Source organism: Akebia trifoliata, chromosome 13 (genome assembly GCF_017979445.1).
Source record: "Akebia trifoliata isolate Shusen 1 chromosome 13, ASM1797944v1, whole genome shotgun sequence".
Lineage (NCBI taxonomy): Eukaryota > Viridiplantae > Streptophyta > Magnoliopsida > Ranunculales > Lardizabalaceae > Akebia > Akebia trifoliata.
Window position 1 is genome coordinate 32,102,148 of NC_141387.1, and position 72,089 is coordinate 32,174,236.

At 34.3% G+C, this 72,089-nt stretch overlaps 3 protein-coding genes across 10 annotated transcripts in view; 2 read left to right on the plus strand and 1 right to left on the minus strand.

Annotated features, from left to right (window-relative positions):
- LOC147388341 (37S ribosomal protein S27) overlaps positions 1 to 1,782 on the plus strand; it is a 16,330-nt gene extending 14,548 nt beyond the window's left edge. For all 6 annotated transcript variants that reach the window (XM_086420131.1, XM_086420129.1, XM_086420130.1 and 3 more), the window contains one exon: positions 1,522 to 1,782. In XM_086420131.1, the coding sequence (XP_086276257.1) occupies positions 1,522 to 1,612 (91 nt within the window). In that variant the 3' untranslated portion in view covers positions 1,613 to 1,782. The remainder of the gene's footprint in view (positions 1 to 1,521) is intronic.
- A 1,526-nt stretch (positions 1,783 to 3,308) lies between these two features.
- Positions 3,309 to 37,904, minus strand: ALDH5F1 (aldehyde dehydrogenase 5F1). Of its 3 annotated transcripts, none has more exons than XM_086421542.1 (21): positions 37,747 to 37,904; positions 33,207 to 33,320; positions 32,256 to 32,355; positions 28,136 to 28,184; positions 25,844 to 25,931; positions 25,615 to 25,725; positions 22,407 to 22,469; positions 22,130 to 22,240; positions 18,463 to 18,528; positions 18,320 to 18,397; positions 15,822 to 15,899; positions 9,480 to 9,546; positions 9,238 to 9,323; positions 8,898 to 8,930; positions 8,757 to 8,789; positions 7,842 to 7,942; positions 4,944 to 5,029; positions 4,295 to 4,401; positions 4,101 to 4,178; positions 3,923 to 4,021; positions 3,309 to 3,825 (listed from the first exon to the last, which is right to left on the minus strand). In XM_086421542.1, the coding sequence occupies exons 1-20, from the start codon at positions 37,873 to 37,875 to the stop codon at positions 3,983 to 3,985; spliced, it is 1,617 nt and encodes a 538-aa protein (XP_086277668.1). In that variant the 5' UTR covers positions 37,876 to 37,904; the 3' UTR covers positions 3,309 to 3,825; positions 3,923 to 3,982. The 3 variants fall into 3 exon arrangements, with proteins under 3 accessions (XP_086277668.1, XP_086277670.1, XP_086277669.1); XM_086421544.1 differs by having other exon boundaries at positions 37,668 to 37,801; XM_086421543.1 differs by lacking the exon at positions 18,463 to 18,528.
- Positions 37,905 to 70,658: 32,754 nt separating this feature from the next.
- LOC147388344 (Leucine-rich repeat (LRR) family protein) overlaps positions 70,659 to 72,089 on the plus strand; it is a 1,539-nt gene continuing 108 nt past the window's right edge. The window contains exon 1 of the mRNA XM_086421120.1: positions 70,659 to 72,089. This exon is cut by the window's right edge and continues 108 nt beyond it. Coding sequence (XP_086277246.1) covers positions 70,713 to 71,972 — 1,260 coding nt within the window. The 5' untranslated portion in view covers positions 70,659 to 70,712 and the 3' untranslated portion in view covers positions 71,973 to 72,089.

Consider the following 72,089-nt stretch of genomic DNA (forward strand, 5'->3'; position numbering starts at 1 on the left):
GTTGCTTTGAACCTATCTTAGGATTGCAAGTGACTTTTAGGAAGAGTAAAGTTTTTGTGGTTGGATATGTCTCGTGTGAATCTGCTAGCAGCATCGATAGGGTGCCAAGTTGGTTCCTTTCTATCATCCCATCTCATTCTACCTTTGGGAGCTGCTTATAAGAGTACTGTAATGTGGGACCCAGTTTTGGAAAGAGTGGGAAAAAGATTGAGTTCTAAGGGGGCAAATTGACTTCGCTAAAAAGTACGTTGGAGATGTGCGCTTGGTGCATCTTTCCCCTTGACTAATGCACGATCAAGTGTGTGCCTTGGTGCGCCTCACTTACACAGCTTCACATCACATGTATGAAGATGCACATTTGTAATTCTCCAGGTTTTCTTTCGGTTATGCTTTGTTTGAAGGTAGGCCTCTCGTCCTCTTTCGTGTTCTATTTTCCTTTTCATTAATAAAGTTCTTGACCTATCAAAACAAAAGGGGGTGGGGTTTCTATCTTTGCACTATAAAATACAATTCCACAGTTCTGTATTTTCTCTCTGCTGCCTTGTATTTGTTGCATCTCAAAATTTCAGAAAACTCAAGTAATATCATACTTCTATTGTCTAGTACTTATTCTTTGTAGTGTTTACAATTTACTAAGAAAATATGCTGCCTTACTAACATTGTACAATTTTTTTTTTCTGATGACAATCACAATTTTTTTTTTTTTTTTTTGATAAGTAATGATGACAATCACAATTGCAACTTGAAAGTAATGCATGAATTGTTGTGTACACATTTTGGAGTGAAAATACCCTTGCGGTGTCTATATTATCATTTGGGTGATGTCCTGTGTTTTCAAAACTAATGACAATGGCCCCTTGACCTAACTCTTGTCTGTGAGACATTAAATGACTTGGATACTTTTGTTCAATATCTAGGCAAAACCTCTTGATTCTCCCAGAAAATTTCAAGCTGTTAACTTCTAGGGTAAACTATTTTTTGCCTTTCAACGAAGATCAAGGATCGTTAGGCATCTACTACCTATTTCAAAGGAATACTCCCGTGTTCAAAGGGAAGGAACAATCAGTTCAGGAACTTATAATTAGAATTGTGGATTTTTTTTTTTTTTTTAAAGTTTCTTGGAGCAAGTTTTACGAGGAATTTAAAGAGTGTCTTTTTTGAAGACCTTCTATTTAGATGGGATTCAATATGAAGGCCAGAGGGCTAACCTAATTTTTTTTGCTTCTTTTTTGTCACCTCGACTAACATTATTCATACAAATATGTATTTCTTTTCTGGGGAAAAGGAAAAAATCTTCAAGGGTGGGGCATGTCATCCATCTGAAAACGTGTGGTATCTCTATTATTGACCCCCAAAGCGGGAAAGGGCCTTATCATTATTATATGATGGTCCCGAGTAAGATTGTCAAGTCTCTGCTTATTCTATATTTGTTTTTATGGGTCGTTTATTAAATGTACAATTTCGGTTTTGATCAGTGGAAATGTTTGACAGTCATGTATTCTGAATTTTTTTTTTTGGCAGGCGTTTATCAAAGCTTGAAATGTTGAAACGTCGTGGGAAGGGCCCACCCAAGAAGGGTCAAGGAAGACGTGCTCAAAAACGTAGCAAATAGAGTTAAACCTTCAAGTGATTTTTTTTTTTTTTTTTTTTTTTTTGTGAACCATCCATCAGGAGATTTTTATTGGTACTAAAAACATTGGGAGCTGAGTTTTATTATGTAAGATGACCTCCAAGAATCTTAGTAGCAAATCTAATTTCATAAAAAATAACATGTTCCCTTCAGATCTCTTCTTATTAATAATGCCTATCTTGAATGGAAAAGAGAACTTCTATTGCCTGACCAACTTTTTCTTATATAACAATATTTGAATTAGATGATTTTTTAAGGGGATTATCTTTCTCTTTTTTAAATATACTCCCACTCCATTCTCTGCCACTAGAACAATGTGTTTTTTTTTTTTTTTTTTAACTCTGATGACTAATTTGGGTTAGGTTTTTTGTGGGGGTATTATTTTTAGGAATTTGCTGTCTAACAGCTTCTCTATATTTTCTGGCCGTCTCCCTCGCTCTTGTTCTTTGTCTTAGTATTGGGTTTCCTCTTCAAAGAGAATTTTGAGGTGAAACCCTAAGCAAGAAACTTACCTTTCCAGTAATTTGTAATATTTTCATTTGCATTCAGGTCGAATGGATGGGAGCTCATATAGTATTGGGACTGCTTCCTTTTTTAAGAAAAATAAAATAAATTCCATGAGCAGCTTTTTGCAACCTGAATTTTTCGCAATGGCTGAATAAAACAGTTCAGAATTTTTTAAATGATTACATCATAAGTTTTGATTTGCAATCATAATTGACGCATTTTTTGATATTTTGAAGAGAATAACCAAGTATCAAAATTGGAAAAATGGAAAAAATAAAAAATAAAAAAATAAAAAAATAAAAAAAAATTGAAAACTCTGATTTGCATTACAATGTCAAGTTATAAATCAATGAACTCACCACAATAATTACATTAAAAAATGGTGAACTCGACACAAGTCATAAATTGATGAACTCAACACTAATTGTTCACCAAATTTTCACTTAATTACTGTTGAGTTCAACGGTAATTAAATAAAAAAGGTGAACTCGACGATGTAATGCAAATCGAATCTCAACTTTGTTATTCAATTTTTTTTTTATAAATCATCGAAATAAAAAATTAAAAAAAAATACTTCTAGATATTCAAAATTAGAGAATATCATTCTACATTCGTCATTCATGATCAAAGATCGTAAAAAATGATCTCAATTGTTATTGAAAAACTATGTGATGAAGATGAGAAAATGGTAGTTTGAATATTTCAAATACCTTATACAAGTCAACAAGGGCCAGTAAGGAGCTGATAGGGGCAATTGCCCCACAGAACTTTAAGACACCACTATATTTTTAACTAATTACATGTCCCATTTGCCCCCACAGCCTCACCTCCATGGTATTTTCCAGAGCGATTAATTTTCCCACCATTCAAGTTCTTCAACTATACAACTAGCCATAGTTTGCCCCCACTACAAGAAAATCCTGGTTCCTCCCCGGCGATTAAGATAAGGTCCAAGAACCATTTAGAAAGGAAAAGTTCACTAAATGCCTAGATAAGCTAGAGTCAAAAACTTAGGGATTATTTACAAAGAAGTCCCTCTGCAAGGGTAATTTTCCCCTCTCTTTTTTTAACCACCACGCTCTAAAACAGCACAAAAAGAAACCGAATGGTTAATTTGTTCTTTAAATTTTTATGCTAATGCCCTTAATTTTCTTGTACAAACACCAACCATTGCTCATAACAGTAAGCATGAAATATTAATACTATATAAAACATAATTTATTTGCTTCACCACCTTTCCTGTCAAGCCCATCTAAGAGCATTAGGAGCTCCTCTACCAAATCAACTGAGAAGATTGAAGCTTAACCCACGTCCAAACACACCCCCATAACTCTACTTGTTTGACTGGGGGGAGCACCCTACTTACCAATATAACACAAAATTTATTAAGTTGAAGCATCCCCTCCTCACTCCGGCCCACATGTCACATGTGCCCGGGTGCATACTGAAGACAAAAACAAAAACAAAATCAAATACAGCTCGAAGATCATGTTCAGAAGCACCAAGTTTTATCATTTAACTAGTTGGTGTGCAAGTATGCACTTATTTTGCTACTTAGGACGTCGAGATGTCTAAATCTCAACCATTTATGGTATTGTTATGCTTTGGATCCAAGTGCCCGAAGTTGCCCCTTCACATTACAATTTTTTTTTTTCCATTGCTGAACAATCTGACTGCAGCAGCATTCCTGTGGTGGGTTAAGCCAACACAATTGTCAATTTGTGATACTAATAATTTTTGGCAACGAACAAAATTGCTGAAAAGACCAAAAACACAACTCCTACATGTGTTGGAAGATGCCCAAACTCAAGCTCCCATGACCCATGAATGAAAAACCCTTCATATCATGCACTATTCATGTTTCCCAAGCACACATACTTTAACTGCAATAACACAAGTAAAATAAAATCAATTGACGCCAAAGAAATTGGAAGATGGGAAGAATATTGAAGATTCACTCACCTCCAAGTATTCATCCATCCCATACTTGGAACCTTCTCTTCCAAGGCCAGACTGTTTTACTCCTCCGAATGGTGCCACCTATATTGATGGAAAAAATTGTGACACGAAACCAAACAAAAGAAAACATGAAAAAAAAAAAAAAAAATCTAATCTTAGATCTTTGATGAGAAAAAAATGTTAAAGTAAATGCTCACCTCCGTTGAGATTATGCCTTCATTGACACCAACCAGTCCATATTCAAGAGCTTCAGCCACACGCCAAGAACGCTGGACACTTGTTGTAAATATGTAAGCAGCTAGTCCTGCAATGCATATAGAAAGCATGACCTGAGTTTAACTCGGATCTTTATTACCCCAATCCTTCACATGAATCAACATCATACTTCTACAAAGGGCTGTCAATGGGCCGGGCCAAATAAACATCCCGGTGCTAATCAGGTCTCAAAATCATAATCCAACCTCTGGCCCATCCAATGGTTGGCTGGCTGGGCCCAAAAAATCACCTATATCCAAGTCTGGCCTATCCTGAATACATATTTCAGGGCAGGGCCTGGCTACCAAACCTGAGTCTAACCCTAAACATCTCATTCTTATGATAACTAAATGGGCCTAGTAACATTACCCCAAACCCAGTCCACGAAGGACCAGGCCAGGCTTTGAATGCCCTATTTCCACTGCATGTGAAAAGAGTAGAAAATTGAAAACATTTATAATAGATTACAAGATGGTTTTCCTAATTAAACAAGTTCTTTGTAACATTGAAAAGGAAACCATAGTTCATTCACTTCATTGTAAAGGCCTAGATCTATGAATATCATGAGGTGCCTAAGTATGGAAAACTTACCTGCATTGGTGTCATTAGCAAGGCGAATAGCTTCCTCCTCGGTTTTAAAACGTATAATCGGAGCAACAGGTCCGAACACTTCCTCCCTGTAGAGAGAAACTAAAAATTTCTAAAGAGACTATAATCGATGGGTAAGGATTAGTGAGTGATGCTGATGATAGATACTGCATTGAAGTAAATTAATATTGTATGAGAACCATTATCATTTTTGGTAGGCGAGTAGCTGAAGCTTTTTTGGTTTTTCACTAACAGCATGGCAGTTATCAGAAATCGGAAATGCCATCACTTGCTTTTTCTTTTGTTTTTTTTTGTTTTTCCTTGTGTTTGGGGCGGTTGAAGTGGACTTTGTCTGGGAACAACATGAGTGTATCAACAGTTACACAACCTAAAAGAACATCCCTGTTAATGTAAGAAACTACATAAATGCAATTTAATTTGACCCTTAACATGAATCTAAACCACAAAGGTGGCTTGTAACAGAATAGAGACTCCTGGTCTCACATAGGGTGCTTATTTTGTGAGTAAAAACCACATAAATGCAATTTAATTTGACCCTTGACATGAATTTAAACCACAAAGGTGGCTTATAACAGAACAGAGACCCCTGGTCCCACATAGGGTGCTTATTTTGTGTGTGAAATTTGTTCTGTGAAAACCTTCTTATTAATTTTTGATGGGTAATACATTCTTATTTATTATAAGTTATTCATTTGCTGATCATGTGGACCCAATTTTCGAAGCAACATCTCACATCCGATTCATAGATGTGATATTGTGTAAGCTTTATTTTTCTTTTTATTTGTAACCTAGGAACTTTACCATGTGGGACATTTCAATTTTATGAGTGTAACTGCGGAATCCATGGCACAACCTGGCTGTAGCTCAGCCATGGTTCAAAATATCATATCTTATTAGTACGTATCAAGCTTTTGAACATTCTGACACAAAACAATCCTAGAATTAAATGTTTTGGATTATATTGGAATGTTTCGGTTTGTATCGGAATGTTTTGATCAAAACATTTTGAAACAAACCAAAATCAGAAAAAAAAAAAAAAAAAAAAGTAACGGAATTTCTGCAAGAAAAAAAAGAGCAATCTCTACAAAAGAATATATTCCAGTCCTTTCAAATCTAGGTCGTTCTGCAGAGATATAATAAGGAGTGATTCTCAAATGAGGATTCCAATATGTATGGTCTATAAATCATTCATCTTATAAAAGGCAGTGTAATACAGCATCAATACGGATTCATCCATAATTTATAATTCTAATTGATAATTTAGATTTGGGTCAGGATCTGTTGACTCCTAAGAATGACTTGTGAAAAAAACACATGATCTCAACCCTTTAAGTGCAAAATCCAATAGTTGAGATTTATCCTCGGGATAACTATCTCTGAGATTTGTGTTATCAAGATAATCATAAATCTCAACCATTGGATTTTGTGTTTAAAGGGTTGGGATCATGTGTTTTTTTCATGAGTCATTCTTAGGAGTCAACGGATCCCAACCCTTTAGATTTTAGAGTAATAATTAGATGAATCCTATTCATGAAAAATAATAATAATAATATAATAATGTACAAAAATGCGAGAGGAAAGAACCCACACTTTCTTATTAAAATCAGAAGCCTTATCCATTAAGCTAAGATGTTGTGTAGCTCCTTGAAAGTTGGAACATTAAACATACTTTAATGCAATCTTAACTTATTATATGATCAATATAATGTTGTCTAATAGGGCATATCAATGAGAACAAAATGATATACTCAAATAGTTGTAAGAGACATTTTAAAACATGCCTTTCCTTTATTTTTATTTTTTTTTTCATTAAAATGTTGATTGTTATCAATGTTTCAGATATGTTTTGGAAAATTCAGAATGTATTGTTCTTTTTTCCTTGACCGAAACATTCATCGGAAATAGCATTTTAAACCTTGGGTCTCATCTGTATGGGGTCTTCTTGTACCTCGTGTTAAGGTCTTTGAGATTCATGTAGAACTAGGGTGAACACCAGTTTTGATTAATAAAGTGAACTGATGTGGGTCTACTTTGTTCTGTTATGAAGCACCGAAGTCATACAGACCTTCATGATACATGCAAGTAAAATAGCCTAATATTCCAGTTTTTGGTCTAGGGCCGTAGGCAGTAGCCAATGTCAGATGTCACAAGTGCACAACTTTAGGCATTCCTATAACCAATATACTGATGCAGGGCATATCTGATAAGGTAACAATCTAATAGGGATTCTTCGATGAGGTCAGGAAAACATAAATAGACTGATTTCTCTACTATCTCTTTTTTTTATAGGTATAGGGTTAGTGGTTAGCAAATGAAGTTGGGTTCAAGGGGGTTTAAACCTAGGGCATGGGAACAATGCTCCACACGACTTACCACTTAACTAAGTTGGCACTTCATTTCTTTACTAAATTAAACTCTATTAATTTTCAAAAGCTCTCATTGTATCAATTTTGTATCCACAATTATAAGAGACAACTTGCCTTCTCAGCAATCTCTCCCATAATCCAACTTTATTCCAAAATCCTATTATCCCTAAATTACCACCTATAACAGAAGTGTCATAATTAGCCTAAACCCTCCTAAATAACTGAATAATCCCTGCAACCCCTGTACTTATAAGAATTCTTGGAATTTCAAGGCTCCTCAAATGAACCTTCAGTCATCAAGCCTACCATATTGATGCCACAATGAGATCCCACTCTCCCTCTCTCAAGTTTGTGGATTTGCCTATGCGTTGGGAAGAATTGAAGATGATGCTAATCATGGATAGAGGTAATGGGATGAGAAATACACCAAGAAGAAGGGAGAAAGCAAATAAGAAGAAAAGAAGTTTAAGCTGTCATGCAATCTATGGACATAACATTTGGCTTTAGAAATTACCTTGATATAAGCATCTCACCATTTACATTGCCAATTACTGTAGGCTCATAAAATGTCATTCCCAGGCTATGTCGTTTACCCCCAAGCATAATTTCCGCACCCTTTAAAGAATAAGGTAATTGCATATATTAAGAAAATCAATCAACGACTATCACACCAAATCATATGCTTGTACTATTTAAAGTCATTGCTCTAGTCAAAGTTAATATATAAAACATAAAATCCAACATATTCCGCTTCAAAGCATTCTACACAGTTCGATGTAACCAAATCATTAATTCATTCCTGATGATGAAGATCGAACTTCCATCCATTCATTTTCCACCAGTGTAGCTCCGGCCATACTATTTTTGCGTGGGAGGATCACATATCGTGATTGTCATGTCATCTTTATCACATGGTTCTTGTCCAGTGTTGTCAAATGCTATCTCATGTGCTCTTTGATTCTGGAAAATTATGCCATGGCATACAAAAGTATGCGATGGCATATTACTCCAATGGTTAAAATTTTGATTATTGGAGCATTCAATTTAACTTTTTTTATTCTATCTTATCCTAAAAATACCCTATTCTTGCATCATCCTAAAATGGTACATTACCATTTTCAGAATTAATTTGAATAGTGCACCGTTTTAGGAATTAATCAATTTTCGGTGCATGTCTTGGTAAATTAGCCTTGGGAACAAATTACTTTGGAAAAAAAATTATACATCAAAGAAATTTGAAGTATGTGCAACACTCTAAATTATTTTAAAACAAAAAATGAGCATTTTTATAGGTACAAGAGTGAAGATGGTAACAGAATTTACTAACTTACCATGTTAATACCTTCAAAAGAAGAAAAAATTATGATGGGAAAAAAAACCCCTTAAACAGAAACTTCGCTTGCTTATTCTATAACAGGTGATAGATTACCTTTGAGACAGCCTCTTGAACAAATGATTCAACCTGTAACCAAATAAAAAAAGGACCAGAACAGTGGAAATCATGTAAAGAGACGAGCATCAGAAGAAAATTCCTCAAATGAGCACAGATGAAGTCAAAAACACAACTAACCTTTTGCACAGCAGCTTCATTTATTAGTGGACCCTGTGAGAAGCAAACAATTCAAGTAAATTTATCCCCCAGTGCAGTGATGTGATAGAGAAGAAAAATACCACAATATATCTACCGATTTCCACACACAAAAAAACCATAATATATAATTATTATTACTACAGCAACAACAATAATATTAATAGTCACAAGCAACTTGACATCAACCGTTAAATAATACTTGCGTCTCTTAATGAAATTAAAGTAAAATGAGTTGGCATGAATGAAGCTAAAAAAATACTGCCAACATATGTCCATTAAGAAATTTGGCATCACCAGCCTAGAGTGGAAAAATGAATACCTGGGAAACACCTTCCACAAATCCATTACCAACTTGAAGATTTTGGACAGAACTGGTAAAGGCATTTGCAAATTTTTCATAAATACCTGCAGAAAAAAGTTTTGTGAATCTCATGATACATTCCATTATAAGGCATAACACTAAATGCATACCATCTTCTACAGTTATGCTTGATAAAATGCACCCAAAAATCAATCAGAAATACCAAAAAGTAGCTAAAAGGTTCTCTCCATTGTCATTACCTTCTTGAACTAGTATTCTATTTGCACAAACACATGTTTGCCCACTATTACGGAACTTCGCTGCAAGCTGAAAATACAAAGTACATATTTCAGTCAAGTACCACCATGTTAAGACTAGCTCAGAACTCAGATTAAAAAAATGTGTATATTAAAGAGACTGAAAAGAAGGATCTATATTAAAGAGCTTTAAGGATGTCCACTTCCAATGTACATTTTATAAATGGAACGTCCCCTCAGTCGACTGAAGCAAACTAAAATACTAACCACATACTGGTCCACATCCTTTTCTTAAGGGATGCTGACCAATACAAGCTTATGCCTTCACCAAACTGAGGAGATCATGCCCCTTCTACAATGACCAAAAATAGGTAGCCATCAAAATATAGCTATCAAACAGTTGAAGTTAGACATTTTTTTTAATGTATGGGAGTCATGTTTCAGGGATGAACCTATTCTTATGGACTTGTAGAACCATATTTTATGTCAACACAAACCTTTGCAAAGAGAATGAGTACAACCCCATTGCATCAATTACATATGGCCCATCCTGTTAGGGTAATGAAAATAAAAATATGTATATACAAAATCTTACAGGTTTATGAACATTATAGATTATCAACTATCGTTGGTTCTAATTCTGAATATGAGATAGAAAAGAAAAATAAAACGGAGAAAAGAGAAGTAGAAAAGAAGTTACTGCTCACGTCAGTGTTCACAGAATCTCCTCTCTATCATTTATATTATTAAAAGATGAAGTGAAGAACATAAATACCCTTCACTTAAACCTGGACATGGTATGGTGTACCGCATCTGTATCAAATGCTATAAAGCATAAGGTAAACATAAAATGCAGTTCAAAACTTTCCCTCAAGCTGGAATAGATAACCAGTTGGAACATATGAAATCCAACATACTAGAGAGGTGGAAAATTTTGCATTAAATCTTATCATGAGTATCTTTTGTCTTCCTCCACTCTTTCATATCCCAAACGTCGATTTGGTGTTCAAAGTCCCTTCAAGTTCACTTTTTAAATTTTGCCTGCATCTCTATATAAAATTCTTACCATGAATCATGTTATAGCGAGGGGAATGACTTCACTAAATTTTTGTTGTCTTTGAAAAGTAATTGGTGAATCAATAAGTCATCTTTTTATTCATTGTTCCTATTGGAGATAATGTAGTTTACTATTAGTTTTCTATTTATTTCTATGTAAGGGCATTTATATCCATTCACACATTAGTTAATATAAATATTTGTCAAGTTCTCATTATAAGACTTGACAATTCACTTTCTATAATTCTTCTTGGTATCAGAGCCCTAGAGGATCCACGACAGCCCCTCATTGGATTTCTTCCACCTCGATTTTTGAGCTCTTGAAACTTCACCCTCCTATCTTCTCTTCTCTTCTCTCTTCTTCTCCTCATCACTATAGATCTTTGAGACCAAAAACAAAGCAGCAGCAGCTTCGTTGAAGGTCTCCCCTTCAGGGGTTTATCTTTACTCATCTTGGTTGAGATCTCCTAGTCGTACAATGTGATAGGGATGCTTCGATAAGGTTTCTCGCGATGGCGACAGGGGATTTCCCTGTGATCTTCTTCAATTCCAATTTCTTGCGATGGCTGTGATGGGCTGATGTGTGAGACAGCAGTAGTGGCTGTGTTGTGCGATAAGGTTAAAGTGTGCAACAGCAGTAGCTATGAGATAAGGTTGGAGTATGTGACAGCAGTGGCTGTGTTATGCGATCAGGCTGGTGTGTGCGACAACAGTGGTGGCTATGGTTTTTGCGAAAGGGCTATGCGATAGAGCTGCTGGATTGGCTGTGTTTCTGGTTTGTATGGGCTGGTCTATGTGATCGGGTTAAGTGAGGTTTGTGCTTGATTGCTTCATATGGGCTACTCTTTGCTCCTTTTTTAACCTCGCACATTGGTTTTGGAACCGTGAGAGACATCCCTTCAAGCCAAATTCTCAAGTCAGTGTTCTCTCTCCTCTCTTTAATCCATATTTCTGTTAATCTCTTGTTACATCAGACCTTCTCGGATGATTTTCTTCTATCTTTTGCACCCTCTATTGGTTCTCGCACCCTAAGTATATTTTAATTTGATCATACATTCTTCCTCATCAAATTGTAGTCTTTCTACATTTGATTATTGGTCTTCTTTTTATTTATTTCTTGTTAAGAATTATGACATCGCATCAATCTTGGTCTCAATTCATGAGATTATTTGGGAAGTAGAGGCAAATCTGGATGGCTTTTGGGTACTATTACTACTCATCATGGCCGAAGGGGCCATAGTCGTGGTCTAGGGAGTAGTTTTATTTGCAGTTTTTGCAGAAAGACAGGCCATGAGAAGGTCCAATGCTTTCCACTCTATCCTCATTTGTTGAGTTTTACTTCCACTCCTTCGTTGGGGCATTCTACTCCCCGTATTGCCACTGTGGATTCCTCATTTGTTCCCACCACTGTCTCTCCTAACACTGTTGATTTACAACATCTTCAAACCCAAATTACCACTATTGTTCATGATCAGATCCGTAATCACTCATCATCGATTGTGGCCTCAGTTACCACGCCCCCAGGTATATCTTTTGCATTTCATGTCACCCAGTTTGATCTAGCTCCCCTAACATGGGTTATTGATTCTAGTGCCTATGATCACATGACAGCTAAGTCTAGCCATTTCACTTCCTCTATTTTTCCTAGTACTCATAAGGAGGTTCGCCTTACTGATGAGTCCCCTACACCTATTCACAGTAAGGGTATCATCCCCTTATCATCTGGTATTTCTCTCAACTTTGTACTCCATGTTCCTACTCATTGTACTTTTCAGGACTGACTTCAATGAAAATTTTTGGCAAGGGATAGGAGAGGGATGGGTTGTATCTATTTGGATCTCCCCATACTGCTGCTCTAGCATCTGTGGTACCCTCTTCTCAAAGTCATACATTTTCTTCTCAGTCTTTAGATTTGTAACATGCTCGCTTAGGACATGTTAATTTTAGTGTTTTATGTGTAAGCTCTCCAAACATACACGTACTTCATATATCCTTGTATGCATCGGTTTAATGTTATGTTTGATTTAGTTCATTCTAATGCATGTCCCTTGTTACTGCTTTTACTGGTCATCAGTATTATGTTAATTTATCGAAGACTATTCTCGTCGTACTTGGATCTATTTGATGCGATCTAGATCTGAAGTGCTTCTTATTTTTGTTCACTTTCTTAAAATGATTCAAGCCCAATACAACATCACTGTTAAAACTCTTCGGTCTAATAATAGAGGTGAATATATTTCTGATAGGATTCGCTCTCACCTTCATGGGCATGGTATGCTCCACCAATCGACCTGTCCCTACACTCCTAGGCAGAACAGGATGGCGGAATGCAAGAACCGCCACCTTATGAACATTGTCTGATGCCTTCTTCGAGGCATGCATGTTTCTAAGTTATATTGGAATATGGCAATCCTCACTATGGTTTTTCTTCTCAACTATGTTCCAAGTCGCATCTTAAGGGGACAGGTGCCTCTTCATGTTCTTTATTATGATAGCATCATCTTTCTGATTGCACCTAGAGTTTTTTGATGCACTTGTTTTGTTTAAGATCACACCACTCATCAAATGAAATTAGTTAACAAAGTCATTCAATGTGTTTTCTTAAGCCACTCATCTATGTCAAGGGATTATCGGTGTTATGATCCTATTTCTCGTCATGTCACATTCTATGGATGTAACTTTTTTTTTAAATGTTCCCTACTTTCGTGCCACATCTCCTTTACAGGTCTCTTTTTCTTTGCCACACTCTTTTCCTTTGCAGGACTCTTCTTATGCTCCTCCTAAAGTACTACCTTCTCATGTTTTCTCTCCAACTTCGCAAACGCTTAAGGTTTACTCTCGTCGCCCTGCCCCTCTCCAACCTTTGCCAACCTCCTCCTTAGACTCAGGTATATTCTCTCCTACCCCTGCTCTTATCCCTTCTGTTTTTGACTCTCACTTACCTATTGCACTTCGTAAAGGTAAACGGGGGTGTGTTATTGATCATCCTATTACCTAATTTGTTTCCTATCATGGACTCTCTCCATTTTATCAGGCCTACCTTGCCTCTATTGCTTCTATTTGAGTTCATCGGTCTATTTCAGAAGCTTTACGAAATCCTCAATGTACTGCAACCATGACTACTGGGATAGATGTTATGCAAAAGAATCATAACTAAGAGCTTGCTCCCTTTCCCTCTAGGGAGCGGACTGTTAGTTTTAAATGAGTTTTCATTGTCAAGTATCTCACGGATGGCACTGTGGATCGATAAAAGGCCCTCCTAATTGCTAAGGGATTTACACAAACTCCAGGAAAGGATTTTTGTTCTACATCTGCTCCTATAGCTAAACTTTCTATCATTCGCCTTCCTATCTCTTTAGATGCATGTCACTCATGGCCTCTTCACCAACTCAATGTGAAGAACGCCTTTCTGAATGGTGATCTGACTAAGGTTACCTATATGAACCCCTCCCCTCCTTGATTTTGTCTTTAAGGAAAATATTTTGGGAAAGTATGTCACCTTCTTAAATCTCTATATAGCCTGAAGCAATCTTCATGAGCCTAGTATCAACATTTTTCTGAGGTTATTTTATCTATGGAATTTTACAGATGTCACTCAGATCATACTTGCTTTGTTCGTCGAGGATTGGATGGTCGTTGCATCATTGTTTTGGTTTATATGAATGATATTATCCTGACTAGAGATAATGCACAGTGGATTGACAAGGTAAAGATGCTATTAGGTCATGCTTTTGAGGTTAAGAACTTGGATCCTCTCAAGTACTTCTTAAGGATAGAAATGACCTACTCTCGCCATGTTATTTTGTTATCTCAGTGCAAATACACATTGGATCTTCTTGAAGACATTGGTATGCTTGGTTTGTCGTCTTGCTTCCTCTCCTATAGATCAGAATCATCACCTTCATGCAGAATCTGGTGATTTATTATCTGATCCTTCTTCTTATCAGAGACTCATAGGTTATTCAATTTATCTTACTAACACTAGATCAGATTTGACCTTTATGGTTAATGTGGTCAACTAGTTCATGCAGGCTCTGTGCGCTTCTCAACATGATGTTGTTTATCATATTCTTTGTTACTTGAAGTCGTGTCCTAGTCTTGGGCTATTCTACTCATCCACTACTCAACCTCATTTGTTATACTTCACTTATGCTAATTATATTGATTCTCTTATAGATAAGAGATTAACCTCTAATTTCTATACTTTCCATGGTGATGATCTCGTGGAAAAGTAAAAAATAGAGTGATTTCCCGTTCTTCTACTGAAACTAAGTATCATGCTATGGCACTTAGCACATTTGAACTTATTTGACTTCGATCTTTGTTGACAGAGCTGGGATTTCCTGTCTTTGGTTCTTCCACTTTGTTTTGTAACAACAAACTTGCTATCATGTTTACTTCTGACTCAGATCTTCACAACAGAACCAAGCATATAAAGGTTGATGTTCACTTTCTCAAGGAGAAAGTTCGATCGAGTGCTCTATAGACAGTTTTCGTATCTTCTTCAGATCAGCTTGCCGACATACTTACAAAATTTATTGGTTCTTTTGTCACTAATTCTAATCTTGTCAAGTTGGACTTAGTTGATATATTTGTCCCAGCTTGAGGAGTATTGGAAATAATGTAGTTTATTATTAGTTTTCTATTTATTTATATGTAAGGGCATATATGTCCATTCACACATTAGTTACTATAAATATCTGCCAAGCTCTCATTATGAGACTGGACAATTCACATTCTACAATTCTTTTGTTCCCTTACAAAGGAAATTTGAAATCACTTCATTTTATTCTTTCACATGTCATGGTGCTCTTTAACTCCATCTTGTCTCTCTTCCATTATTGGAAAATCAAATATGCATGGAATAAAGAAAGAATGCTATGGTCTATTACCCCTTTTGGATCCATCGGGACATTTTGAAAGAAATAAATACTAGATCGTTTGATGGAAATGAGCAATATTGGCAAGAGATCATAATCGATATTGTGGGCTTTATGTTTTATTGAGATTAAGTGTATACAGATTTGAGAGGATTTTTTTTTTTTTTTAAGATTTCCATTTTAGATGGGAGTTTGGTTTGTAATTCTTAAGGCTGTTGCTTGGATGCTTCTCTATTTGAAGGCAGGCCTCTTGTCCTCCTCCTTCGTTATTTTTTTCCTTTTTAATCAATAAATTCCTTTACCAATCAAAATATAAAAATTTATGCCAAGAATTCAGAAAATGGCTAGCTGGGAAACAATGTTATCCTAGTCATGGCAATTACGGTCACTGATAGTAATTTTAACTTACACTTCCTTTTACTGCCACATCCAGATCTGCATCATCAAACACTATGCAGGGTGCATTCCCACCAAGTTCTAAGGATACCTGAAAATGCAAGATTCAAAGTAATTCAAACATATGATGTTTTAAACCATGATGATACAAGCCTTAAGTAAAAGATAGATCTACATAGAACTGAATGATGAAACAGGATTTCACGTTGCTGACCCCAAATCATTAGGACTTGGGACAAAGAATTGTAATTTGCAAATGATGACGATTGCTAAAAAAAAAAATTAACTAATGTGACACAGATTGATATACACAAATTTCATCTTAAACTAAAATCATCTCTTTCAAATAATGTAACCCCAACTATTACGATTTCGGAACCACAAATCCTGCTCTGCTATTTAAATTCCATCTATTTTTTTATAGGTAAATGCTTAGTTAGTACAGGAATACTGTTTAATTGTTAATAGTTAGTATAAGAAGTATAAGTTCCAGGGGTCTGAACCTAGGATCTGGGAACAACCTCCACAAGTCTTACCACTTAGCTAAGTTACCATTAGATTCCACCTATCTTGTTCAAGAAATGTCTGATTTTTTATGAACAAGAAAACAACAGGATTAGATCGAAATTAGGTAAACCATCGTAAGTTGCAGAAAACAAAGGTAAGATAAGTGCACGAACTAGTAGAGGAAAATGTAGATTTTGCAATAGGATATCAATGTAGACCAGATACCAATGCTCAGCAGGCTGGCTAAGTTGAAAGGTGCAAACAGATGGAAAACAAGAGAAACTGATAGTTTTCAAATCTAAAGAACCATTACAAAGAAGTGTCATGACATGCACCCAGGAGCGAAGCCAGCTAAGGACGAGTGGGGGCTATAACCCCCACTGAATTTTTTTTATTCAAAAATAACCTGTGATTTAGCCCCTACTGCTCGATATTAAAGATAGCCTGTGTTTTTCAAACTCATGACATGCATCCCTGGCAGGGCAGAGTCAGACCCACGTGTGCACTGAATTACTTTAAATAAATAAATAATAATGACATCTGTGATTTAATCCCTAGGTTTTAATCGGTATTAGAGATACCCTTTGTTAATTAAAGGGACGACATTTCCACTTAGAAACAAAGAGCCCAAAAATGAGTTAGGCTAATCTCGCTAACTTAGAAAGATTTAAATCATACTATGGGAAGTTAGGCCCGCATCCATTACTAGATTGCCAATCCAACACCACAGCGCTGTAGATTTCATAGAAAAACTCAGATTGAAAAAAGAAAATTTCAAAAGAAAGACTTCTGAGGGCTTGATCCAAGGTGTTGAAAATGAACGGCTGTGGAACTCCTAAATTTAAATTTAAAATAACTTTTTTTCAAAGTCCTTAGAATTTTTTCCTCCACAACCCTGTGGCATCAGATCATGTTTTCGGATGCCACAAGGTAATGTGATCAAGAAACTGTTCTTACTTGGTAAAGGTAATGTTTTTCTTCAAAATTTTGGAAAAACCCTTCTTTCTAAACGACATTTTTATCATTAGCACTTGGCCCCCACTAACCAAAATCCTGGCTTCGCCCCTGGATGCACCTGATAGTTTTCAAATCTAAAGAACCATAAAAAAATAAAAAATAAAAGTGTCATGAGATGCTTTTTTGATTAAGCATGTTAAAAAGTCAACGAGGAAAAGAAAATGGAACAAGGACCATCCATAGAAATTACTAGAAGAATTAAACAGAAACTAATAGAAGCTGGAACACCTCAATGAGGTGGATGTGGAGGAACTGAGAACATATATAGGTTAGAAGGGTTTCACTCTATTGTTATTGGCCAATATATTGAGAAATATGGTATGCATTTGGAAAGCTTCCTGTCATTTTGGTGCCAAGCTTTCAAGGAATTTGAAGGGTTCTTCTCCGAGGGTTTTCCATTCAGATGGCACTAGGGTGCAATCAGAGAGATAGAGGTCCTTTGGTTCACCTCGTATCTTCTTACTGTTCTTTTCTCTCTCTGTGTTTTTTCTTCCTCTTCTTACGTTCTTGTCAGTTTTACCTATAAAAAAAATGTTCTTTTCAGTTTGTTTTTTCTTCTTTGTTGGTGGTCATCTAGACCACCTTTCTTTCTCTTTATATCTATAAAAAAAAGTCTTGTTATTGACTCCTGTCAAGGTAAAAGAAAGTACACTTGTAGCAAAGTTCCTGGGTTGAATTGCAACCTCAATTTTGAGGTCATGGGTTCAAGTCCAGCTTACCCAACAGAAACAAAAAAGTTCCTGAGCGAAAGATACTTGTTTTATACTACACAAATACTGTGGAATGTTTGCATATCCCCAATCCCATGTAGCTAATAGAGTAAGCTCAAATAAAAGCAGTGAAAGCACCGCATAAAGTAGCCAACCTAGACAAGTTCTAATTTTCTAATGTGTAGATTTCATAATGTTTAGATTTCTAACAAGTAAGAAAAGCATACGGAGGCTATTCATCATATTATGATGATGTCTCTTTAGAGGTCATATATACCTTCTTAACAGTTCCTGCAGCACCAGCCATCAATTTCTTCCCAACAGCAGTTGAACCTGTGAATGTGATCTTCCTCACCTGAGTTGAGGGAAAAAATTGCTCAGTCACCAATACTGTAAAATATTCATATCCACTTTTTATACCTGTGGACTCTCTAGGAGAGTGTCTCCAATTTCAGGAGCATTTCCCATTACCACATTCACAGCACCCTGAAATGTTGAGGGTCGCAGCCCATTCGAAACAAAAAAGGTAATAAAAATTATTAAAAGGACAAAAGTAGTAGTTAAATCAAAGATGTTCTACTTGAAACTCAGAATAACATCAATGAGAGGTACAGAAAAATAACCAAACTTCCTTTACATTATAATCATCAACATCAGAGCCCTACCCAAACTTATAATAAGTAAAATAGAATCCAAAGTAACCCTGTTGGCTATTTTAGGAGTCCTAGAGGGTGGAGAAAAGGAGATCCGATATCCTCCTTTTATTCATTGTGGTGATAGTAGTTTTAGGAAGAATGATGTGTTGAAAGAGGTGAGTTAGAATGTTTTGGTGTAGGTAAAGATGGTCCAATGTCTCTCATTTACAGTTTGGAGATGATAGCCCCATATTATTGGTGCTTTTCATTCTCATTTGAGATTCCTGAGGGATTTTGTTGCTATGAAGCGGTCTCTAGATTGAGCATAAATCTAGTTAAGAGCAAGGTTTTTGGTGTTGTTGAAATTGAACAGTAGAAGTAATGTGGGGCTCCCTTGGTAGTGGTTTGGCACTTTGCTTACTACCCATATTGGTCCTCCTTTTTAGGTTACCCATAGATCCAAAAGAAGGAATCCAATCATAAAGAAAGTCGGGAGAATAATGGCTACTTGGAAGTCTCAGTATCTACTAATAGGGGGATAGTTGAGTTTATTAGAAACATGCTAACTAGTATTCCCGTCCATTTTATAGATTTGTTCTCCATCCCCAATTCCACTGTAAAGAATTTGGAGAAAGTGTTTCGGGATTTTTTATGGGACAATAAGGTCAAGGCTCACAAATATCCTTTGGTGGATTAAAAGAAAGTACATCTCTCAAAAGAGAGAGGAGGCTTAGAGGAGAGAGAGATTAAGGTTATGAATCACGCTCTTTTAGGAAAATGGTTATGAGATTTGGAATAAAACAGCTAAAACTTTGGATGAAGGTCATTCAGATTAAGTAATTAATTGATGTGATCTTCTTAAGGATTTAGTGTTTGGAGAGGAATTGAAGATTTGTACCATGACTTTATTAAGAGATTACACTTTAAGGTGGGCAAGAGCCATAAGGTATACTTCTAGGAGGATTATTGGTATGGAGATTCTACATTTGAATTCTTGAGTCTCTTTGGCCTATCTAGTGGGATTAACAATGAATTAAAGATTTTAGGATAGTGTCCATTGAAGGGTTTTGTGGGGCTCAGCTTCAGGAGAAACAGTGAGTGCAAGATTGATTTTGGTGTCATCCTTGATTAACAATTCCCCTTGGATAAGGATAAATGGCAATGGTCGAAGGAACATGATGAATTGTTCATTGTCAAATCTTTCTAAAAGTGACAAATCTTGGGCCAGGTCCCCATTTTCCGGGAGATCCACCATGTGGATATCCAATGTCCCGTAGAAAGTGTTCTTTGTGTGTGGCATGCTTCTCTGCATGAAACCTTTGTTTGTTGGTCATATTATCTATAGAAAAAAAAATTCATTATTCACTTTTGTTCCATGTGCATATCTAGTGAGAAAAATGCCAATCACCTCCTCATTCACTGTGACATTGTTAGATCAATATGAACCTATTCTTTTGACCAACACAAAATTTATTGGAATAATTACCATATTATGTGCTTGAATTGTGTCTAAGCTTGGCATACATTAGCACTCTCAATCAGGAATCGTTTGTTCTAGAAATCAATTCCATTTCCAATATGTTGGGGTCTTTGAAAGGAGTAGAATAAGGGGTCGTTAGCCTGAAAGGAGGTGGATATCCACAACATCATTTTAGACATTAAGGAACTTATTTTCGCATTGTTCAAAAAACTAAATTATTCAAGGATTGTAAAGGGATTTATTAATTACTTCCTTTGTTTTAGATAGGACATTTTATGAAGGGGAAGGGGTAATTAGTCAATGTATTTGTGTAGCTATATCTTTTCTATGTAACTATCCTTGACCTCTATTTTGCTATATCCAATTTACCCTCTTTCCTTATTAATAATTTTTTTTTTTTTTTGATAAGTTAAATTTCATTAGAACGGGGACGAGAAGTCCCAAAAATACAAAGCTAGAAAAGAAGAAAAACAAGGAAAACCAAAAAAAAATCCAGCTAATCTCCCAAATTACAAACTATATCTCAACGAGTGACAAAATCCTCAAAGAAAATTCCCTTGAACACTTGTGAAGCCTTTCCCCAATAGAAAGTAATCCCAAAAGATTAATCTTGAGCTCCTCAATCGATGACTCCTTTCCTTCAAAAGTTCTCTTATTCCTTTCTTTCCATAGGCCCCAACAAACGGCAAAAGGCAATAGACTCCACAAGATCCACTTTGAGCGGCGAAAAGGAATCCCCCCAAAATAGTCATAGATTAAATAGCTACCAGATTGTATGAGGTAGACATCCTTCCAAACCGAAAAGACTAAGGTAATGAGCCCACAACAGATTCGCTATTTCACAATGCAAAAAGATGTCGTCAGCCGTTTCAAGATCTTCCATGCATAGGACGCAACAATTTGTTGTTTGAAAACCTCTTCTAATGAGTTGATCCATAGTGGTTAACCTACCTAAGGATGCTTGCCACGCGAAGACTGAAATTTTTTAGGGAACCTTTGTACCCCAAATCAGAGAAGTAGGGAACATGGAAGTCGAAACTGATAATTCAGCCATATACATAGATCGCAAGATGAAGGCCTCTTCTCTTGTACCAGCCCATAATCTACAATCTTCTTGTTCACTAAGTGTAATTTCCACATCGACTAGCTCCAATAGACACTCCACACTTCTCATTTCCCAATCGTTGAAGTCCCTCCTAAAACCAAAATCTCATGCTCTCTCCAAATCATCCCCCACCAGGAATGAGTCGATCTTTTTGTTTGAATAATTGGAACTATTAAGATGATCCAATGATCAATAATCATTCAAGGAGTAGGTTTATCGATATAAATTCTTTTGTAGATAGGAATTTTATTTTTGTTGTTACACACAAAAAAAAATTCCCAGATTGTTGGGTTGAAGCCAAAACCCACACCCCTCCACATGAGGATGAGGTTGTAGCCAAGCTCCTTCAAGTTCTCTTCAACCATAGAAAGAAATCAAACTTCTATTCATCTACTACAATTAGGCCATGAACCTTGAAATATACACATTTTTTGTTTTGATTTGAGCTTCCACTTAGATAATAATTTGACAAAAAAAATGTAACAAAAACATAAAGGAATACCATTCGAGTACAAATTAAGAACAAATAATTTATATAAGCATTTTATAGAAATAATGGAAACTTCACATCTTAAAAATTATAAAAAGCAGATTCCTAATTAGCAGTTCATCTAAAACCATCAGAAAGGTCTCAAGTAGATAATGATGGCTGATGAATGTCAAACTCTTATTAAATCAAACAGAAACATATGAAGGTATTATAATTTGAGAGGTCAATTCTTCTTCTTTCAGAACCCAAATGTTTCTTTTATTTGCCTGAATAGTGGATGAAGCAACATGGGAGTTGAAAGACATAGGGATCTGGATGGAGTGAATAGGCTCTGGAACTAATAATTCCTAAAAATATGTACATTAATCAAAGATTACCGGTGGTATTCCAGCTTGAAGGGAGAGCTCAGCTGCTGCTAAGGCAGTCAAGGGTGTAAGTTCAGAGGGTTTGATAACCACTGTACAACCACAAGCAAGAGCAGGGCCAACCTGATAAAACATAAAGATGAAACTCATGATCTTGTACATGACAGACATCCAACAATCAGGTTTTATATTTCTTTTTTATTGGTAAAGGTTGTCTACTTTCAAATGCCCTATTATAACAAATAGGCACAATTCCATCATGGTTGAACTATAATGGGCTACAACATACCTTACGAGTGATCATGGCCAAAGGAAAGTTCCATGGTGTGATCGCTCCAACAACACCTACAGGCTGCAAAAGAAGAATGACACAAAACCATATATAAATAAACAGGGAAATGGCTGTTCATTAACTTGCAAAAGACTTGTCCATAAGTTAAATAGTGAAGCAAGTATATAACTACTGAATGAGTGATTGATATGGAATAAATAACATGGAAGTTCAAAATTGAGGACAATTAAGTAAAACTTATTAATATGACGATCAGACTACTACTGTCACTGAATGAGAACAAACAAAGGCTTGCATGTTTATGTGTTCTCCTTTAGAGGGGATCATATATGCAAGCTTCTTCCTTCAGAAACTTTGTGGGTAATTCGGAAGGAGAGGAACAGGTGCATTTACGAGGGCAAAATGACATTAGCAACGATGACAATGGGGCCATTGTAACGAAGATTGAGGCCTCCTTAACCCAGTGAACTTTTCTTCCAAATCTAAGGTGTGCTTAATTCATTTTTAGGTGGGGACCTTCTACACAAGGTCTGTAAGCTCCTTCAATTATGTATTTTTTTTTTATAGGTAAAGATCAAGATAATTTCATTAAAAAAGGGGATCGAAGTGGACACCCAAAAGAGTACAGCAAACAAAAAGACCTATCAAAAGCACAGCCCACAGTAGACACTAGTCCATGACTAGATTACAAACCCTCTCCCACCTTACAACAAAATTCTCAAAAAAATAAAAATAAAAAATGCCCCGGAACTACTTAAACAGTTTCCCCAGAAAAACAAAAGGGCTAAGATGCCTAACACACCGTCCTGAGGATTTGAAACCTTCCTTTCAATTATGTTTTGAGGTGCCTATTAAGAATCTTTGTTACTGGTTCTTTATGTTTTAGATATATTTGCTCAGTTGTATCTTTGGCACCTTTTCCAATCACTATACTTCAAAGTATTAAAAATAAAACAAAACCCAAAAAAAAAAAAAAATGGTGGCAAGTTAAAATTCAGTGGGACAACCTGATAGAAATTCAAGGAGGCATACAGGAACCAAAAATGTGGTTGGGGGGAGACCAGATAAAGGCTGTCAACGCAAAAATAAGTGAAAGAGACCTATTGTAGTCAACACTATAAATGTTCTGCACTTGAATTTTGACACTACAAAGTGCAAACAATTGTTACTTCTCTCTTTCCTTGTGGCTTAATAGTACTTATCTATCATCAGATGGGAGTAAGTGAAAAAGACATTTTGTGGTCACAATTGCCACATCCACTATAAATATTCAGACACTTGGATTTTAAATTTAATACTACGAAGTGAACACAATTGCCACATCCACCACTAATGAAAACCAACTGTAGCTCTTGAATCACTTAAGAGAGACGCTAGTTGTTTAATTCAAGCACAAGAATCATCCATCCAAATTAGATTCCAATTTCATTCCCTTGTTCTTCTCTTTAAAAGAGAATTTATTATCATGATACAAATTGATCCAACTTTGTATTCATGCTGACCAAATCAGATTTAAGAGGAAGAAGTTGCACTTGAGAAACTAAGGCAGATGAACTTTTATAATAAATCGTTCTAGTGATGTTTCTATTGATTCTAAGGTCTAGCATAGAAGGTTAACAGAGACAGGAGGCAACCCGGTTGTGATCTAAGTCAGGTGCTGTCTGTTCAATTTCCATAGATACTCGATAGAGATAATAACAGCAATCTCGCTCTCACATCCAAAAAATAACCTATATACAAGCAAGCATGCACATGCACACACACACACACACTTAAAAAATATAACCTATATAGACGCACGCACTCAGTTTACCTCCTCCATTCACTCTATGGAGACAATAACAGCAATCTCTCTCAGAATATATATATACCAAGCATGTGCACCCACATACACACTCAAAAAATATAACCTATTTACACGCACGCACTAAGTTTACAAATGGGCCACAGTAGTCGAAATCATGAGACCCAAAAAAAATCTCAAGCTAAAAAGGTAAAGGGTTCAGATTCCTCCATAGCTAAAATGTTTGTTTCAATGGTATATAAAGGCAAACTAGTAGAAGTAAACATTATACAAACTGAGTATGAAGGGGCAAGGTTGCTAAGTTGGTTAAAGTATGTGAGTGCTTGATGCAACGAGCTGGGCTCAAAACCCACCTTCACCTACCAATTATTGACCACTAATCTCACTTGGCTAGCTTAAAATATATACATATGCATAAAATATATAATCTCAGACTTAATACATGATGTATAAAACTCACGTGAAATTATGAGATAAACTGATCATAAGCTTCTTTACTGCAGTCTCTCATAAGATGCAAAGATTTTAATAGTCAACTAAGTTTCTCTAATGAAATTAAACTGTGAAAAAAAAATCTGAGGCATCCAAAACGAGCAGGCAGCTAAAGAAACATAGCAATTATATGTAGTGTTTACTTTATACAGCATCGATGGTCCAAGCCTATATAGAGGAGGGTTATGTCTCGTTTAGCTGGTGTAAACCTTAAGTCTCCTCCTAACATGCATCCACTACTTGTAAGCATAGTCACCAAAGTCTCCTAATTATTGAAAAAGTAGCTATTAAATCATGACTTTTTCCTTCACTGTTTTAATCACGACTTTTTTAATAATACGTTACTTCTATGAACTTCGCGATTAAATCACGAATAATGCGTAAAATAATGAGGATGCAAATGAGAATGACATTGATTTGATGTTTCTGATGTGTAATGAATCCTAATTTGGACACATGATTGTAGTCTTTTTTTATATTTTGAATAATATAAACCTTGAATATGTTGTGAATCTGTGGTTACCTGTTGTGGATGGATGCATAAATAGTATCAACATGGGAATTCTTGATTTATCATTCTAGTTTAATATGGAACTTGATGATATAGTATGAAAACACCCACTAATAGGAACCATTACATAGCCCTAATCTAGCTCGATTTTTTCCCGACTTTTTTTTTTTTTTTTATGTTTCCCAATTTTATCAAATTTTCCCCTTGCCGACTTATTCCCGAACCCCGACTTGGTGACTATGCTTGTAAGAGACAAGTCATTAAAAGTTATTTGTAGATAATTTTTTTTAAAAAAAATTATGGGAATAAATGTGTATGTTACTTTCAGGCAAATATTAAAAAAGAAAAAAGGTAACATTGACATTGAACTTGAAATACAAAGCTCATTATATACTTGCCTGTTTTAAAACAAATAATCGGCGATCAGCTAGTGTGGACGGAATTATATCACCGTATACACGTTTTGCTTCCTCAGCGTAAAACTCGATAAAGCTGGCCCCATAGCTAACCTGTGAAGTAAATCTCTAAATTACATATGTTGACATCATTCAAGATGGAGAGTAAATGAAATATAGCACAATAGCTGATCTTCCAAATTTATTTAAAGCACGAAAACAAATGGGATACCTCACCAATAGCTTCTTTCAAAGGTTTTCCTTGCTCTAATGTTATAAGCTTCCCAAGATCTTCTTTGTGGGCAATCAATAAATCATACCTTCAAAAGCATGTGAAGAACAAAGAGAAAATCAAACAGACATCCACAAGTACAAAACAATATAACAATATCTGATGCAGCATCAAACATAAAAGTATGTTTCAAAGCACTAAGCTACTCAAAAGCGGCTCTAGTAAAGAAAATGCTTTCATCAGAAAATTGGGGACAGGAAATTGTTCATCCTCTCTCCCTAACTTTTAATCCCTCAACAAGACCTTTATCTTTTCAATCGATAACAACTTTAATCCAGAGGCCCTTGCAGTCATTCTACTTAATGCTTCAGTCGTAGGTGTTAGGGGCAATTTGATGACTTTATAATGAGTTTTTACTGAGTTTTCATAGGTTGAAAATTCATGGGAAATAAAACTACAGGATTGGGACATAGATGGCATTTCTGATTTTGTTTTATTTAAGTTGTTTTAAGTTTTATTTTCAACCATTGGATCTCGTTATATTAGTTGGATGGTTGAGATTAGATTAGGGTTTAGAAAACATTATAAATACTTGCTTATTGCAATAATTTTCTTCAATGAAAAATGATGTATAAAATTGAGATTGGAGCTTTGATATTCCCATTAATGGAGTGGTGTGAGGCCATTTTGGAGTGAATCCAATATAACATTATTTTCTTCTAATTTTTATTTTTCTTTTCTATTCTTTTGTTTTTCTTGATTTTCTTTTAATTCCTTGTTCTTGTTTTTCTTGATTCTTGAAACCCCTTTCTTGATTCTTGAAACTCCTTTCTTAATTATTAATTATTGATTCTTGAAACCTACAAACCTCAACCCTTAATCATTTCCCATTTTTTTAACCCTATTTCATTAATCTCTTTTCCAAATCTTTAACACTTGATTCTTTCCTTATCCTACAAACCTTTAACCATTTTCATTGGGATTATAGTCATACTTGCAAAAGCTCATAATTAAATACCCTAAACCTTCCCCTAATCATAGTTTCAAAATGTGGTAATTGAAAATTTTTGTGTTTTATATTTCAACATATAGTCAATTGGGATTTTGGAAACCCTTTTCCTATTGTCGCCCAAATCCTTAACCCAATTCCAAAAATCACCTCAAATCAGATTCCTTAAAACCCTTATTTTCCTATTTTTCCTTCACTGTCCTGCATCAGTTAGCCAATTGGGGATAACAATCAAGAGATCAAGGCCTACTAGGTCGGAACATAGGCAGGGCCAAATCTTGATGTAGAAAGGTACCGAGGCAAAAGAAGCTTACGATTCTGTTGGTGTGAAGTGAGCTCTAACAATCGATGCGGCTAAAGGAGCCCGCTTTGGTGGCCCTACGAGGAAGTGTTGCCCATAAAAGTCAGCTTCAAGCCTCCGGCAACCGCCTATCCCAGTGGGAAATTCATTCCGGAAATAAAGGGGTGGGGTTGTTTTCCTATGTGCAAAAAAGGAGATGAAAAGGAGGAAAAAGCAAAGGAAGCAACTTTCGCCAAACGCAAAGGAGCTAGAGCTCTTCTAAATAGTTATGTTCCGTCAACTAGCACACGTAGGCTTGACTTGACTAAGCCCCATGTATTGGGCCTCCGTTTGCTCCATAGTTTGTTACTGGCGTGTATGAGGAGTGTAACATGTGGCAAACGCTCGTCTAAGAGCTTGAGAAAAAGTTGGGACATGTTTCATAGCCCTTTTTTAGGGCAATTATATCTAAAACGGGCAGCCCAAGGAATCAAGATAGCCAAAGGGGGAACCTTCAACTGGATTGAATAACGTTAATCTTCAATTTCTTGCCCTATACCCACAGCAACCCCTAATGAACAAAAACACAATCTAAAGTCACTATGGATTCAGTAGAGCAATCAAGAGAGAGATAGAGCTTGGTCATTTGTCTTTTTTGGGGAATAAATTGAAGGAGTAATTGGACTCCATTCTCATTATGCTCTATAAAAAAAAGTTATGTGCACCATACCATTAGATGTGCATTAACAAGATCCAACAATCATGAGTTGCCTTGCATCCTCTTAAGGGTCTTGTACACTAACTAAAAATTTCCTCATGAATGTATTCTACCATTATGGTATTCCATGAACATGTGTATTCCATCAACCGACAATTATATGGCATGAAAATTTTCTTTTCTTCCTATATAGTGCATATAATACAATTAGGATCATCTAAGCATTTAATGGAAGTAATGACAAACAAATTGTTACTTGACATTTGTAAGGCTATCAAAACATACCATTTTCGTAGGCATTTGCTCCTTTCGCTTGCAGTGAGTTTGCTCCAAGCTGTACAAGAGTGAGTGAGAGAATGAGGAATAAATTATCAACTAATAATCTTAAAAATAAAAAAATCAAAGTCCGATCTAATCCAGTGCAAAGATAGCACAAATATCAAGTATCATCTCATGTCACATTACAAATACCAGTTTTTTTTTTTTTTAAAGTAACCCAGTACAAACAGTATCCTTCATCTTTGTGCTAGAAGTGCCTTATTGATGACCTTGAAAGAAATTTGGCAATTTTTAAAGGTATTGAAACGCATTATATAACTCCAAATTTTTGGACGACCAAGATTCGTTCAACTTTTTCAGGATAAGAATATCATGGTGATAATGATTGGAATGTGTTATTTTTTAAAAGACAAACTAGTGGACAGCACACATAAAATTCGATCCAGTCTAGTTGACAAAACCTATTTGGCTTCATGCCGAGGATGTGTAACTATTGAGGCTATTTTTCCTACTTTGAAAATTAATGGAGAAGTCTTTGGAAAAATGGAGAATCAATAGACAGATTTATTTACATAGAAAAAAACATATGATAGAGAGTCTAGAGAGTTAATGTGGTGCACTTTTTAGGTAAAGGAAAAAAGGGAACCATGAACAGTATATTGATGTTATTAAAATGTGATGGAATTTATAACTCCTTTTAGAGTAGTTGGAGGTTAGATAAGGGAATTTCCAGTGAGAGGAATTTGCACCAAGGATCATCCCTAATCCATACCTTTATGCTCTAGTGATACATGGTTAACTACTCAAATTAAAGGGGAAATCCCATGATGTATGTTATTTGTATATGTAATGTAGTGTTTGTCAATGAAAATAGAGAAGGAAGGAATAAAAAACTAGAGCAATGGAAGGATGTCTTAGAAACGAAGGGCGACTAAGACAGACTGAAATGAACGTAAGGCTAAGACATCGCTTAAGATTGACAGACTAGCAAAGATGAGCTCTATCAGAATAATCTTGTCCCTCATATATAATTTCTCATGGCAATTACACCAACTAGATGTGAAGAATGCATACTTCGCGATGATTTACAAGAAGAAGTGTACATAAAAACACCATTGGAATTCCAATTTTTAGGTAGCGAAAGAAAATTTTGTAAGCTCAAGAAGGCTTACTATGAACTAATCACCAAGGACATGGTTTGAGAGGTTCATTTGAGCAATAAAGAAATTGGGTTACAATTAATCATGCTATGTTTATCAAACATAAATAGGACAACATAATTGCCTTGATCGTCTATGCCGATGACATTGTGGTTACAAGGAACTCTCCTAGAAAGATGGATTCCTCAAGGTATACATAGAAAAGGAATCGAGATAAAAGATTTAGGGGTGTTGAAGTACATCCTTGGCATTGAGCTTGCCAAGTTCATAAAAAGGATTTTTATCTCTCAGAAGTCCATCTTGGACCTCCTGAAAGAGATATGTAAGGTTGGTTAAACACTAGATGAGATACCAACTAAACATAATCACAAGTTGAATAATTGAAAAGAGATGATAGCTTTCAACAATTGGTGGGCCTAATCTGTCTCTCTCTTTCTCAATTGGACAACCTATGTTGCAAGTATTATTAATCAATTCATGCATGCTCCAAGAACCACTCATCTTAAAGTTGCACACAGGATTCCTAGGTACCTCAAGTAGGCGCCAGGAGGAAGGCTATCACTCGCTAAGCATGGACATAAGAAAGACAACAGCTTTTACCAATGCAAATGGACTAGGATCAACTACAGATCATAGGTCTACTTCAAGCTATTGTACATTTGTTGTTGGCAACTTAGTTACATGGAAAAGTAAGAAGCAACCAATTGTTGCTCGATCAAGTGTTGAGGAAGATTTCAAGTCCATGGCATATGGGGTAATTACTATGGTCCAAGACTTTATACGACGGGATATGGAAGTTGAGGAACTGGAGCCAATGAGCTTATATTGTGATCAAAGCTACAATCAATATTACTCATAACCTAATTCAACCTGACAAAACTGAACATATTGAGGTTGATTGTCAATTATCAAAGAAATGCTCAAGAGTAGTCAAATTTGCGTTCCTAATGCTCAAGAGTGGTCAAATTTATGTCTTTACATTGCTTATGTACCTATAGTCATTTTATAAGCTTGTAAAGGCATTTCACAACACATGAATCATTTTATAAGCTTAGAAGGGAATTTAATGCGGAACGTAACTAATGATGAGAATTACTACAATTTTATTTCGCCAATGGCGAAATCTTTCCAATCGAAGATAATTGATGGAGACATCAAATCTTAAAGAGTAGATTTCTATTTTTATCTAGATTTCTATTGTAGGACTTTATTTTCATGTTTTATTGACTTATTTTGATGTTTTATTGACCCATGGTCTTAGTATAATATTTAGGGGCAGTTTAGTAACTTTATCATTTATTTAAGTTTCTTAGGGTTTGAAAATTAGGAGAGAGAAAGTTACGAAAATTAGATCTATTTATATGGTATTTTAGTTTTACTAGGATTCTTAAATTTATTTTCTTTATATAGACTATATTAGGGTTTTTTTATGAAGGAATGAACAAAAAGAAAGCTTGAGCTTGATCTTCCCAACAATGGGTGTGGTGTGAAGCAATTTGGAGTGAATCCAATATCTCTTTCTTCTTCTAATCTTTATTTTTCTTTATTTTTATTCTTTTAATTTTCTTGAAATCTTGAAATCTTGAATTCTTGAATCCATCAAGAATCATATTCTTGATTTTCTTTTAATCATTTGTTCTTGATTTTCTTGATTCTTGATTCTTGACACCTACAAATCTCATTTTGTTTTACCCTTTAACTCTTCCTCACTTTTTTTAACCCTTACTTCATTAATCTCCTAAATCAAATATACTCTATACCCAAATACTCTATCTAAATCCCCATTTTTCTTACCAAAATCAAATTCCATTTTCTTACGTTGAGATTGTGGTCATACTTGCCCAAAATCCAAAAATCAAATTCACCCAAATACCCTAAACCCTCCCCTAATCCATATACCCTCAACCGGAAACGTTTTGCAATCATCGCCTAAATCCTTAACCCAATCCCCAACCAAAATTTCCTAAATCCCCTATTTTTCCTAGATCAAATTCCATTTTTTTATCTCCCCTCGTCGTCCTGCATCAGAATTTTACTCCATTCTCTCTCAAATTTATACCCTTCATCTATATAAAATAACCCTGGATCTACAACAAACTGTCTATTGTAAGCACGTAATTGAAGTTCATAAAAACTTTTTAAGAGAAATTTTAACATATTTCTTAGTAATGTTTATATATAAATAGATAGATAGGTAAATGCAACTTATATTAAGACATGGTGTCGAGGAGACCAACAAAAAGCGTACAAAAAGTAAACAGACCAGCCCAAATGACTAAGACAATCTACATACCCAATCACATCTCCCTGTGAAATCTTTAAAGAAGATTCCTCTAGACTCAATAAAAAAATTTGTAATGTTTACAAAAATAAATATTGTATTTATACCAACAGTTCCTTAAGGAAATAAAGCTTTGATGATGATGATAGTGCTGATTGAGGTGGTAAAAAACAATTCAAAGAAGCAAATTTCAGCAGAAGCTATGGCCCAATATGGATGGAACCTTAGAAAAGCATGTGTAGCTAAACCCAAAATTTCTTACCAGCTTATCTTATAGTGAACCCATTTTTATGCTTTTTATTTGGGCTTATTAGATTGGAGCCACATTAACCACATTATTAGTCATGCATGCAGTGGTGAAGGTTCCCTTTTCGGAGGTATGGAACCAAACCATGCAGCATTATTGATTGAAGCACCAGCCAACAGGAGTACTAGCAAGTAGCAAGTTCCACTTACGGCATGACGATCCAATGGCTAAGTCCAAGAGGCATAAAATACATTCATATTTTTTACTTCAACTCTAGGTACAAAAGTCAAAAGCATTAAGTTTACATGAACACGAAGATCATACTCATAGTTCCAAAAACTGGCATCAAGAAGTTAGTACCAAAAATGTGCTAAGTGTACTAGAAAATACATGTGCAAGAAAATGAAAAAAGGACTGAGAGTATATAAAGCCCCCTACAATTGAAAGTGGTGTATGCTGAAGATATTGCATCACTTGTCTCCCTCCTACCCATGCATGGGACATTTGCTATCACTTTTCCAGTGGCAGGATCGCAGACCTGGCATGACAAGAAACCTCTTCAGCATCCATGCCATCTCCACCAACAGCACTAAAAGAACTATGATAGTAGAGCAGCAAACCTTGGAAAAGTTAGTCAACGGTTAAGGAGAGTAGGATATTGGGAAACCTGGTACAGGGCCTTCAGGATTTCATATATATTTACGATAATAATTTCTGACTAAATCAAAGAGTGACAAGAACTCCAGAGGTGGTTTTGGCTGGCGTAGCCTTGGAGATCCAAGCACATCTAGAAAAACATTTTTCCAGCTATAACTCGATATTATCAGGAACAAATATGGAGGTACATTGGTTTTGAGCTAGAAACACTATTAATATAGGATAGTTATCCCAATTAGCACAAATACTATAGTCCTAGTAGGAGAGCCTGACATCAAGCAGTATTAGGTTTGTTTCACATTCACGCATTATGAGACATTGGAGAAAAGAGGGTACATCGAGATGCTTATTACTTGAAGTAAAATAGCTGGTCTATTCAGATGAGAGATAATTACTCAGTCTGCAATGCAAATACGATTGCTGACTATTTCTTTCAATACAATAGGAATACATATAAATTTTGGGTTATATAATAACTCCAACAAGACATTAACTAAAAGACGTGAAATAAGTATCATGATGCAGACATAAAACAAAAACAATTGTATTTTTCGCATAAATCAGCACAAGAAGCTACCATTCCGAGTTCTTACCATATGGCCTCCAATTTGTTGTCAAGGTCTCGTAAGTGTTAGTTTTATTCAGTCTACTACTACTTGGGCAATCAACATAATTTTCGATGAGAACTTAACATACATGATAAAATGTAAAACAATAAGCACGTTTTCAAACCTCTATGGTCTTTCCATCATATGCTTCAGTCCATTTCCCTCCTATTAGGCCTTGAGTTCGAAAGAGACCAGAACCACTCAGCTGAGTAACAGTGCTTTGTGTATCCATGCTTAACTGACACATCCAAATCCTTTTTTTCAGAAATATTAAATATTTGTAAAATTCCATTAATGATAATAGGTCGGCAAGTAAAGACAACCATCTTCACAGGGTGGGAAAAGAACTTTCAGAACATATGAGAAGAAAACTACATGTTCAAGATGAAGCCAAAGTATAAAGAAAGCTCATGGAGTTTTTACAGTGAAGGGGACTTCAGTTACAAACTCATGTAAAAATCAAGAAAATGATTGGTTGTACAATTTGTAAGCACTCCTACCATAGACATATCCACTTGATGTCCATATTTTCACCTTAAAGAGGTACGAGGAAGAGTGCAAGAGAAGCAACTATCCCTTACCCATTGCGGTTCCCAAACCATGCTACCCTTCCTCAGATGCCTTTTAGGTAGTACTCTTTTGACTTCAATTGTTTATTTCTTTAATGCTACCATTATATATTTCTCTTCATCTTAATTTTAGGATAACATTATTGTTTACCTTTATATTTTGTAATATTTCCAAATTAATTCTTGACTTCCTTAACAAATAAATGGTAAAACAGAGTTCATGTTGCTGACCCTAAATAGTTGAAATAAGGCATTTTAAATAATGATTTAATTGTCATCAAAGCCTTCTCCCAAAACTTTGGGGTCGGCTATGAATATTGTTCCTCCACTGAACCCCTAAAGTCATTCTTTTATTGATCAAGTTATTTATATTCACTCTTTTTTTTTTATCGATAAAGATAAAAATTTATATTTATATTCACTCTCCCACCTCAATCCATGTCCTTTTTGGCTTTCTTCTCGTTCTTTTAGAATCTTTCACTTGCATGATCAATGATTGATGTATGGTAGAACACACAAACCTTGAGTTTATGTTAAAAATCTGGTTCTAGGGTGAAATCTCAAGAACTAAGAGTAATGAAGAATCTCTATATCGAGCAAAACAGACTAGAAACTTCAATCTAGGTTTAAGATTGATAGCAATCAATCGCAAATACTAAAATTAAGAATCAATATCGAGTTCTTATGCTCAAAAATAAAAATAATAATAATAAAAAAACAAATAAAGGGAAGAAGTCTCTCATTTTTTCTTTTATTAATCAATCTTCAAAAAAACTAACTCATTGTTAAATTTGTTTATTGGAGCTCCTTATATAGATAATTTCATAACAACTTAAAAACATTCTAAAATACTAAAAAGTAACTTCCTTATAATGATATCAAATAGCATATGGTATATGCGGTCTCATATTGCACAAAATATTTTTTTTATTTCAAGAAAATAAATAAAAACAGTGAAAAAAGAGGGGGGTGGGGGGAAGGTTTAAAAAATCAGAAAAATATAAGAAAATAAAAACAAACCAATAATAATATATTTGGATCTTAGATATCACTCATTTCTCAAATAGAATAAAATTGATTACATTTAGTCATTTAATAACAAGAACAAAAGAACTCAGGAAGCTAAATAGTCAGTAATATATAAACTATTCATGATACGAGGGTGGCCTACTTTAATTATCCAGTTCTAGTTCTAGATAATTAAAGTGGATTCTGCTTTAATAGTTTAATCATTAGACACTATGATCTTATGTTAGAATGCATAAACTCAATATTTTAAAAAAATATAGTAAAAAAATAAGATTTAAAGATAATATATGCAAGTTAAAGAATAAAAGAAATAGCTTAGAATAATGCATGAATAGGGGGGTAAAAATACGGTAGTTGTAGGAGAAGATAAATTATAAAAAAAAACTTGAATTTAATGCTCCAATAGTCAAATCATTGCCCATTGGAGTAATATGCCATCGCATACTTTTGTATGTCATGGCATAATGAACAAGAAACTCTAAATTGCATATGCAATCGTATTTGACAACACTGCTTCCTAATCTATCTATAACATATTACTAACCTTATAATCCTATTAGAACTCAATTTGAACACCTAAAAGGACTTCTAATTATAACCTAAAGAATAAAAACGAATTTTAGAAAAGAATAGAAACATAAAACAAATTAGAAACTAAGTAGGAAAAGCAACTTTGTAAAATTGAAATAGAAACTAACTAGGACTACTTAAGCAACTTAAAAAATAAAAACACAATAAAATAAAGAGTCCTAAGAGAAGTTGGACTAAGTCTTGTGAACCGGTCAAAACTTGGGTCAAGTTGACATGGTTAACCCGAGTTGACTCAGTCAATGCTGCTGATTTCTTTTTTCGATGCATCTTAACTCAATCATAGGCATTGAGATAAGTATCGGCAAGCCTATCTACATCAATGATCCTTCTAAAAGGATTGTTATCGATCTTCATTCTACAAGATTGGGCCATCCCAATCAACTTCCCATAGTTTATCACCATTTTGTTTTCCTAGGAAAGCGAGGGTTAGTTGTCAGCTTTAAGGCAGCTCCAACGAGTTCTGAACCTAGGTCATGGTATCAACACTCCACAAGCTTTACCAACTTAGCAAAGTTGGCCCTTTCGATAGTTTATCGCCAATTAAGTCTACTACATTCCCACATAGTTGTTCAATTATTGTTTTACCTTTCTTAGCCTTTCCAACCATCCATCTTTGCTACGCTCAATCTATGAGCATGTTATTCCTAATTTCAACCATCCAAAAGTAAACCTCCACTTTAACCATCCAACTCTAATTCTATAGATAACATCCTCTTCATCTTTCTCTATGTAAGGATGATAAAACAAAGACATGGAAAATGATTGCTTTGGGGCATTTCCTTGCCATCTAGATTGACCTACCTTCCTCTCCTTGTGTGTGATTACTAAAGTTACACTCCATATACTTTATCTAGGTCCAACTTTTTTTATAGCATGTATGCTCCAAAGCAGCTCTCCCACCTAGTAAGAGTACATAATTAAAGACTTAGTTTGGCTCCCAACTTATTTTATAGCATGTGAACTCCAAAACAACACTCCCACCTAGTAAGAGTGCGTAATTAAATACTTAATTTGAGTCCCAAAATAAATAAATACTCACTTTTCCATTTTCTCATTACACCTTCACTTAGTAGATTAAATTGCTAAAAGAGGGTGAATGAAGGACTTCGATTTGGAGAAAAAATAAAATGATAAATGCATTTCTTGAATTTTCAATGGTATATGACTTCGCTATAGCAAACATGTATTTCAAAAAGAGGAATGAAGATTTAGTTAATTTCTAGAATGGAGCCAATAAAAGCCATACTGACTTCTTTTTACTCGGGAAAAATGATCGATCAATATTGATGGTCTCATGCGTAGAAGAAGATGAGGAATTTAAGGAAGCAAAATCAAATTTGTTGCACTATTACATAAAAAAAGGTCTATGTCACATTATGGAATTTTCAATTAACAATGCAACGTGTGAACTAAGTGAAACAATAAACAATACCTTTTATTAAAACATAAGTACAGAACCAACAAATGCAAAACAAATCCAGAGACACGACCTCTCCATCCAACAAAAATGTCTTCAATGCATAATGACCAATCTCCATATAAACACAATGTTCACTTCATGAGCAATTAACATGATTTAACCAAAACAATTCGCACACTACATGTGATATAGGTTGAGCTTCATAAGACTATATGGAGCAAAAAGACCAAAAGAAGATGGGCCGAACTGCTAAATGGGAACCTTAGCTTCAAATGAGCATAACTTTGAGACCATAAATCAGAATGACTATTATAAAACAAATTCAGAAAAACAAGAATTGCTAGGGATCATTGGGCACATTTACAATGATGAAAAAAGGTTCAAAATGCATTTTTTGACGTTTACTTTCTATATTTAATAAATTCCATTTTAGCATTTTTTTGGGCTATTTTGAGTTTGGGTTTGTACTAAAAGGTCATGATTAAGTATTATAAGGTTAATACAGAAGTTTTGGTTGAATGAAATTTTTACTACTTTTGGAAAGTTTACTATTTTGGGAAAGCAATTTTGTAGTACAAGTGCATTCAAATTAGAAATCTGAAAAGTCTACTTAAACAATAGTGAGGGATGTATTTTATATTATTCAGATTATCAATAAAACTTCAATTTCCTTTAGAATCATTTATCTTATTTTCCTAGTGGATTCAATTTTCTTTATCGGTTGCGTAAACACGACAATCAGATTGAAAGATATCCAATTTCCATTCAATCAATTAAACAATAAAATCAAAAACACTTCTTTTTCTCCAATACAAAATATGACTGATAAATATTCAAAAATTTCAACCAAATAAACAAGCAAACTAACTCAAATAACTGATGTTCTAAAGCATGATTCAAAAAACATTACAAAAAAAAGATAAATAAACAAGCAAACATAATTATAACAAACCCTAAATTAGATTTAGATCATTACTTGCTCTTTGTTGCTACTCTGAGTCTGTGTGAGTGTGTGTGAGAGAGAGAAAGAGAAAGAGTGAGAAAGATGAGGAGACCTGACGGAGAGAGAGATGGGAATGCATGCAAGAAGCGTGTGAGGGGCGAGCGAGCCAATTGGAGCGGACCAAGAACATGCGTGCCATCGACATCGAAAGCTGAGAATCTGATTTCACAATGCACGACATCTGTGAATTATATATTTTAAAGAAGATTGAAATATTTATTTAAGAATAATGACTTTAGTTTAAGAATTGGATTTATGGGTTCGGGTTGTGACTCATAGATGAGTCCGGTTGTTTGACCACGCCTATGTCATCTAACTTGGATAAGTCAAACTTTCCCCTGACCAGTACAAAACTAGTTACATCATCAATAATAATTAACGGGCAGGGCACAGGAGGCACAAGAGCAAAGCCAGGATTTTGGTCATTTGAGGACTACAAATAGTAAAAACAAAAAATTGTGGGGATTAGTTTATATGTCCCTAAAATCTGTCATCATAGATTTTTAAATTTCTTATAAGGGGACAAGTATTCCATCAACTCCCATTATAAATTCACCCAATTGGGTATGTAGACACCCCAATTTATATGAATTCAATAAAAAAATTTAAAATTTTCTCGAGTTAATTTTAATTTAGAGTTTAAGCCCTCCAATGAGTCAGCATTGTTACTTGACATCATTTTCATGCATATATACATCATATCATATACTTTTACATGTCCAAACATTGTTCCTAATTTATATTCACTCTCCATTAATCAACTCATTACTCATATCCTAATCTCATACCAAATCAACACTCAATTCTAGTCCAAATACTCAAACTTAAACTACCATAAAACCCACAACCCAAGTCCATATCCTAACTCCATACTAAATTCACACTCAAGCCTAGTCCAAATATCCAAACTTAACCCTAAGCCTATAACCCAAGTTCATATCCTAACCCAAAATCAAGTTCATTCTAAACCCAACACCAAACCTATTATAAGTCTATGATCTACACATCCTCCCAAAATGTGACACATATCAATTTCTCATAAGTCTCCAATACTCTATGCTATAATCTAATTGGATAATCAACTCCTCATTGTGAAAATCCAAGAATACTCGTATCAAAAAGTGTGGTAAAACCAAAAAAGTACTTTAGTCTTTTGGTATAAATCCTTAGAATTGAGAGAACTTTCAATCTTACCTTCAAAATGTGAAAATCTTCAAGTACATACATGGAGTTCTCTCATTAGTTCATTTTAAAAATATACACTCACCCTTGCTTTATGAGTTATTTATAAATGAATCAAGATCTACTTTTTACCTACCACTTCATTTTTACACATGTCACTCTCCTACTCACCATCTCAAAAGTACTTTTTGTTCTCTCACCTTTATTTATCAAAAAATCAAAGATCAAAAAATAGTTTTAGGATTTCTTCACAAATTTCACATTTACCCTTATACAAATAAAAAATCAAAAAAGAATAACATAAACCTCATGTCCATTATCTTTATTTTTAGGGTTTGACCACTTTATCCTAAAAGGTTCTCCAAAAACTCTATAAATAACATCATTTCTTATGAGTAATTCATAATTTCAAACCCCCATCTTTCAATCTCAAACTCTACCAAAATCTCTACTCACCTCTCTAACTTTCTCTTAAGCTAGCTTTCAACTTAAGAACTCTCATCTATTTCTCAATCGTCAACAAAAAAATCATACCATCTTTAACCATCTACTATCAACCAAAACATTCAATTCTCATGGTCGTCTCAAAACTCAAGCTTATTCAAAAACCCAAGAGATAAGGTGGGTTAGATTAGGTTTATATTATTTAGCATTTGCACTTTCTACTTCTAACCCTCCACTTTATTTTATGTTTTTAGAAATCCTTTAGGATGTAATGCACACCTTCTCCCACCTCTGGTTGGTTGGACTAAGGTTCAGTCGAAAGGGTGGGGGTTGAAACTTTCTTTTTCCTATCACATAACTCATGCATCATATTGTACATGATATACTCACTCACATATGCTTAGCAATGATGAAGAAATGTGTCACCTTTTTGTTAGGGGTGAAATATTAAGTTTTTGGCCTTGCATATATGCATTAAAATTATGACCTCAAAGGAACTTCATCATGGAATCTCTTTAAAAGGTTAAATCAACATTCATATTCATGAAAAATAGTGTGGACTACATGAGTCATCTTTCTCCGTAAGATATTTTCAATGTCACATTGACATCAAAACCCTTCTTTAAGGGGATATTTTCACTTAATACACACACCACCTCTAACATATATTTTTATGTATTTTTTTATTTATTTTATTAAGTTTTTTAAAAAGAATGGTCAAATTCAAGGTAGCCACTTTGGTGGAGAGGATAAGATGTCTAACACCTTCCCCATCCTCTAACCGGACCTCATTACTTAGATCTTAGGTAGACCATACATTTTTCAATAAATAAGAGTCACTACAATGACAAATAAAAATTTTAAAATCATCTCGGGTGCCTATTCACATACATTTCCAAAAAAGAATGATGGCGACTCTAAACAATATAACATTGAGGTTTCACGACAAACATTCTTATATCTGTAGGGCAGATCAATCTATTGCAATTTTATTACAAAAGTTCCCTTACTTCATCAAATTTGTTACCGAACAAACCTTTACTAAAGGATATTGGGCCCACATGAATTATCAAAATGGCAATTCAACACCACATACGTCTAGATATCATGGGAAAATTATATTAAAAAGAAAAAAAAAATCATTTTTGAGCTTGAGCCAAAGTGTTGAAATAATGGCCATTGAACTCCCAAATTTAAATCTTAAATTCAACTATGAAAAATAACTTGTTTTCTTCAAAAAAAAATTTTTTTTTGAGTTCTTGGAGTTCTTTTATTTATAACTCTATGGCATTAGAACATGTTTTTTGACGTTAAAAATTGATGATGTTAGGATCCACTCCAACGCATGTTGAGTAACTGATTAATGCATCAATCTGAATTTTATGACATGGATATTCACTTCAAGGTTTCTTGGGCAACAAACTTTATAAAAGTTAGGTTTTAACAACTCCAATGGCGTTTTTGTAATAAAAATGTAATAGATAGGTTTGTCGAATAATCCCTCTTATAAATAACAAATAATTAAACTAAAAATAAGAGAGTTTATATTGCCACAACAACTTTTGCAAACACCACCTCAAGATGTATGTTAATTCTTGGGATATTTCCCAAAACGTGCGCAACTTATGTCAAAATTTTGATTTTGATACATTGTTCATTTTAATTCTTAAAACATGTTTTTCTAATGAATTCGTTACTCTTATAATCAACGAATTCGCCAATAAATTACCAACGAGGTCATTGATAATGACAAAATCGTTGATATTTTACCTATGAATTCGTTAACATTAAAAGTGATGAACTCATGAGTTCATAGATTATAAAAGTGATGCATTCACCCTAAAAAACATGTTTTGGGAATAAAATGAACAATTTATTGAATTCGAAATTTCGTCATATTCAATGCACAAAACAGAGATTGACCCTTAATTCTTTGGTGCTTTACATATGAATAGGTGTGGTTTAGCTAAAGTTGGTGTGGCAACAGAATCTCCCCAAAATAATGACCAAGGGATGTGCCTATCTCAAACATTAATACACATGAAATCTAATTATTAGAATTAAACATGCATCATGAAATTTTATTATCTATCTAATATTAAGATCCTCATATCGTATTTTAATGGATTGCATTATGTTCATGAAATAACGGTTCCCTATCCATAAAAATAAATGTGTATGTGTTTCAAATATGATTAGGATCCAGTGATTCATGAAGAAACACACAATGCCAATAGTTAAAATAAGAAATCCAACGATCGAGAATAACATATGTTTCTTCGAGATATGTTATATATAAAATCTCAATGGTTGAGTTCATGTTTGAAGACCAAACTTGCATGTCTTTGAAATAATGTTGGGATTTTGTGATTTATGAGAAAATACACTAAATCCCAACAACTAAAACATGAAATATAATGGTTGGGCACTATGACCAAGGCCTTCCACAAAAAAAATAAAGGTCTTAACTTTCAAGCCCCTTTGTTGGCCACCCACTGGGATTTATCCCAAAAATTACTTGTTGCGCGTGAGAGGAAGAGGGTTACATGTGCCTCGAGGATTAGTTGGGTGGGGACTAGTTGGGTGCTCTAAGAGGTCCAAACACCTCGATTTAAAAAAAATAAAAATGAAATACATTGGTAGTGACTTATGAAAAAAAAATTTATACATGCCTTAAATATTAATTGGATGGGGATTGATAGGTGCTCTAAGAGGCCTAAACCCCTCGATTTCCAAAAAAATAAAAATACAATGATAATGACTTATAAAAAGTCAATAAATCCCAACTATTAAAACATGAAATATAATAGTTAAATAAATATGCATCGCATATCTCTAGGATAAATTCAAACTAATGGATTTCTCATTTTAATAGCATGGCTTTTTGTATTTTTATGAATCAACAGATGTCAAATTATTTAAAAAAAAAACTATTTTCTATAACGTATGTAGACATGGATTTTTCATTAAAAATCCAATTTCTACTTGGATTTGGAGTTACTACCATTTTTTTTAGAATAGGATGTGAATAGGCATCTGAAAAATAGTTTCAAAAAATCACTTTTATTTGTAATGACTCTCGTACAAATAAAATACATTAATCTACCTAAGATCTAACAAAGGGAGTCCATTTTAAGGATTAGGGAGTGTTAGGCATCTTATTCCCTTCACGTTAGGTGGTAACCTATTGTTTGGTCATTTTTCATTTTTTGAAAAAATTTAAAAGAAAAATTATTGGAAATGAAAGTTTATACCTTCAATTTTTGAGGGATTTTATTTATGGCCTAAATCATGGGAGTCACCTCTTACATTTTTATGGTGGTAGACATAAAAAAAAAATTAAAAGTTAAGAAGTAAAAATGAAGAAGTTAGGAGAAGGAGATGAAGAAGAAAGAGGAGAAAATTATTTCCTATACCTACCTTGAGGCTTGGACTTTTTTTTCTTCTTCTTAAATTCTTGCTATTTTTGTTTTTGATGATGTATTTGTGTTAGATTTTTGGAGAAGAGAAGATAGAGAGAATTGAGTGAGATTGAAGAAAGTTTTTAAATTTTTGAGGGGGGTTGATAGCATGTTTTAGAATCAGAATTTGAGAGAAATAACTTGAGATGGGGCTTGAGAATATGTTTTTGAATTTGTGAGAAAATGTGATTTATATAAAGTTAGGAGATCATTTTTAGGGATAAAAGAGTTCAACCCTATAAACAAATGAAAATGACATTTATTTTATTTTTCTTTTAAAATTTTCAATTGTATGAGAGTAGGAATGAAATTTTCTTATGATTTTGGGAGGTTAGTTATGAAAATGACATGTGAAGGATAAGTTAGATGTAGAGTATGAAGTAGAGAGTAAGATAGGGTGGTGAAATGATTTAAGGAATATAGAGGGAGTAGGGTAGGATTAGGTGGTAGCATAATTTACTAAATATGTTGAGAAAATGTCTTTGGACTTAAATTTTATGGATTTGGGTATTGGGTACTGATTTAGGTTGGGTTGGATTTATGACTATTTTAGGTCCAATGGACTTAGGGGTTGGGTTGGACTTGATTAGATTAGGATATGTATGGGATTGAGTTGACTTGAAAAGTAAGGTCGTGAGGGTTTATGGGGTGAAGGTTTATGATAGGAGATGGTTTATTTTTAGCCATGGGTTAAACAAGAGGGCCTTAGGCTATTATTTGAAATAAAATAAGTATTTTTTGAAGATTTAGACCCTTAAGCCCGTTGGCAATTTTTTGATAAAAATACATTTTTTCGAGCCATTTTTGAGTGGGACCCATTCAAATTTGGGTGTATACAATGTGGATGTAGATTAAGAGATGTTAAAACCACAAAAACTTATCTTGTATTAGTTATAAATATTCATATTTAAAAAAAAAATCAAATCAACAAAGATACTGATATTTTGGCATTTCAGGCAATTAGATTGAGATATCAAATCGAATGCCAATGACGCATTTCTTTTTATTAGTGATGCTTTAATTTTTTTAATATTTAAAAAATTAATAATTAATTAATAAGATAAATAAGAATATGAAATGTTGTTTGGTCACAAATACATATCTTCTAAATTGGTTACACGAGATCTTAGCATGGCCTGATTATGTAATGGCTCACTGATTAGATAAATCTATACCACTAAAATCAACTTCAAATACAATTCAAATGAAAGATGATTGGTTATCAAAAAAAAATTTCAATATATAATTAAACTTAAGAAAATGTTAGAAGGAAAGACTTTTTTAATTTTAGGGATGAGGTAATCGTGAAAGAAGAACATCAGGCATTAAGAACATCATTTTCCAAGGGTTGGGTTGGAGGATATTTTACTATCAGGAGGGAAATATCAAAATTTCAAAAAATAGATAATCTGTCGGGAAAATGCTCAATTATATATTTACAAATCACATTTTCTCAAAAAAATAATTTTCCTTAGGGTTCACTAAGTGAAGCCTTGGACAAAGTGGATAAAGATTTTGTCTTTAAAATACATATCTATATAATAAAACACATCTCTAGGGCCCAGTTTTATAGGGGGACAAACTTACATCCAGTTAGGATAAATATTTTATCCAAGAGCAATTGTGGGGCCACTTTATTTGACTCATTTAAGTCGACTTGTTAATGAAAATTATTTATATATTTTAATAAATCTAATATACATAGATCAAATCAGTTTGATGGTGATCATGACAATATTCATCTCCATCATCATCTATGTGAGTTAAAGATAATAAGTTTTTGGATGAGAAAATAATGATTTTTTTTTTTAAATTTATCTATATATTTTTTCATTGTTTCATAAGAGATGACCATAATCAAAGGACTTTTCATTAATTTTAAAACATAGGAGGACCTAAAATATTCTCAAATAAATACATTTTTTAATCTAAAAAATCATTGAAAGGATAGTTACGATATTTTTGCTTCAAGAATACTTTTTAGACTAAGATTTCATAAAAAAAAATGTTAGAAAATAACCCTATGATCCGAAGTATAATCAACAAGAATACAAAAATCACACAAGACACAAGATATACATGATTCGGTCAAAGCATCGGCCTACGTCCACGGGCGAAAAATAACGATTTCACTATATTAATCAAAAAAGAACTAGGTTACAATTTCTCTCTGTCTCTCGTATATCTCTCACCCTCTTTCGGGTTTCATATCTTACCCTTTATATACTTAGGGTTACAAAGAGGTTAAACGAGTCGGATCCAAAACCAAACCAAATGGGCCCAATATTTTGCTCGAGGGCGACCCCCAGTAATTGTGGGGAAACCCCACACATTACCAATTAAACGGGTCATGCAGGTCGTTAACGGATCATCAAAAGATCTAGTTTGAATCTACGACAATCTCCATATACAAGAATAGAAGACATAACCCAACAAAAAGTATTAAAGAGTCTATATTTTTTTTAGAATAGACTTTTTGGTACATATTTTCAAAAAATAGGTATTTACGGTCGCTGTCCATTTTCTTTTCACTTCCTTTAACTTTATTATATTTCCTCTTTTATTGTTTTAACCCACTTTATTATTTTTCATCTTTTACATTTTAACCTCAAAATAATTTAATAATACCATCCAATTTTATTTTTTTCCTACTTTTACCCCGTTAATCTCAAAGAGGATGCTTGTACCGTAGGCATGAACAAACTCTAGTAAAATGATATAGAAAATATTTTTTAAATCATTATTTGTTCTTTGTTGCAACTCTCTCGCTTTGTGTGTGTGTGTGTGTGAGCGTGAGAGAGAGAGAGAGAAAAAGAAAGAGAGTAAGACTTGGTAAAGAGATAAATGGAAATGCATGCAAGAAGCGAGTGAGGGGTAAGCGAACAAATTGGAGCAGAGCAAGAACACACATGCCGTTGACATCAAAAGTTGAGTCTCTAATATCACAATCATTGCTTGTAATTTTTATTATTCTAAGATCAATCATCCATACCTACATATTTTGGAATCATGAGTGATCTATTTAACTATTTTATGTTTAGGATTTTTTTGGTCAAGTAGCTTTCTTAATAATGATTATTTTTCGAACAATCTTAATATAAATAATTGGCTCATGTTATACAAGTATGAAAGCACCATCGATCTGTGAGTGTGAATCCGCTTTTATTTTTTGGGAGTCACCACCTAATTTTATAGTCTAAGAACAAAAATTGACTCTAAACAAATAAACGATACTGAATCACGAAAAAAATTTATGAGTCCGGAGCTCACGTTACAAGATTGAAAGGTGTTAGGCACCAATCCTGCCCTACGAACGTCGGTCTTTACTTTTTCCAAAAAATTTACATTGTAAAAAAAATGACTTAAAAATAAAATAAAAACTTTCTTTACCTGAATGATTGTGACTATCGATTCTCTTAGAAACTAGCGACAAACGTTCCTCTTATGAATCTTCTTGCTTTTTGTCTCCGTCACTAGATTTATTTCCGATCTCTGAGATGAGATTTTCTTCTCCTAGATCTCTATATTTTCTGGTTTTTTGAATATTTAAAGATTTTTTGGATGTTTTTTAAGTGAAAAAAAGGTTTAGGTGTTAGGTATGAACTTGGGACTTCAGATTTAGGATATTAGGAAGTATAAGGAGAGATATTGACCTTGATTTTCTTGATTTTCTAATATTTTCTTGACCTACGAATTTAGGTGGTGGATGCTCATTTTTAAAAAACTTTTGGGAGATTAGGCCTCTTAGAGATAAAGTTAAGTTGTTTTAATTAAATTTTTATTTGAATTTTGAATTTTAATTTACATAGAATGAGAATTTTTTAAGTTTTTAGAGAACCCCCTAATAGAGGGTTCTTTATTATATTATATTTTTAATTCTTCGGCACCCCTAGTGGAAGTTTTTTATTAAATATCATGTAGGCCCCACTTAAAATTTAACTCGTGGACTTAATTAATTGATTTTAATAATTTTAATTTGATTTATTAAAATTTTACTTTATGTTAATTAATATTTTAATTATTAGTTTCAGATTTTTATTTTTAGGATTTAAAAAATTACTATTTTTCCCTTAAAGAGGGTTTTTTGCTTTGAGAGGTTATTTTTCGATATTTTGAAATATTTTATGTAAGAATTTTAATGAGAGTATTGATTTTTGTCACTTATGGGTTTCCAACGTGAAATGATTGTGAATCTTATGAGGGGCGTTTTCATAGTTTTATCAAATTTTGTGAAAATTGGCGAAATAGTTTATTTAATTTTAGTTTGTTATTTTATGTGTTGGAAAGAGTTTTTCTAAGCGTAATGTAGGTTCTAAGGATGTTCTAATGTCAGGGGTATTTTAGTAATTTGATCATTTTATGATTTTTCTTGTAAAGTTTTTTTTGTCCAAAAATAATGATTTCTATGTTTTTAGATCATATTTTTCCTAGTGTAACGTGGTTTCTAAAATTTTGTTTGTTTGAAATATCTCCTTCGAAATTTGGAAACACGTCTAGTAACAACAAAAAAATATTAAAATATTCATCTATCATTGGGAGCCGTTGCAATTAGGTTGACGAGTTGATTAATCAGGCGGATGCAAAAATGGGGTGTCTACAATATATTATCATTCATCTCAAGATCTCTAACAATTTAATTAAATATATTATTTGTGTTTGATAGTATCAACATGCTTACCATGAGGTAAGACATGTAGAGTGGGAGACAAAATTGTATTTTTTTAAAGCACTATCCAATATTAAGATTGTCGGATTTGTCTCAATTCAAAAGACTTATCAAAGAAGGACTTGGTTCTCCTTGTCACTTAATTTTGGGTTTTTTCTATATTTGGGAGTATCTATAATTTGGGGTCAGATTTCTACACATATAATATGTCGTCTACATGTCATTTTGAGATTTTTGTTGATGTCGATGACATTCACCTGGACTTGCCCATCTATCAACCAATCATAAGAGATCTAACACCATGACAATCACCTCAACCAAGGTTGCATGAAAAAACCTTGCCAAGGTAAGTGCCTTGGTCACATTAGACTTGTGGCGCCCCGCCAAACGCTAACACAAATCCTCATGTCAGATCCTGAGGTATTATGTGACACCTCGAAATTTCGGCATGGTCTCATCTGTTTATGTTAGCATTCCAAGGCGATTCAACCTGTACCTAATGAACAACATACAGTCCTGTATATATACATACAAAATATAATACTAACGGAAGCCTATATACATCTAATAACGTACGAAAGATCAGAGTGCGGAAGAATAACCATAATACAGGATTATACAAATATTTCTCACTCTAACAAAAGTCCTAACGCTCAGAACAAAATCTATTACTTTTGGATAATCGACACCACTAGGGGCTATAATCCTAATACTCACCAAGTGACGAACTCTGGCTGTCTATCTGACCCACCAGATGATTCTCACTCGTGCTCTATACCTACCTCGTCAAGCTTCGGATCTGAAACTAAAAAAAATAGAGAAGGAAATGGTGAGTAACAATGGTTACCCAGTAAGGAAGAATACAATTTCTACCAATAATCTCTTCTAACATGAACGAATAAGCAACTAAATCATTTTAAAATCTATAAAATTTTACAAAAGAAACTACGATTAACTAGTACATATAGTCAGGGATAAGCAACTAAACATTTTAAAACTAATATTATATCAACCAACATTACTCACTATATCATTTTCTTTTTATACAAATCTAATTTATCAAATGGGAACATTAAACTTGCATTTCATTTTATATATTAAAATAAGGTAACATATACATAATACACATGGTGGAATAGTGGAATTAAAGAGTTGAGATTCACGATTAAATCGTTCCTAGTCGGGACATGATGTTCCAATTCTTTACTGGCTTTTAGTTCCTTATTTTGTGGCCGATAGCTGCATTTACCACGTTTGGTTGACCATTTATCCGGCTCAGGCTAGCCGTTTGACGTGACCGTAAGCAATAGGTCTCTTTTCAATATGTCAGAACGTTCGACTACTATAGATTGTTAGTGATCACTGACTAATCATCTTCGTCTATGCCTATCAGGCGTGCATGTGATTCTCAAATATACAAACCATTCGTATACGACCACCTTTACATTACAAGTTCATTGGTAAAGATAGAGAGGAATAAACCGGATTCCAGTTGTGACTCCACTTTCATACGCGTCCTATACCACGAATGAACTTGGTGGTCCCTACCGTACATCCCAAGATAGTACATCACTCCTGATGATATGACGCACTATCCCTTCAGCATTCACAGACTCTTTAACAACTCACAAAATAGCTACATATATATATATATATATATATATATATATATATATATATATTACTTTCATTTGAAAACAAAAAAGAAATTAACAATACAAGATTGAAAATGGATATCCAGTTTCCTACCATGCAAGTGTGGCCAATCAGCCTAAAATAAATAATAGAACGGAAAAGTAAACAACGCCTCGCGCTGACAGAAAATAAATAAACATGCAACCAGTAACATTATTCATGGATATCCGTTCACTAACCTACAGACAACACAACAATGTAAAATGCAGACATCACCCCTCGGGTGTGACTTTGACATTTTACCGTTTTCATACCCTTTTTCCCTTTTTTTTTCGAATTTTAAAGTTTTCATTCTCTCAAACAAAATATCCACTTTCTGATATTCATCAATTCAATATGAGTTAATTGAATAATAAATCATTTTTCTAACTATGAACTTCATTTTTTATCAAGAATCTTGAAAAATTATAAAACTTATATTAAAACAGGGTTCGAGCGATGCACGGGACCCAACTGACAGAAATAACCCGATGAAACATTCTACCCACGTGTAATTTGTTATAAAATATAATTAAACATATTAAATATGCAAATTCTGACGTGAATTTGAAATAACCAATTGAATTCTATATTTTTAGAAACTCAACACAAATTTTTAATAAAATTCTAAATGCAATTTTCATAATCTACGATTACTAATAGAAATTGAGAGTTTCTTACAATCTCTATGCGAATGAATTGAAACACGTCCGTGAAAATCGAGATGATTGGTACGGAAATCGAGATGACTCATTCTTCTAGGTGGTTGATTTTCAAAATAGGCCCGGTGATTTCGAAGATTTCAATGTGGTCGTCTTTTCTCCCTTCTACGGTGGAGGAATGTTTGACCCCGAAACGGATGAAATCCGAGGTCGAAGTTACAAAACCCCCGTATATATGTACGGTTGATTTTTGACGATACGGGATGAAAAAGAAAATGAAATGAAGAGATCTTGGGTGGGTTTTATAGATGTCGAGGCTACGGACATTTCTCCCTTCTACGTCAGTCGTTGACGACGAGCCGTTTGCGAGGGATTTGCGTTTGAAGTTTAAAAAAAAAAAAAAAAAATTTAAATGCGTTGGCTATTGGACGGGTTGGCGAAGACGAAGTAATAAAAAAATTTAAATTTTTATTTATATAAAATTTGGGACGAAATTGGTATTTCGCCTATTATTTTGATCGACGATAACTTGACCGTCCGGACTCCAAAACTGACAATTGAATATTTTTTTTCGTCTAATTATTCGTTCTGGATCTAATGGTATGGTCAATTTCTACAAATTATGTCTCTAACAAAAGTTTACATTTTTTGCCTGAGGTGACTCCTAAAATTGACGTCATTTTCATTTTTGACGATAATTCAACTTTCTGGTCTCCAAAAATGACAAATAAATAGTCCATGTTCAATAATTTTTCGTTACAAACCCAATGGTATAATCGAATCTTAATAATTCTTACTCTAGTAAAAAGTCACTATTTTAACCTGATCCGACTCGATAATCGAGGATTTTACAATTTTTATATTCGGACTCGCATTTGAACGTGCTTACAGGCTAAAGTATATTTTTCAATCATTTCGAATCCAATGGTGAGGTCAGATTCCATTAAAAATGATCAGAAACATCTTAAAGTTTTACCCCTAAGTCCCACTTTCAGGATTTTCTCAAAATTTTACTATTTTTTTCTCGAGATACGAATTGAAAATTTAGGATTTTACAAGACTAATGAAGGTGACCAAGGTACCACCATCATGATTGTAGGAGATTTTTCAAATCTTCCACTTCTCAAGTTTCGTACTGTTGATGATGGTTTGATTCTCGTTATTTATGTTGGTTTTTTTAATTTTCGGTCATCTTTTTATTTTGCACTTTTAGTTTTTTAGTCATCTCCTCCGTTGATCTCACCTGAAAAGACCCCGGTGTGGAGTCGGTCAAGGGGCCTCCAAAGATCAAGTTAGAACTTTAGAAATATGCAAAGTAGGGAGAAAAAGTTTAGAAGCAAAATGAGATGTAGTGTGTTCTGACTTACTTTGTGTGGACATGAGATGTTCATAATTGAATCTCAATACTACGTTGTTTAGAATCACCACTAATATTTTTTGGAAATGGGTGTAAAAGAGTACCCAAATTAATTTTTTTTAGGAAAATCATTTTTCATGACATTGTAATGACTCTTATTCATGGAAAATGGTTTGGTCCACCTGTAGACACCCCATTTTTGCACTCGCCTGATTAATCAACTCGTCAACCCGATCGCAATGATTCCCAATGATGGATGTGTATTCCATTGCTTTATTTTGTTACCAGATGTGTTTCAGAAATCCGGATGAGGTATCTCAAACTAACAAAACCTTAGAAACCACGCTACGCTAGGTAAATACGACCCCAGAAACATAGAAATCATCATCTTGCAAACCAAAAAGAAGCTTCACGATAAAAATCACTAAAAACTATCAAATTACCAAAATACCCCTAATCTCAAAACAACCCTAGAGCCTACGTTACGCTTAGGAAAACTCATTCAAACACATAAAACAACAAATCGAAACCAAATAAATCATTTCGTCAATTTTCACAGAATTCGACAAAATTACGAAAATGCCCCTCATAAAGTTCATGACCATTTCACACAAAAAATTTCATAAATAACACAAGATAATATTTCCATTGAATTCCTTACGAAAAATCGATTATAACACATCTTAGAACATTAAAAACCGACTTAAAACGTGAAAAGTCCTCTCCGGGGGCAAAACGGTAATTTCACAATTTTCATAATTAAAAAAATTCGAAATTAATAAATAAAACATTAAATAATTAAAGTAAAACATTAATGAAATTAATTTAAAAATTTGAACCTAAAAAATCGATCAATCGGACTCTCAGGCAAAATTGTTGAGGGTTCGTGGGATATTTCTTTAAGGACCCCTCCATTTGGGGGTTCAAAGAATTAAAGAAATAATGGAGAGGCCTTCTCCAAAAATTTAAAGTAAATCAAGCAAGACTGAAGTCAAGGTATTAAAGTCAATCAAGTGAAACTGAAGTCAAAATTAAAGTCAATTAAGCAAGACTAAAGTCAAGATATTGAAAGTCAATCAATTAAGACTAAAGTCAAAACATTAAAAGTCAATCAAATAAGACCAAAAGTCATAATAGAGATCTAATTAAATAATAACTCTATCTAATAGAGTTCTAACTTAAAAACAATTCTACCTAAAACAATTTGAATTAAAACACAATTCTACTTAAAACAATTCTAATTAAAACACAATTCTACCTAAAACAAGTCAAACTAAAACACAACTCTAATTAAAAGATCTCTAATTAAACACTAACTCTATCCAAATCAATCCCTAAAAACATCTATAAATAGAGGTGCTCACACCCTATTTTCGTATCAAATTATAAACCCTAAGAGAAGTAGGTCTAGAAGCTCCCCTAGCCCCCCATAAACCCTAGTTTTGGAGCCCCAACTCCTTAGCTAACATCCCTCCTTCAATTTTAGTCTAGAAAATACCCAAAAGCCTTCTAAAAACATCCCCAAATCCGCAACGAACTTGAAGAGTTCAGATTCAAAAACAAGGAGATACCTTGCCTTGGAGATCCGAAGTCAAATCCGGAAGTAGAACGAAGTAAGGGAGCACGGTACAAGGAGTTCTTTTTGTCAGATCTGAGGGAGTAAAGTCCTTGCATCGAAAAGGTATTATTTTTTATTTTCTATTTTTATCTAGGTTGTAGCAATGTAATCTACTTGAGAATTTAGTAGAGACCGGCTTTGGCCGGGCGGGATTGGTGCCTAACACCTTCCAATCCCGTAACTTGATCCCTGAATTCAGTTTTTTTTGTTTTAGATTAGTTTTTATCCGTTTAGAGTCATTGATCGGTTCCTAGACCGTAATAACTAGGTGGCGACTCCCAAACCTCAAGGGTCAAAAGCAGATCCGCGCACCCCGCGGATCGAGGGCGCTTTCACCACCTAAGATCTAGATAATAGAATTTAATTAAAGAATAGAGAAGGTGTTAGATACATCATTCTCTCTATCTAAGGTGGTTACCTTTTTAGATTTTTCCATTTATTTGGATAATTGAAAAAGAACAAGAAATGCATGAAGTAGGTGTGTGCACATGGTGAGAATGCACATCTTTGAAAGAGGATTTAATGTTAGTATTGACATGAGTTGGAATGTTGATTTAAGATTTTAGAGAAATTCTATGGATGGAGTTTCCTTAGATTTATAACCTTGATATATGCATGTTTTACTAGAAACTTAGTGTTTCAACCATACCAAGAGCGTAACATATTTCTTCATAGTGTAAATTATGATGCATAGTGTAACTTATGATGCATGATAAAGATATGGGTTAAAAAAGGACTTCACCCTCTATCTTTTCGACCAAACGGCCTCAAACATCCCATACCCAAAGTTGAGGTTCAACCTACTTGGGATGAAGAAGGGTTTTCCATTACATCATAAGGATTTTCTATAAAAAAAAATAAAGAGGGATGAAAGAAAAAGATGTAAGTACTTAAAATAAAACTAAATCCTAACCCACTTGTCTCTTGATAGTCTTGAATGAGAATGTTTTAAGTAGAAGAACTTGTAAGTTGAGAGTTAGAGGTAAGAGATGAGTGATGATTTTTGTTCAGAAGTTTGAAGGTTAAAAGAGGGTTGAAGATGTTGAGTAGGGATTTTGATAGAGTTTTAGGTTGAGATATGAGGGTTTGATAATATGAATTGCTCATAGAAAATGAAAATACATATAGAGTTTTTGGAGAATTTTTAGGGGTAAAGTGAGCCAACCCCTAAAACAAAGTGAAATGACATGAGGTTTAGGTTGTTTGTTTTTAGATTTTTCATTTTTATAATGGTAAAAGTGAAATTTGTGAGAAGAAACCCTAAAAGCATTTTTGATCTTTAGTTTTTTAATAAATAGATGTGAGATAACAAATGGATTTTTGGGAGGATAAATAAGAAGGTGATATGTGTAAAGGTAGAGTGATAAGTAAAAAGTAGACATTAATTTATTTGTAAATAATTCATAAAGTAAGGGTAGATATATATTTTTGAAATTAATTAATGAGAGAACTTCATGTATGTACTTGAAGATTCTTACCTTTTGGGAGTAGGATTGGAAGTTCTCCCAACTTTAAGGATTTTTACCAAAAATCAAAGTATATTTTTTGTTTAACCATACTTTTTGAGAAGGGCATTCTTGGGTTTTCTCAAGAGAGTTGACTCTCTAATTAGGTTGGAGCATTAGTCCACCAATGATGATCATTCTTGGATGTTGAACCTTATGAGAAACTAACATGTTTTCTTTCTTGGGAGAGGTGTAAGGCCATACTTAGAATGGACTTGGTATTGGATTTTTGTTTGTACTCGACTTATGGGCTTATGATGATTTAGATTTAGGTATTTAGACTAGATTTGAATATGAACTTAGTTTGTGTCAAGATCTGGATAATAGATTAGATAATAGATTAGATAATAAAGAATGATTTTAGATTAGGGAACAACTATGAACTTGGGTTGATTTATGAATTTTAAGCAATGGATTAAGGAAGTGGGTATGGATTAGATTGGATTAGGGATAAGATTTGGGCATGCAAACAATATGAGATGATATATGTGTGTGTATGTGTGCATGAAGAAGTGTGCCAAGTGACAATTATTATGCAATGTGGGTCTATTGAAGGACTTTAAGCTCTTTAATCAAAATTAACTTGAGATTTTTAAAATTTGGACTTTTTTAATGGGTTCATGTAAATTAGGGTGTCTCCACTTTGAGCATGTAACATATTCCCATGATGTCATTATGAACCTAATAATCCATTTTTCATTCTCACAATGGCTTTAAAGCACCACTATCTAAGCTCATAATGGCCTTGAAGTTCCACTCTCTTGGATTTTTTAATCGATAAGAGAAGTGATTTTTTACTTTGCAACTGATTTAACTCGGTGGCTATTTAATTCATCAAGTTGACTTCGTTGTATTATGTACCTGAGCTTTGTTCTGTCGATATTTATGTTTTTCCATCTGATGCTACTTCAGTAGTTGTAAGTTATAATATTTGATAGAAAGATTGACTCTCTGTAAGGGATTGATCGTTGAATTATGTTAGGGGGTTGATTTAGAGATTGAACTACTTATGAACAATTTATATGGGGTTGGCTCTTTGAGGAGGTTGAACCGTTTTGTATTACTGAATGAAGGGGTTGACTCCTTTGGGAGGCCAAACCACCTTGATTGGACGGTTTGAAGAGGTTGGCTCCCATAGGGAGGTCAAACCTCTTTGGTTGGATGGGTCAAATCCCCTAGGTCGAACCGAATGGAGAATGCGTTAGACCCAAAGTTCCCGATCAACCAGGTTTGGATCGGGTTGAAGTATTATTTTCTCTAATCCCTAGGGTCAAATATTTTTGGTTCCTACAATGGTCATGACAACGACTTGGCCTGGGTATACCCAAGGCATAACACCTTAACTACATTATGATCGATGTACCGTCACACATTAACCATAAGTGGCCACAAGATCCCTCATAACATTCTGATGTACTCTTATATCTTATTAAGCTTCTTGTTTAAGAGGAAGCCCAACCAACTAGGCTAGAGACTTTCCTCAAGCTCCATACTTCAGCCTCGAGAAGACATTTCTTTCGAGGTATATCTTTAGAGTACAAGTGAGGTTGTTAGCTTTGGCTATCATATTGCCAAAGGATCCCCCAAGACCACATTTTCTTTTTTAAATAGAGGAAAAAGTATGTCGAGGCATGTCCTTAGACAATTAAAGGTGCATTCTTTCATCATCCGAGGTAATTCTTTGACTATCAAAGAAGATACATACTCATTCACATTACAAGAAAATTCGTTTTTAGTAGCAAATTTTTTAGCCATGATGTGTATGTGGTCACTAGAAGTAACTTTTAGTGACGATCATAAAATATCACCACCAGGGACAAAGCCAGGATTTTTTTGCTAGTGGGGGCTAAGTGCTAATAATGGTCGACTGATAATCTTAGTTTCCTCTTATGCCAATGTTGGACTATTCACTACAAATCGCAATTTTCATTTTCAAACACAAATTGTATGTTCCTGCATCATAATGAGCATACTATTAAGTTGTCCAAGGCAATCCAAAATGAAGTAAGGAGGAGCAAGTGAAGCTTATGGCTTTAGTGCCTAGAAAGACTTGGATGGCTAAACTATACATGAATCATATATAAAAATCATTAACAATTCAAAGAACAAAAACATTCATGGTTCAAAGTTAAATTATTAAATTAATAGAGATGCACAAACACCAAATAAATACCCTTTTTATAAAACACCAAACAAGTGGTCGGAGCTCAAAACAATATTTTTTATGGTAAAAATGTATGAGATTCGATGACTCTATTTGGTAATTTGAAAATCGGTCAAATTTATTGAAATTCAATAGAGTCAATCGATTTAAATATTTTTCTATGAAATACAAAGATTTTTGTGATTGCGCATCTAGTAATCCACCTTATAGTTGACATGGTTTTAAATCTTGATTTTGTCTTATCTCATCCCCCACTAATATCAAGTAGACTCACCAATCATGTATTTTGAACTATATAAATCATTTAACTTAGTTTATAATTATTTTTAACCCATAATTTTATTCAAATGATTTTTTTATATTTTAAATAAGGTGGATTAGAAGACGTATAGTCAAGAGATTATATTTTGTTAAGATAATAAATAATTAAATTACAAAAATTATTTATTTTATCAAAGAAGAAAAAATTTTAATTGATTTGGACAAGTTATAACGGATCTCTCACGAGTCAATGTGAACAATGATTCACATTGAATATCCCGCTCATTTGTGAATGATAGTATACCAAGGCGAGATATAATAACTGCACGTTAATATATTTAACTAATATATATTTATCAAAATTTATTATAATTTAAATGATTTGACTTGAAGGAGTCCACTTGGTCTCTATTGTTGCATGATCAAAATAGAATTAAAATTTTCTAATGTATTTTAGGAAAATAGGTAGATCCTAACTGTTTCCCATTTTTATATGAGTAAAACATATTTAAATAATTTCCTTAAATCAACCATTTTTTTTTTAAATGTAGGCCAATCATTCCATCGATGTGAATGGCACATTATTGATGTGTGTTGGTTGCGTTTAAAAAAGTATTTTAGTAACTTAAAAAACAAGGGAGGATAATTTCGTGTTTGTAATGTTGATGTCTTGGAAATTTTTTAAAAATCAGACCAGACCAGACTGTTGGTCCAATCAAAATTTCAATGTTCATTTGTTTAGTTCTCTAGGAATCGTTATTCAATAAGTTTTTATTAAAATCAATGGTTCAATTGGGAAAACCATATTCTTTAATGATTGATTTTTTAGATATTTTGAAATATTTTAATATTTTAACGTAAATTTTTTTTTTTTTACTTCAAAATGATCGAAGATTTCTTAAGAAAATTTCGATTCGTTCTAGTTTTTAAAACATTTTGCTTGAAAGGGGGAAAGTCATCCAATATTCGTTATTCTTTCAATGAAGATCGTTAAAAAAAAAGTGCATGTCATTAAAGATAGGGGCATTTCTAATATTTGTAAAAAAATGGAGGGGTATTAAAAAAACTTCAAAACTTCAGTAGGGGCTATAGCCCCCACTCGCCCCAACGTAGCTCTGTCGAACATATAGGAGTTTTTGGGAAATATAAAGACAGAATTTTTGTAGAAAAATCAAGGATTTTTCATAAGATGTTGAATTTGATGGATTGAAATGGGGTTAAAGAGATTAAAAATATTTTATCCCGAAGGTTCAAGAGTTTCAAAATCTCAATTTGTGGGAGAAAAGTCAAGGGTTTTTCACCATAGATTGAATGTAAGGGCATTGAGGTCATTTTTAAATTTATCTTCCAATGTAGATCCAAGTCAAGGGACATATATCATCAATTTGGAAACATAGGGAACATCTCAAATATTCATAAAATGTGGAAACAAGGGACATAAAATGTCTAAATCACAAGATCAAAAGTTCACTTTTATGGAAATTCCATCCCTCCACCACCTCCATGTGCATCCCATATGTTAAGCAGAGTTCTTCAATTATATTAATGAGGACTCAGGTTTGACCACCTAAGACGAATCTTAGTTAACTAGTCATTTTATATTAGTAAACCACATGTGTAGCATCTACTCCAAGTTTTTATGGGCATTTTTTAGTTTCCCCTTAGTTTTGGATAGAAATTAGAGATACCCCTTTAATTTTGAAACTGAGGATAGACTTTATTCTTTGGTATATAGACTTAATAAAAGATGATCAAAATGCCTTTGTTCCAAGTTAGAACTTCCAACATCCAACAACTTCTCAAAAACAAAGTCCAAAAAATTTAGGGAAAATTATTGATAAGGCATGTTTATTGAAAATATGCACCATAAAGACAATCTTAAAACATTATTTTATAAAATACTTGAACTACCCATCCAAAGCTATAAAAGTGTGGAAATTGTGTCTAGCCCTTCCATGTCTTATTTGATTATTTGAGATACTTATATCTTTTAAAATTGATGAGAAATCCCTTGACCTTGGTCTTCTCTCACACATTAATGAAAAATCATCTAAATGGAATATATATGGGTCAAGTACAAGAGCCAACATGTTTGTCCTATGTCACTTAAAAGTTTCGGATTGAGCTGATTTTTTGTGAGGACAATCTCTATGGTGAGATCCTCCTCACCAAAAATCAGCCTAATCTGAAATTCCTAAGTCCATCAAAAGTGGTTTACAAATTTTCAATAAAAAATCGACGATTCGCAATTCTAAACCACTTTTGATGGACTTAGAAGTTTCATATTCTGCTGATTTTTTGTGAGAATGATCTCCTCACCATAGAGATCATTCTCATCAAAAATCAGCTCAATCCAAAAAATTTAAGTCATATAGGACAAACATGTATATATATATGGATCAGGATCCGTGTACACACATATCTACTCATATATCTACAACGTGTTTTGTCTTATGTAGGCTAAAAGTTTTGGATTGAACTGATATTTGGTGAGGATGATCTCCTCATCATAGAGATCTTCCTCACTAAAAATTAGCTAAATCCAAAACTTTTAACCACATAGGACAAAACACGTTTTACATATATGAATAGATATATGTGTACACAAAATCTGACCCTATGTATATATAGGGTCCCGTTCGGCACCCTACGCTTTACCCTACATGTTTTGTCTTACATGGGTTAGAAGTTTTGGAATAGACTGATTTTTGGTGAGGATGATCTCTATGGTGAGGAGGTCATCCTCACCAAAAATCAGTTCATTCCAAAACTTCTAACCCCATCAAAAATGATTTACAAAAAATGGACGATCCACAATTTTTCAACTTGTAAATATGGGGCTAGAAATTTTGGAATAGGCTGATTTTTGGTGAGGAGGATCTTTTAACTGTAGAGATCATCCTCATCAAAAATCAGCTCATTCCAAAACTTCTAACCCATATAAGACAAAACACGTAGGGCACTGAACATTTCCCATGTATATTTATATATATATGGGGGCGGATCATGAAACATAAGTAAAAACAATGTAATAACAATCAATTTTCAAAATATGGGTTAAAAGTTTTGGATTGAGCTGATTTTTTGTGAGCATGATTTTCTCATCTTATAGATCTTCCTCACAAAAAATCTGCTCAATCAAAAACTTCTAACCCATATTTTGAAAAATGATTGTTTTCATATATGTTTATATTAAAACATAATTGTAGGGCCCACTTTTGTAGGAGACAAATCTAATTAGAATAAACATCTCAAACACTTTTTTCATCTCTTCACCCTATCTAGTTTACCATATTTCCTCTTTTACTTCTTTAATTTTTTTTTTTTTTGTTAATTTTCATTTTTACCTCTTAAGCTTATATTTTTTTTACTAATACCCTCCAACTTTTTTTTTCCGCTTTTATCCCCTTAATCCCTCTTAAACTTTATTGTGTTTCCTCTTCTCTTTCCCTTTTTCAATAATAGCCATTTAACTTTACTATTTTTCCTCTTTTACCCCTTTCATCTTAACTTTTTTTTAACAATAATACCTCTTTAATTTTATTTTTTTTTCATTTTTACCCCCCAAAAGGATGAACATGCCTACACAAACTCTAGTGTATATATATATAATAATGCTGAAGTGACCTCAAGATTTTACCTCATATCGTATATCCTGACGTGAAACTGTGTAGGAACCATAGATGCTTTCATCGAGATACGATCCAAAACCATCTATGATTCTACACACTTTCACGCTAGGATGTGAGATATGAGGTACAATCTTGAGGTCGGCTCAAGCACGATTCATAAATATATCCCCAAGAATATTAATCTTGCCTTCATATGATGCAATGATGATAATCATGATCACCATCATCATCCAACTGATTTTGATTGTTTAGGTAGACCAATGTAAAATTTAAAATATCTAGATCCATTCAAACATATGTCTACTTTTTAAAAATATTTAAAACTTGACTCAAATGCCCATGAAATTGAATCAACTCGAAAAATTGAGAGTGGACTCAAATGAGTTAAGTAAAGTTATAGTGTTATACATTTGGGCCTTTTTGATTGGGGGTCTGCCCAACCCCCGCTTGATTTCCCACCAAAAAAAAGGTTATATTAATTTTATGAAATTTTAAAATAATTTTTAATATTTAAAATAAATAAAAATATTTTTTTTTGTTGTAAACAAAATGTATTATATATAATTAAGATTATCGCTCAAAAAATATATAACTAAGATCAAGTTTTTGACCTTACTCAATGCCTTTTCGAGTTGACTCAGCAAGTTGGTTCCACCTAGTTTGGGCTCGAGTCACTAGGAAATCCAATCGATTCAACTTGACCATACATCGCTATCAATTCGATTGAATTTTGCAATGACTCGTCCCAAACCCAGTAGAACCAACGTTCCGAGACAACTTGGTTGAGTTAACTTGAAAATGTACTGAGTTAGTTCAAAAACTTGATCGAGTTATACATAAAATATTTTTTGTGGAGAGCCATAAATATATTTTTATTGTTTAAATATTTAAATATTAATAAAACTAATAAAATTTTATCCAACTTATTTGAGTCGACATGCAAGTTTCCATGTTTATTCGATTCAATGGAGATTGAGTTGAGGTTTAAAACTCTATTTCAAATATTTAAAATTATTTTTAAATACTTTAATAAGTTTAATATGTATTTGAAGGGTTCAAAATATTTTAGACCTTATAGCAATCTACCTATAAAAAAAAAAAATAGTCTAATCATCATCATCATCTTAGAGTAAGATGAATAGTTTTGGGAAGAAAAAATAATGGCTTTTTGGTCATGATTTAGACCACTTTTCTTTAGTGTATAAGAGATTACTAAGGTCAACGGGCATGTTGTCAAAAAGTGGAGGGATCACCTCTCATACAAACACGATTTTCTTAAACATTTAAAATTGTTGTTATAAGGGTAATTTAGGTATTTTAATTAAAAAATACTTCAAGAGATCCATTTTAGACTATTATATTATAAAGTGTGTACTTAAGATTCCATATTTTTTACTAGGGGACTTTTTCGTACATGTAGACACCCCATTTTTGCATCCGCCTGATTAATCAACTCGTCAACCCGATCACAATGATTCCCAATGATGGATGTGTATTCCATTGCTTTATTTTGTTACTAGATGTGTTTCAGAAATCCGGATGAGGTATCTCAAACTAACAAAACCTTAGAAACCACGCTACGCTAGGAAAATACGACTCCAGAAACATAGAAATCATCATCTTGCAGACCAAAAAGAAGCTTCACGATAAAAATCACTAAAAATTGACCGAATTACCAAAATACCCCTAACCTCAAAACAACCCTAGAGCCTACATTACGCTTAGGAAAACCCATTCAAACACATAAAATAATAAATCGAAACCAAATAAATCATTTCACCAATTTTAACAGAATTTGACAAAATTACGAAAATGCCCCTCATAAAGCTCACAATCATTTCACATAAAAATTTTCATAAATGACACAAACCAACATTCTCATTGAATTCCTTACGAAAAACCGATTCTAAAACATCCTAGAACATTAAAAACTGACTTGAAACGTGAAATGTCCTCTCCGGGGGTAAAACGGTAATTTCATAATTTTCATAATTAAAAAATTCGAAATTAATAAATAAAATATTAAATAGTTAAAGTGAAACATTGATGAAATTAATTTAAAATTTTGAACCAAAGAAATCGATCAATCGGGCTCTCAAGCAAAATTGTTGAGGGTTCGTGAGATATTTCTTTAAGGACCCCTCAATTTGGGGGTCCAAAGAATTAAAGATATTTTAGAGGGGGGTTCTCCAAAAATTTAAAGCCAATCAATTAAGACTAAATTCAAAACATTAAAAGTCAATTAAATAAGACCAAAAGTCATAATAGAATTCTAATTAAATAATAACTCTATCTAATAGAGTTCTAACTTAAAAACAATTCTACCTAAAACAATTCTAATTAAAACACAATTCTACCTAAAACAATTTTAACTAAAACACAACTCTAATTAAAAAATCTCTAATTAAACACTAACTCTATCCAAATCAACCCTAAAAAATATCTATAAATAGAGGTGCTCACACCCTATTTTCGTATAAAATGATAAACCCTAGGAGAAGTAGGTCTAGAAGCTCCCTAGCCCCCCATAAACCCTAGTTTTGAAGCCCCAACTCCTTACCTAACATCCCCACTTCAATTTTAGTCTAGAAAACACCTAAAATCCCTTCAAAAACACCCCTAAATCCGCAACAAACTTGAAGAGTTCAGATTCAGAAACAAGGAGATACATTGATCTAGGAGATCCGAAGTCAAATCCGGAGGCAGAACGAAGCAAGGGAGTACAGTACAAGAAGCTCTTTTTGTCAGATCTGAGGGAGCAAAATCTTTGCTATCGGAAAGGTACGAAATTTTTATTTTTGTTTTTATCTAGGTTTTTAGCAATGTGATATATTTAGGAAGTTAGTAGAGACCGGCTTTGGTCGGGCGGGGTTGGTGCCTAACACCTTCCTACCCCGTAACATGATCCCCGAACTCAGATTGTTTATGGTAGATTAGTTCTTTTTATCCATGTTATAGTCATTTTGGTTCCTAGACCACAATAACTAGGTGGCGACTCCCAAACCTCAAGGGTCAAAAGTGGATCCACGCACCCCGCGGATCGAGGGCGTTTTCAGTACATAATTTAAAAAACAAGCGTTTACCTTCAGGTAAATTTTATCAGTTTAAACATTAGGGTAAATTTCTTTGCCTTTCTTCGACCTAAAGGTATTCATCTCCTTCAATCTCTGAATCTTATTAAAATAGAGATTCGGATAGGGTTGAAGATAATAGGCTTTTAAGAAGAAAAATTATGCGAATTTAACTAGAAGTCATCATTATGAAAATCTTATCTCAAGAAATTATAATTGAATGTCTTTAGTTTTGCTTACTTCACATTTATCCATGTTTGGAGATTATAATAAAGTCAACTTATAGTGGATGGAACTTCCTAGGTTATCAATCTTGGGACCTTCCCAAGATATTTTGAAGTCTCATCTTTTTGGTTCCTCTGATCCCTTTTCTAAATCGAGATTTTATAATCTAATTCTAAAGATCTCATTTATTTATTTTTAACAAGCTTCCTATTTCACGTTCACGATTATATATATGGGTGGCGTTCAAAGGCCCTAAAGAGAGCCAAACATTTTTTCAATGTATAGGTTAGAAGTTTCAGAATGGGCTGATTTTTGGTGAGGATGATCTCTATGGCACAAAAAATCAGCCCATTCCAAAACTTCTAACCCCTATTTTAAAAAATGTTTGGCTCTCTTTAGGGCCTCCAAACGCTTCCCTTTGTGCTTGACAACGTCTTCAATGGATTTAATATGCTCTTCCGACTAGGACAAGTTACTCTTAAAAAAGAAAAAAAAGTTGGTGACTTTATGAAGGCAATCATTGCCCTCATATCATACTTTCTAAGCACTCTTACGTTTATCATTAATTCAAAGGGGGGGGGGGTTATTAGGAAACCTATGCAATCAATGGCCCAAGTTCATGGAGTACAAAATCAAATACATTGTAATCCAACTTACCACCCACCATGAGCCACAACCTCCACTAATCAGCCCACCCATTAGTTCGTCAAGACCATCACTTTCAGCCATTTCTCATGATGACGTACCCCAACCCAGACCACCACGTAATAACAGATAACCACCATCCACCTTACCCTCTACCCATCCAATGACTACCAGAAGCAAATTTGAGACTTTCAAGCCCAAAGCTCTTTTCACCACTTGGTACCTTTTACCATCGATCTTGATTGCCTCATGTATCCTCGTTGAACCATCTTTTTATGGGCAAGCAAGCAAAAATGAGGAATGACGCAAAGTCATGGGATCTGAGATCGATGCCTTCATAAAGCAAGGAGCATGGTCATTAGTTCCTTCTTATCTTCAACAAAATGTTGTGGGTTGCGAGTAGGTCTATAAAATCAAGCAACATTCCTATGGAATTATTGAGCGTTACAAGGCCCGTCTTGTCGCTAAAGGTTATCACCAACAGTTTGGTATCAATCAGGGAGAGACTTTCAATCTTATGGTAAAACCAACTATCGTTCGTGTGGTCCTCATACTTGATATGCATTTCAATTAGGGGTGAAACTTTATTCGGTTTAGAGCAACAACCAAGATCGGTTCCATTATATAGGAACCAGAACCGAACCGATTTGATCTAAAACCGAACCAATCTAAACTGACCTTAAATCGGTTTGGTTTGGTTCGGTTCCATGGGTTGAAGAAATTTTTTTTTATAGACGATGGAAACACATACCTTCGTAGATGGACAGACCAGTTACCAACCCCCTACCCAATGTGTGTGTGTGTGTGTGTGTGTGTGTGAGATGGAGAGACGACTCGCTGATCGTCGGAGTTAAGATGTATCCTGTCGTCGCTAGCCACTAACCGCACGCCTGTTGCCTCTAGCCCTCAGTTGTAAGAGAGAGAGAGAAAGAGAAAGCTAGACTCCGGTCGTCGGAGTTGACAGCACCCTGCAACCAATAGATCGCAGCCCGCAGCTGCTAGGCTCTAACCGCACCCTCGCAGTCGCAAGAGAGAAAGAGAGAGCAAGACTTCGACCGCCGGAGTTGAGAGCACCCCGCAACCCTCAACCTTCAACCTCAGCTGCAAGAAACGACAGACAGAAAGAGAGAAATAGGGTTTTAAAAAAGAAAAACAAATTATATTATATTTAAAAATAATTGTTGGTTCGGTTTCGATTTTTTATCAAGTCAGAACCGATAACCGAACCGTATTTAGTTTAAACCGAACCAAACCAATCCAGAACACATGGTTTGGTTTGGGTCAGTTCTCGATTTGAACTGAATTAACTTGCACCCCTAATTTCAATTGGCACATTTGCCAAATGGATGTTCAAAATGCTTTTCTCCATTGCGTACTTAATGAGAAAATGTACATGACTCAACCTCCAGGGTTCATTGACCCCGATAAACCCACACATGTTTGTCGTTTGCATAAATCCCTTTATGGGGTTAAGCAGAGTCCTCGCACTTGGTTCCTTCGATTTTCTCACTACATCTTAGGGCTTGAATTTGTAAGCTCATTGGCCGATCCATATCTATTCATTCGCCACTCAAAAAAGGATATCATTTACCTTTGAATTTATGTAGATGACATGATTATAACCGAAGATAATCTGGAGTCCATTCAAGCACTTATGGTTGATTTGAATAAATTATTTATGATTAAGGATCTAGGATTATTGCATTATTTTCTTGGAATTGAGGCTCATCGTACCTCCGATGTAGTATTATACTTAACCCAAACCAAGTACATTGTTGATCTACTTACATGTGCACAAATGGATGGAGTTAAACCATTGAACTCTCCAATGGCTCCCAACTCGAAACTCTCTCGTCAATATGACAAACTTCTTCATGATGGTTCTACTTACAGGAGCATTGTTGGAGCACTCCAATATTGAACACTTATTAGACTTGATATTGCTTTCGTCGTCAACCAAATGTGTCAATTCATGCATTCTCCTACTCCCTTCATTGGCAAGCAGTTAAGTGTATTCTACACTATTTAAAAGGGACGTTAACTCATGGTTTCAAATTAATTGTTGGTTCTCTTAACCTTCAAGCTTATTGTGATGTCGATTGGGTTGGTGATCCTAATGATAGACGGTCAACAAGTGGCTATTGTGTCTTTTTGGGGTCTAATATCATCTCTTGGAGTGCAAAGAAACAACAAACAGTGGCACGCTCCAGTATAGAGGCTGAGTATAGTTCCTTAGCTCACACTACAACCGAGTTATGTTGGATACGGTCATTGCTTAAGGATCTAAGAATTCCTCTTCCTCGAGCTCTAATCCTTTGGTGTGATAACATTAGTGCCCTCCAACTTGCTACAAATCTTGTCTTCCATGCTAAAACTAAGTATGTAGAAATCAACTATCACTTCGTCCAAGAGAAGGTGATACGACGTGATGTTGAAGTACGATATGTTTCTTCGAAGGACCAGTTGGTAAATGTTTTAACCAAAGGTGCCACATCTCATCGTCTACAATTGCTACGAATCAAGCTTATTATGGTCGAGCCCCTACTCAGCTTGAGGGGGTCTATAAGGAAACCTATGCAATCTATGACCCAAGATCATGGAGTACAAAATCAAATAAAAAATCAAGGATTGCCTAAGATCAAGGAATAACCAAACCACATTTAGAATATTTCTTTCAAAGTAGAATTCTATCTATAGAGTATTTCTATTACAATAAAATTTATCTTTTGAATATTTTTGTTTATTTCCGTTCCTTGTATCTATAAAGATGTAATCTACGATGGAACAATAATTAAGAAAAACAATTCATTGCTCTCTATCATATTTTGCATTAGCAATCTCTTTTTTAGATTGGTACGTATTTTTAATGAGTTCAGTAACTTGGTGCTGACAAATTTCTCTTTGCCTCTGTTATTAGATACATATGGCTCGTTGATCAAATTTTTAACTGAAACAGGCAGGATATGCTATTAGTGGAGCTGGTTCTGCTTCAACAAAAGAAACTTGACGGAACTACACTTTCTACTCTTACCCTACCAAGCCAATATAGATGAAGAAAAAAATCTACTACGGCCAAGAACAAGTAGTCTTTAAGAACTCTAATATCATCACTCAAAGACTTTACCAACTAAATTAGCTGACACCTACCTCTAGCAATTTTGGACTAGCATTGTTATCCATACTCTTTCTCTCAAATGTACTGGCACAACCCACATGTTCCTTACTCCATAATGGAACAAACTTGATGCATGTGAAACAAGTGACCACGAAGTTCAAACCCAAAGTCCTAAACTTGGATGATGAGTTGGTTTTGTAAGGAAAAAAAAAAATCAATATCTATACAAGAGATGAAGAGGGCATTAGGTCATTTTGTTAGTATCTTACGAAGACTGTGGTCAAGGGGTGTGACATTAGTTTGAAAATCTGGGTGTATCTCTAGTTTTCACTAAAACGATGAGGGGTACCTCAAAATTATCCTTTTTTATTATTATTACAAATGTGGGGACTCTCCATCAAATCGAAGCAGAATAATAAAGTGCATCATCAAATTTGCAGTGTTTATTGACTGAATAATGCTGTTTTTATTTTTTGACTAGATGTACGACTGAGAGCAGAGGTCCTGGCCAAATTAACAACCCCACGTGTATGGTCCTGATGTGATGGCCCCATTTTGATTCCTCACCGACATGCATGATGGGGTCCACTTAATCGATGGTCCAGATAAATTTTTTTGATGGCGAGTCACTTAATAATTTAAATTTTCTACCAAAACAAACAAAGATAAAAACAATAAAAATGGCAAAGGCCCATCTAACCATTCACTCCACTATGGACACTGTCGTGGATCCGCCGACCATCTATTGTGAGCCTGCTTCCATCACTAAAAAGTGGGCCCTTCACACAACCAATGTATTTTCAAAAGTCCCAAGTCCCCCCTCAAATTCATATGTAATTGGGAAAATTATTTAAAGGACCCTCATGGAAAGGCATCTTTCTAAATAGTTCCTAAGTTTTAAACTGTGGCTTAATAAGATATTTAGTAAACTTTTTCTTTCTAAATGGTCCCTGGACTTTATCTCTCACATTTTCTCAGATTGAATGTACTAACCGTTCGAACTTATTGTTTTCATTCAAAAATTAAAATTTTGATATCTCAATCAAGTTTCGAAGACTCCATTCCGTCATAAAAGATTTTTCAAATATTTTGAAGATGTATGTAAAATACTAGGATTTGTTTCAATTTTTTTCTTAGTTTTTGGATGAAAACCGATCAAGAGTGGTTCTTTTGGGTTGAAATCATCTAAACAAGTCGTTATCTCAAGTTTTTAGACGATATTTTCATGTATTTTATTCGAAAAAACTCTAAAATCGAAAATATGTGAGTTTTACCAGTGTCGAGTTCACCACTTTTTATTTAACAAGTGATGAACTCGATAGTAATTAAATAGCATTGAATTCGACAATAAATAAAAGTAGTGAACTTGATAGTAAATATTGATGAGTTCGACAATAAATTTTTTTAATTAGACAATAAATTTATGAGTTTAGTAACTCAGTGCTAGTAAGCTCTGAATCCAAGTCTTTGGTATCCAAAAAATGTCTTTTTCTTATTTCATATATAAATTATTTTTGTTATGTGTCCCATTAAATGAGTTCCTTCTGTCATATGTTTTTTTTAATCTTTTTCACATCTTAGGGATTCATGATTATCCACTTCATAGATTCTCGTTGTCAATTACATTCTTAGTATGTTTTCTTACCAGGAAGATTACTCCAATTAATACATTCCTCTTAATCCATCTAAGTTAAATGAATTATTTCATAGATATCTTGAATAGAACTTTAAAACCCGAAGTCTCACAATTCCCTATCATTTTGAGGAATCCGTTTTAGGGTTTTGGTCTTACCCCCACTTTTAGAAATCTCTAGGCAACACATATACGTCTCTGATAAGTAAATTTGCACCTATATACCCCTTATATTTTCAATCTGATGACATATCCCTTTATCTAAGTTTTTTTTTTGAGATACCAACTTAAAATGACCGAAATGCCCACATCTTCAATATCTAGTAAAACTCATTTCTTTTTTCTCACTAAATGTTTGTCATCTCATATCTCTAAGTCAAAAAGTTCACCTAGCCTTCAAACTAAACATTCTAACTCTTTCATCCGTCAAACCTTAAGAATAATATATGATTTTTGATAATCTCAACCCTCAACTTGGTAAAAAAAAAAATTGAAGATTTTCAATAAAAGATCAAAGGTTTTAGACGAAGAGGTGTTTGAGGATGAGGTTGAAGGCGATGAGTGGGTTATAAATAATTGAGTTAGGCCAACGCGACTATCTTAGTAAGATTTCAAACCTTATTGCGAGTCATTGCACCCACATGGATTGCGACATTGGAAAAATAATATCACACCTCTCGTGAGTTTATGACTCAGTCCATATTTCTTTTAAAAAAAAAAACCAAGAAAACATATTTTTTACTTGATCCAAAAGCTCTGAAAATGGGAAATCACCAAACTCTCAAATTCTAAATTTAAATCCAATGCTTAAAAATAATCTTATCTTATCGTAATTATTTTTATGAAGTTATTATAATTTTGTAATATACATCATTGTATGGCATCCGATCATGTTTTTGGATGCCGAATGGAGTTGCGATGAGGAAACTTTCCTTAGTAACTTAGGAAGGAAAGTGTTTTTACAAATAACTAGAAGGTGGTAAATGCAAACACATGTGTATCAAAAGGACTTATTTGTAATTCAAAATATTGATTAAAGGGTTTTAAATATTACATAGCAACAGGGATATTTTTGTAATGTTGAAAAGAGTCGTGCTACATTGCCAGTGTTGGACATTGTATCCAACATTGAGTTGACCTAGTAATGTACAAATAACCATAGATTTATTTTCTCGAGATACAAGTTAGAAAATCTACGATTCTCTATGCACTGCAAGGTCAACTCAATGTTGGACGTAGGTAGTAAAACATTTTCCTTTCGAAAACTAACCAACTTTGTGAGCAACAATTTTCTTACTTTTTGACCAAACTGAGTTTGACAAAATTAAATTTAAATGTAAAAGTAGGGGTATTTTGGAATTCAAATTTTTGTGTCAAACTACTTCTACTCTGCCTTCTCTCACTATAATAGTAAAGAATTTACCCTAGAAGATGAAGAGTTTTAAGATGAGAGATTTGTGGAAGAAAAAATCAAAGGTTTTTTTCGTTATTGGTCAAAGATAAGGATGTTTAAGTAATATTTCTTTAGTCTTCCAAAGAAGACCAAGTTCAAAGGAGGCATGTCATTAATTTGAGCAAACTGGTGGGGTATCTCAAAATTCACCAAAACTTCAAGGCGTCCCTCCAAGTCACCATTTTCTCCCCTTTTTTCATACAGATTCTCTCTCTCTCTCTCTCTCTCTCTCTCTCTCTCTCTCTGTGTTATGGCCCAATCCCTCCCTCTCCTCTTTCTCCTACTCTTCCTCTTCTCACTTCAGTCTCTCCAACAACAACAGCATCAACAAATCAGCACCGTTGATCTCGCGGCCCTCTTCTCCATCAAGACCAATCTAGCGGATCTCCCTGGCTCAAACTTCTTCTCCTCATGGAACTTCGCGGCACCGAATCCTTGCTCCACCTTCTCTGGCATTATCTGCTCCTCCGACTTCTCATCCCACCCTCCAATCCTCCGAGTCACCACCCTCTCACTCGGAACTGGACTCACCAACTCACCTGGTCTCACCGGTTCACTCAACCCTTCAATTTCCAACCTCACTGCTTTAACCCAACTCCTCCTCTTCCCCGGCATTGTCTCCGGTTCAATCCCTCCTCAACTCGGACTCTTAAAAAATCTCCGAGTCATCTCGTTAACCAACAATCGCTTAACAGGTCCAATTCCTGACTCCATAACAACTCTCCCAAATCTCCACACTCTCGATCTCAGCTACAATCAACTCACTGGGTCAATCCCACCGAGTCTCACCAAGTTACCAACACTAAAGGTACTAATCCTATCCTCGAATCGGTTCTCTGGAGAGTTACCAAACGTTTTAACTCAGCTTCTCCACCTTGATTTAAAAAGGAATAGTTTTTCGGGACGGCTGCCGTTACTGCCGTTGTCTCTCCGTTATTTCTCCGTTTCAGAAAACAAGATGTGGGGTCCACTTGATGACCGTTTGGATTTTCTCTCCGAGTTAGTGTACCTCGACTTAAGCATGAACGAATTCAATGGTACAATCCCAGAGTCTCTGTTTCACTACACTACGCTAACATCACTGTTGCTGCAAAGGAACAATTTTACTGATGGGGTCCCTAGATCAGTAAAAGATGATTTGACAATCAATGGTGATGGATCAATTGTGGATCTGAGTCATAATTTTTTGTCTGGTGAGTTATCTTCAATGTTGGCAGGAGTAGAGAATTTATACTTAAATAACAACCGTTTGATTGGTGATGTTCCACGGGAGTATGTAAAGAGTGTGTATCAGGGAAGCATGAAGACTCTCTACTTGGAACATAATTACCTATCCGGGTTTCCTTTAGAATCCGGATCTCCTTTACCCGATTCGGTTTCTTTGTGCTTGTCATACAATTGTATGGATCCACCCATCGGGTTAACTGGTTGCCCGGTTAGTGCGGGTGGGCAACTGTCTAGACCGGTTTATGAGTGTGCAAAGTTCAACAATGGCACCACTAAAGGGTGAACATTGAGAGAGAAAGATAGACTTGAAGAGCCGGTAACCGGTAGTATTTTCATTTGTTTTGTCTTATAATTGTTATATTTTCACACTTTATGTAAAGTGGGTGACGGATATTAAATT

Excerpts from the sequence above, each read along its gene's own strand:
- ALDH5F1 (XM_086421542.1), bottom strand. The coding sequence starts at position 37,875 with ATGTCGTGCATTGTGAAATCAGATTCTCAGCTTTCGATGTCGATGGCA. Across the intron at positions 25,932-28,135 it reads AGCAAATGCCTACGAAAATG|GTATGATTTATTGATTGCCC; the intron begins GTATGTTTTGAT and ends ATGCTTTTGAAG. Across the intron at positions 15,900-18,319 it reads CTGCAGGAACTGTTAAGAAG|GTATCCTTAGAACTTGGTGG; the intron begins GTATATATGACC and ends TTGCATTTTCAG.